The following is a 70487-nucleotide window of genomic DNA, read 5'->3' on the forward strand; positions in this document are numbered from 1 at the left end:
GCCATGTTGCGTGGCTTCAGTTATGAAGCAATTAGGTTCAGACGCGGGCAGAGAGAAAATAATGGAGGTGCAAAACATGAGATTTGGCTGGCTGCAATATGTGCCTGAATGGGCTGTCAACCAAGATATGATGGTGGCATTAGCATCTTCGTATAGTCGGGATGAGAATTCTTTGATCGTCAGAACAAGAAAAATCCCCATATCGGTTCAATCCATTGCGTGGTGTTTTGGACTACTGAACCATGGTAAGCAATCCCCAAAATAAAATAGGGAAAAAAGGAAAAAAATTATCCACAATAATCTTGTTGAGTATATGTTTTCGGTAAAATTAGCCATTAAAGATTTGGACTGCATCTACTCATTTTGTGTTTGGTAGGGAATAGTTTCAAAATTCCAGAAACACCAGCAGAGCACCGACTTGTTAACAGCTTCACAGGAAAGATACAAGCAGATCTGAAAAGGAATGTTATCACATACTCGATGCAGTCCGATGCCGATAGAATCAACTTCTGGAGACAGTTCATCATGTTGATAGCGAAGTGTTTGTTCTTTCCCTCGCCGAAGGCCACTGTTTCAGACATACATATACAGGCTGCCATTGATGTATCGAACCCAAGGAAGATATATTGGGCGAGGTACATTTATGATTTTCTAATTGAGGGAGTTCTGAGGTTTCAGGATGTGGGGAAGAAGACAGTGGATGGATGTATGTTCGCATTATTGGTGAGCTGTATATCCCTAACCTTTGATTTGTTGTTTGTTATTCTATAGTATACCTTGTTTATAGCAATTACTATAACTTTCAGATTATATATCTCCATGCTAACAAAAATGGAGATTTAAGAAGATATAATGGGAGAGAATCGTGGATTAGAGACTGGTCGCTTGTTGATCTGAAGAAGATGGATGAAGCAGAAAGTACATCTCACTCGGTGAGGCATATGATAGATTTATAATCTTTTAATAGTGATAAGTGTGAAAGGTATGTTAATCGGATCACTTCTCTTAAGCTCTGATTAAAATAAAACTTATACTTTGTCCACTGTAGGGGCTTCTAAATTTAATTGGGAAGATGTCTGGGTTACCGAAAAAGCACAACCGTTTATCAAAGAGAGGTTGCATTAGGAAAAAAAGAAAGTCTAATAGAAAGACTCGTAAAGAAGCTCCCACGGTAACATTAAGGGTTGTAACTTGTAGTTTTATCTTGAATAGGAATTTGAATAGCTAATATTTATCATTTAAATTCGGATGTTATGCATGCCTCATACCCGATGTTATCTATGTGGCATTATGGTTGCTAACTAGTTGGCACTGCAGATGTTACTATCCATTTTTTTACTGTATTCTGCACAAAGAAGCTTTGGGTAAACTTTCAAATTAACATCATTTACACATTTAAGCGTACTATATTTACTTGATCAAATCAAATTTTTATCAGGTGTCTTTTGTTATTATCACATATAGCTACTCAACTTCTAATTTATTTAAATAGAAACTATAGTCAAGAGTCCCAAAACAGGTCCATTAGGGGAAATACTATGAGTATGAAGAAGACATGTGCTGAAACACCCACAGGGGATGAGACAATGCCTGACACACCTGTTGGAAATGGAACAGATGATAATGTTGATGAAGGACCTTCAAAGAAAAGGCAAGTTAGATGAATTTAACAATAATACGAAGTATTGATAATTATAGTAGGTGCATGATTTTTTATCTCTGACTTTTTACTGCTTTTGAGGTGGAATGTTTAATCAATAATAGATGTTATCCATCTAATCTTATACTGATTACACAACTTACTTTATTTTAGTTTGCACTCAGTTAAGAGCACTTAAATGTTAATGAATGTGCAGAAAATCCAGAGAACTTGCAATGGTAGTGTATGTTGCGCCAGAGGACCCAGCTCAAGTTGACTTTCCAATCCCTTCATTTTTGCTTGGCATCACTCAGATGCACATACCGGTCTCAACGCCGGGATCTCCGGTAACAAATGAAAGAAATGCGACTCCGAAACTTGAAGCACCAGAAAAGATAAGAAAAACAAAAGTTGTGGTGGATACACTAATGCCATCTGGGGGTGCTGCAAGGCATACAGGTGATGACATGAACAGGATATACAAGTGGGCAACAGATCATAGGGGTGCAAAGAATGCCACGCTCGCGTGGATTCGTAATGGTGATGATGTTCAGCTGCAGCGAGCGGACCTTCAATCACTGGGATGGCGTAGAAGAGTAAGCGATACGGTAAGACCAAACAAAAAAACTATAATCAATTGCTGAGTATGTGTTCTGCATTAAAGTGCTATGAAAGGCAATGTGTTTATTCTATTCAGGTGGTTGATTACTGTTTTGCCATGTTCAACGCTTCGAGCAATGCAAGATTCTGCACGGATTTTTACTGTATTCCGCCGAGATTAATGGTTATTGCAATCTATCCTTACCCACTTAATATTAATTAATACCCATAATTACCTCGGTGAAGGATACTCTAAATTATTTCATTAGGTGTTTAACTAATGCAAAATGGATTTGCAGGCCCTAATATTGACTGATGACAATATTGAAGGATGTGCCGGCACGAACACTGGTTTTGTCCCTGTTCTTAGCAGCTTCATGGGCCGCGGGCAGCAATGGTTCGATGCAGGGAAGGCGAAACAAGTTAAATATGTAAGTATTCACATACTTACCTATCCACGCACAAAATCTATTTTTCATTACAAGAATGCGAAGAAAAATAACTGTATGCTAATATGCTTTATTCAACGATAAAGTGGTTTGTTCCAGTGTGTCGAGAAGATCATTGGTGGCTATATGTACTCCACCGGCAGACTAATAACCTATGGGTGTTAGACTCCATGCACAATGGCTCACACTCCGAGCGTCGAGAGAAAATAGATAAATATGTAGTAAGTGAGAATAGATTTGATGATGCATATTTTTCGGGTGTTAGGTGTTGCCTTCCATGTATTTTTTTATATTTTCCACCCTACTTTTTTCTATCTGACTTGTCGAAGGGCTTTCTTCTCCAACAGTTGGCAGCAACTGTAGACCCGAATGTAGTATTCACAGCTGAAGGCTATGAGTGTTGCTATGAAACAAGGCTCCAAAAACAGCCAAATGGGTAAGTCTAGAGATGAAAATGAAGAAGGGTTAAAAAATCAACCCACACAAAAATTTTTAATATGTTGGCATGACTTTTTGTTGTTTGTGATGCATAGGTGGGACTGTGGCGTATATGTCATTAAATGGATGGAAATGTGGGATCCAAAGAGCTTGGCAGAAGATGATTTGAACATGCCTATTTGGACGACGGCTAGTGAAATCCAAAACATATGTCGATGCTTATTTGCGTATTTAATAATTGATAAATAAATCTTTTTGGATGAATTCTACTTATGATGGCTGGATTTATATTTGCTTCTTCAAAGTATTTTATACCAAACACAAATACATCTGTTTGTCACCACAGGCCCAGCTACAACAAATTCGGAAAGAAATTGTAACTGACATACTAATTTGCAAAGACAACATCTCTAGGAGTAAGGTAGAGGGTGTACTCAATGTGTCATGTCGCCATGTGGAGGATAGGGAAAAGAAGAAAAATATTGAAGACCCTTGGACAAATCCAAGGACAAGATCACTGGTTCAAAGGGCGGAACGAGCTAAGAAAGCTAAACGGAACTATAAGCCATAAATCCCTTTTAGAGTTGGTCTGTGTGTGTTTTCTATTAATTTGATTTTAAAAATTAATGGATGTTATCATGGAATACAGATGGATGTTATTGGATTTAAACCAAAACCGGGTGCATCTTTTTTAAAAGGTTACCTATAATGGACAGCAGGATAAATATATCTACAAACAATTAATTAGGACTAGAGTTGCTGTGTGTATTTATGGTTAATATGGTTGCAAGATTTATTGGATTTTATCATGAAATACTTGCGAATATTTTTGGATTTGGACTGGAAAAAAAACACAAGAACTCAATATCACAGTAAATAATTATGTATGAAAAAAATTGTTTTTAAATTTTTAGTTTATTTTTTATATGTGTTTGGCTTGTTTTTGCACAGATCGAGAACATGTTGATTGAAGTTTGAACTTTCTTTCGTATATCCACTGAAAATTTTTTAATTGAACAATAAAATTATCCATACTTAACGACCAGCTAAAAATATCTATGTCCAAGCAATAAATACTTGATCATGGTTGTTATTCTAATTAGAAGTGTCAATTTAGCCCAAACCTTAGGGCTGGCCCTCAACCCTCCAAAAAAATTTTAGCCCACAGCCCTAAAAATTATAAAATGATATTTTGTAAGCCCAACCTTAATTAAGCCCTCCCAACAAAAAAGCAAAACAGGGATGGCCCTATAAGCCCTCCAAGCCCTAAATCTAATTTTCTCCTCCCTGATACCCTGACCAGAGAACGCGTTGAAAGGGTGAAACTGTGAAAGGATTTGCGTTGAAACGGTGAACTGTGAAAGGATCTGCGTTCTACACTTCTACCTACGAAATCCGTGGCTACTTCTCCTCCCTCACGCGGAATCAGAGGTGGGTTTCTTTGTTTTCTATCCCTCTCTGAGTTTCTTATTTGTTTGTTTGCAATTGCATCACCCATTTTAATTCTGTTGACTGTTGTTAATAAACTGAGGTGGGTGATTTCAAAATGGTTGAACTATGAATTATAGACTAAAGTGATACCATTGATGTGGTTTATCTATCATACACAGGCAACACTTGATGAATCTCTGTATGAGCTTGCTGGAGAACTAGTATTGTTTTGAAACACTCATATTGTTCCCTTTAGTTGGTCAAGTAATATTACACAGGAAATCGTGATGTTTTTCTTAAAATTCTGTGTTGGGTGCTCAGGTGAGGTCCTTACTCAGATCTGGCAGGGAGTACAATCAGGCATCAAGTGATTTAGATAAATTATCCCCCAGAACTTTAGGATATTTTCTTTTTCGTTCTAGTAAGAGGAAGTAGTCATTGGATAAAAGGTTTGTGTGCATTTTAATAAGAAGTTAGTGAATTATTTTAACTGTTGGCCATCGAAATTACCAACCATTTTTAACAAATATTTTTTTTTTTGAATCAGTGGCTCATTCAAGGAGCAAAGTGCTCATATTACCTCTGTTAAGAATATTTTAGAAATCCATGCTAGTTACCTGATGTCCGGGAAAGAGCTCTCAAAGCTTGTTGCATTTGTAAAAGGCACTCACTCAGTGGTAACATGATCTTGCTAGGTTGGAGAATTTTGCTTCAGGGCTTGAACTAATAAGCCAAAAGGTCTGAGGTTTTAATATTTGGAAAACACTGGTTTCTTGTTGACTATTCAATGCACTTTCTTGGTTTTAAATTACAGTAACGTAACATTGTTTTGTCTTTTGGCCTCCCTTTCCTTTGTGTTTTATTTTGTTCACTCTTGGTCAAATACAGTGATGATAACCTCAAACTTCTTTGACTTCCTACTATGTGTCCATTAAATTTAAGCTGTTCGTTTAAAAAGAGGCATGGGTTTATTAGGTATTGTTGCTGATATTTAGTGATATTGGAAACATATTATGTATAACAGTAGCAACTGTTTTCCTTGTTTCTTATACATACTCTTGGAAAAGATACTTAGAGATAAAGGAAGAAAAATAAAAGGGCAACTAATCACAAAGTTATATTGTTAAAGGATTCCGAAGTTTTCTATTATGACATCTTTTGATTTTAAATTATAAGAACTTTGTGATTTGATGCTTATGTAGTGTAGACTGATTTTGCAGTCTATGATTTTGTTGGTGTGAAATTGAGATTATGCTTTTGATCTCCTAAGGACCTTGTGTAGAGCGAATTTAGTTGTGTTTATTTCAGAACTGTATGTGAAAGAACTTATTGATTGCGTGTCTTTTTCGCAGTGCAGTTTATTCGTGTGGAAAACTGAATGCTATAGCTTGTGCCTCTGAAACATGTGCTAGAATTCCCAGGTTAGTGTACACTTGTTATCCAGTGCCTGTGTTTCTCGCATTATCTTTGATTATGTACTAAATGTTCTGCTGCCAACATGTCTATTAGTTTGGATAACTGATAATCTTCTATAATGTCTCTTGCTTTTTCTGGTCTTTTGTTTTCATGGGAGGGTAACTATTTGGACTCAACCATCTCAAGTAAGTGAGGGTTACATAAGTGGATACTGCAATAAAAATTTATAGCATAACTTAGTAGTTTTAGTATAATAATATAGTTAGGAGATTTGACTATATGTTATAGATTAGTCCTAGGAGGCTAATTTAATTAATTGACTTGATACTTGTGTCTGCTGGTGGGATGATACTTTTTTCGGCCTATGTTTCAGCTTCTCTTGCTTTTCCATTCCTAAATCCTAATACATGCTTTGCTTGTTTGATTGATTGTTATTGTTTTCTCTTCAATTATTTCTTATTGAAACTTCAGAGATGAATAATTAATATGAATTAATGAATGTTGTTGTTGTTGCTATAGAATTTTAATATACATTATTTGGATATGATTAGGAAATTTATAAACATGAATGATGAGATTGTTTCTGAGACTCCTGTTCAAGCTTCTGGTAGTGTTGATTCTGGTAAAAAAATCTAATGTTTGGAGATTTTTTAAGAAGATTGGAAAAGACAAAGATGGTATTGAAAAGGCTGAATGCAATTTTTGTCATCATGAATACAAAATTGGAAAAAATCCAAAAACTAAGAATGGTTACGGGACTTCTCATCTAAGTCGTCACATAGTTTCTTGTAAATCTATACCTCTCAATATTAGATTTGATGATGATATAGAGAGTCTGCCAACCAAAATTGATCAGCATGTTCATAGAAAAAAACTCGCTCAAGCTATAGCAAAACATGATCTTGCGTTCAGCTTTGTTGAGTATGAGAGTATTAGAGATTGGATTAATTACATTAGTCCAACGATTATAATGCCTTCTAGAAACACTTTAGTTTCAGATCTTCAAATGATTTATTCAACAGAGAAAGAGAAATTGAGGTAGAAGATGTCTAGGATACCTAATAGAATTTGTTTGACATCTGATGTGTGGACAGCATCTACCACTGAAGGATATATTTGTCTGACAGCTCATTTTGTTGATGAGAATTGGCGACTAGTGAGTAAGATTTTGAATTTTTGTCGAATGATTCCTCCCCATACTGGAACCGATATGGAAGCAGTCTTATTTAACTCTTTGAAGCAATGGGGTATTGATAAGAAAGTATTCTCTATTACTTTAGATAATGCTTCTGCAAATGACAACATGCAAAACATCTTAAAAACTCATCTACGTAAGCAGAATAGTTTGCTTTGCGATGGAGAATATTTTCATGTGCATTGCTCCGCTCACATTTTAAATTTGATTGTGCAAGAAGGGTTAAAGGTGGCTACTGGAGCTTTATTTAAAATTAGAGAGAGTGTGAAGTATGTGAAAGCTTCTGATGGGAGAATGATGAAATTTAAAGATTGTGTGCAGCAAGCAGAAATTGAAGAAGGTGTTGGTCTAAAATCAGACGTTCCAACTCGATGGAATTCTACATATATGATGTTGGAAAGTGCAATTAAATTTGAAAAAGCGTTTGACATCCTTAGTGTTGTAGATGGAGCTTATAAAGATTGTCCGACAAATGAAGAATGGAGCTTAGCAAAAAAAATGTGTGAATTTTTAGAGCCATTTTATGAAACTACAAACCTCATTTCGGGTTCATCATATCCAACATCAAATTTGTATTTTATGCAAGTTTGGAAAATTGAATGTCTTTTGGAAAATAATCAAAATTGTGATGATGTTGTTATTATGAACATGGCTTTCAGAATGAAGATGAAGTTTGATAAATATTGGAAGGATTATAGCACTGTCTTAGCTTTTGGGGCAATTCTTGATCCTCGATTAAAGTTAAAGTTTTCTTGAGGTTTTGTTACAAAAAACTAGATCATTCAACCTTTGAATTGAAGGCAAATGAAGTATTGGAGAAATTTAAAAGGTTGTATGGAGAGTACATAAATACTTTTGGTGGTTCAACAATTTCTCAAAGTAGTAATCAATCTCCTATGTCACCTGAAGAAGGAAGGCTTACAAAGAAGAGCAAAATGGTGATGAAGGTATTTAATTTTAATATAGTATTATTTTTCTTCTATTATGTTTATTCGTTACTTAAATAATCTTTATACTACATCTTTTAGGAGTTCAGAGAATTTGACTGTGAAACCCAAACTTCCAAGGATAAAGATGAATTAGAGATTTATCTAAAAGAAGGTTTGATTCACACCAATGAAGATGATTTGAAGTATGATGTGCTGAATTTTTGGAAGATTAATGAGGATAGGTTTCCCACTCTGTCAGTTATGGCCAGAGATATTTTAAGTATTCCCATCACTACAGTAGCATCTGAGTCTGCATTCAGTATTGGTGGACGTGTTTTAACAAAATATAGAAGTTCCACTCTTCATGAGCATGTCCAAATGCTTATTTGCACAAGGAGTTGGTTACGTGGATTTGTTCCAAATCATGATGGTAAATATTTATGCTATTTTTTCAAATAATATTTTAAATTGAATTTCTAACTGTTTTTTAATTGGTTGATTTTAGATGATGAAATTAGTGAAATTCATGAAGAAGAAGCGTCAACAGAAACGATGCATCCCCCTCAACATTCATGATTTTAGATGATAAATTTTTGTGTCAACTTTATTTTGATTTTCTAGAGACATTATTGATGGTAAATACTAGAAAGTAAGAAAAAGGGTGATGAGATAGTGAATTCCATGTTTGATTTCTTGATATATATATAGTTAAAAGTTGGATTTAATATGATCAATGTACATTATTAACATTTATTTTTCATTTTTTTTATTTTTTACGCATAAAAATGATAAAAAGATAAAATAAACTAATGACTTTTAATAACTTTTATGTGTGTTGAAATAAAAAATGTAAAAAAAAAAGATTAGGTAACCCATGGGTTGGCCCTAGGGCTTTTGGCCCATGAGGGCTTTTGGCCCTGAGGGCTTTTTAAAAATTTGACCCTATTAGTTAAAGGGCTTTTTATTCTTCTGGCCCTATAAAATAGGGCCAAAGCCCTATAGGGCCAAATATATTGACACCACTAATTCTAATAAATTAGAGGATGTTATTGGATGTAAACAAAATACATGCTTAGATATAACTTTTTGATGTCTAATTTTTTAAATAATAAAATAAAGACTTTATTGTGCACGGATACTTTTACAATTCAAGTTTAAACTTCATGTAATGCATCAAATTATCATAATGATCAAATTATCAACTGAACATTTATTCTTTTAGATATTAGTAAGAAATAATAACGGTAAAAAAGAGTAAAGGAATAAAAAAGTGGTATATTAGTTGCCCAAGTCTGTTATTATATTTCGTTTAATAATGGTATATGAAGTTGTAGCAAGGTAAAATAAAGTTGACTATATTAAAATATATAAAACAAACCCAATAGACCGCCAAATCATGATACAGGAAAATAACGTTAAAGCATGAGCAAAGTACAAAGTAGTTGCTAAACTCTAATGCTTCTGATATGCAGTGTTGTTAAACTCTGAATTCTCCAAAAATGCTTCCTGTGACAAAAAATTTAAAAACAAAACAAAGAAGAAACAATAAATAAATGGACATGACATTAATGCTATACAAAATACACTAGGTACACATACACAATTGTTTGGCGTTATAGAATGCATTCAATAGTGATGTAAAGGAACCAAAGTGCATAGCCAAATTGTCTGTCATTTCTGAACAAGCCCACTGTGTATCTTTGTAGGAAGATATCACATTGGTAAGAGATGGTTGTGCATTACCATTAGGTCTTTGAACACACAAATCATATTGAAAAATAACATCCTAACTTATCATGCATTCAACACACTAAAACCAAACAAATGACGTGAAAAATGGTAGATCTCATGTTTACCTTGTTGTGATTGTGAGTGTTCTTGTGTTTGCGTACCCTCTTTTTAATAGATTTTTCTAGATCTACCCCAAGTCTGGTGGATGTTAGATGACCTCGCGTAAGAACACGACGTGGGCCCTGTAGCTCATCCATGCTAACGGAACATTCATCACGCGCATGTGAGTTAATTGCACTTGGTACATGCGCAGCTTGATGCTCGGATTCCTTGTGTTCTTTGAGCTTGTGCCGAGCACTGTCCATGGCATCACGTAATATAGCAGCAACCTCTGGAGTAGCCACGAAATCCTGAGCAATATTGTAAAAATCAGAACACAATTCCCTAAAAATGGTCATGCTTTCATCAGAACGGTCCATGTCAATGCTACTCCTGATGTATGTGTGTCTCCGACTAACATTCTTACTCCATAGGGATAGAATGTATTGTGAGGACACTGCTATTACACCAAAATATAGAAGAACAGCAAGACTATGGCATCACAGAATACCATTCGATTGGAACATAAAGCAATCACATTGAACTTCTGATGACTGCGAGCAATACACGACTTGGTATCTGCTATACATTAACATATCAAACACCATCTTTTGTTGGTCAACTTCACAAACTATACTTGTGCCATGACGGTTGATTGAGGAGATGTCACAATCAGTCTTTTTTATAAATTCATCCTGAATGTATCGAAACATGGAGTTTGTATATTCTCTCTGGAACTACTTCTTTATTGGTGAGCTGGAAACACAAGGGATAATCCCCCTTAAATCAGCAGCGTCACACTCAAACTCCTTTTGCTCCTTGTCTATAACACAGTTTTGGTATTGGCGAACAAATTGCAACAAAGAGCTCTTACTGTTTAAGTACTTATCGAAGACTGAATGCATGCTCTCACTATGTTGTGTGCTCCTCATGCCAGCCCAGAATTCGTCCTTGAAAAATACTAGCACCAACATGTGTCGGTCAGCAAATATATCTGCCAATGAATAGAGAAAATACAAAATGCAAAAAAATAGCGTATGTTAACCCTTAAGTGCAACACCCATATTGACTATAAAATAACATCTATAAAGAAGCCACACAGAGGCAGCAATAAACCGGAAGATTATACTACCATTTAGCCACCTAGAGTTGTGGAGGTCATACTCTTCAATAAAATCGTGCCAATCTCTCTCAAATGAGTCCTTAGATTTGGATTCAAACACAATCCTCTTCATGCACGTGTTGAGCTGATCGAAACAACGGTAACCTACCAGCTTGTTTGATATCTTCTTTAGGATATGCCATATGCACCATCTATGACGTGTGTATGGTAATGTGGTCTCTAACGCAGAACGCATCTGCAGGGATTGATCTGTTATAACACATATGGGTGCCTTACCCATGCACTTCAACCAAGTACGAAAAAGCCATTGGAATGTACAAGTGTCTTCATTCCGCAATAATGCGCACCCAAGAAGCGTAGACGTCCCATGGTGGTTGACACCTACGAAAGACCCAAACGGCATGTTGTACCTAAACAATGGAAATAAAAAAAATGTTACGTAGGTGTAAACTCCAAATGCCTTAGCTGAAAAAAATCTAATTAAGTCGAACAAAAAAAAATAATAATTTGGTACCTGTTAGTCTTGTAAGTAGTGTCAAACGTCACAACATCACCAAAATATTCTCATGCAGCTCTACACCGAGCATTGGCCCAAAACACATTTCTAATGCTATGATTTTCGTCCACATCTATTTTAAAGAAAAAGTTCAGATTGAGCTCTTTCATCCGTGAGAAGTGCTTAAGTAACTCTTTTGGATCCGTCTCATCCCCGAAAATGCGTAAGTGACGACTAATGTAATTTCTAACATCCTTCTCTATAAAGGTGAGGTTGGCAGGGCCACCGGCGACATTGGCTAGTGCCTGGTATGTCTTACTCGGTCTAATGCCAGCTTGGTCATTTTGCTGTATCAGGTCCTTCAAATGCATACTTAGCTGACGGTTTGCTGAGAACATTCCAGATAGCTTCGGATTAAGCGGGTGTGAGTGGGATACCTCTACTCGAGAAATCCTTCACTGCTCTGTCATCTTATCTAATGCCAAATAGCAACGGGCTTTGCAGTTTGTTGAGGCCACCGTTTTCCTTCTCTTGGGTGCCTTTACACGGGATGTGTGGTATCCATCTCTGTTACAATACAAAGCCTGATTAACAACCACTCTCTGACCGTTTCTAGTTTCCCAGCTAGTGGTTCTTATTTTGACGACAAAACCAATCCTAGCCGCATATCGGTAATAATATGCACGCGCATCTTCTAATGTGTCGAAGCACATTCCCTCCTCGGGCTCTAGCTCCTCGTCACCAATGGCTTGGTTTATGACCTGAAAAAAAAAAAAAAAAAACAAATGAAACTCTACCTAATAGTTAACTATACAAAAGTGGCTAATTTCACTATCGAGTATAACAAATAATACACACTACTGTAATTTTAGGTGCTAATTTCGTTTTATTATGTATGTTAACGTGGATGTTAACTTCATATAATTATGGATGTTATTCATATGAACTTATTGATTGCATAATGCATGAACTTTACAGGAATGTTATGCATATAACTAAAGTGCCAAAATTGGCAGTTCACTAAATAGTTCAATATAATTATAACTGAGGATACAATTAGTACCATACTCGATACAGCAAATATTATATGACTGTCCTGGTGCTTGAAATAATAATAATAATAATAGCAATAATACTTCATACATAGACATAAAAACATGATATGTCTATTTTGATTTTTTTTGTCTAATAAAAATTTGTCAATAAATAAAATAAAATGTTCCAATCTTTTAAAAAGAAAATATAAAAATTTTATAGTTTTTTTTATGGATTAATGGGCTCGTTAATATAAAATAACTTTTATATATTTATTTATTTTGAATTTTCTAAAAAAATTATTGTTATTAAGGAAATTAAAATAAAAAAAATCCATAACTTGATAACTAATTAATCATAAGAAAAAAGAAGGGTTAAGTTCGATTTTGGTCCCCAACGTAGAGGTCAAAAATCGGAATCGTCCCTAACTTTTTTTTTTGCTACAAAATGGTCCCCAAAGTTTCAGTTTGTTTTAAAACCGTCTTTCAGACCAAAAATGCCCCTATCCCTTCTTCCCCAAAATCATGCAAAGCACCGGCAGAAACACAAGCATAAGCACCACCACCACACCCACCACCACCCACCACCTACCACCATCACCATCATCATCATCATCATCATCATCATGGAATCATAAGAACTCAGAACCAGAACCACCACCACCACCCCCCACCCACTGCCACTCCATCACCATCTGCATCACACCAACCAAAACTCAGAACATCAACATCATCATCGTCATCCTCATCAGAACCCAGAACTCAAACTCAGACAAACAAGAACTCAACTCAGAAAATCATCATCATCATCAAGAACCCAGAATCAACAACAATACTCTAAATTCAAATTTCAGCAACAACAATGTTCCACAACAAATTTCACAAAAAATTCAAAAATTTCACAAAAAATCCAGTCCACAGAATTCACAGAAGAAGAAGAAGAAGCGGCGGGTGGCGGTGGGGTCGGCGATAATAATAATAATAATAATAATAATAAGCGGCGGGTATGGCGGTGGTGAAGCAGGGGAGGGGAAGCAGGGATGCTCGCTGGCAGTGGTGAAGGAGGGGAGGCTGCGGCGGGCGGTGGTGCGGCGGGTATGGCGGCGACAGGCGGACAATGGCGGTGCGGCGGTGAGCTCGTCCCCCTTCTCTCCCCCTCCTCCTCCCCCCTTGTCGCGCCCCACCCCCCTTTCTTTCTCTCCCCACCCTCGCTTCTCTATACCCTTTCTTTCCTCTTTTTTTATTTATTTTATATTTATTTTATTTTATTTTATAATTTTTTTAATGAGGGGTAATTTGGTAATAAAAAAATAAAATTGGTAAAAAGGACGATTTAAAAAAAACTGAAACTTTGGGGACCATTTTGTAGCAAAAAAAAGTTAGGGACGATTTCGATTTTCGACATCTACGTTGGGACCAAAATCGAACTTAAACCAAAAGGAATTAAAAGCATGATTAATTATATCAAAAATAACATAAGTATTTATTTAAATAAATATTATTTCCTTCATCCACATTTGCACAAAAAAATAATAATAATACAGCATAGACCAAAAGGCCATAATCGACAGGATTTTAGAATAATAAATTATAGTGCCTAATCTTTCTTTTCTGTTGTCTTATTTGTTTCTTTTTTCTATTTAACCAAAAAAAATTAATAAGAAAAATCAAAAGATTTAAATACTAATTACCAAAAAAAATTAAATACTAAAAAAAAACTTCTTATTTTAGAGATCAATATGATAAAAATATTTTTAAAAATTAGAAAATATAACAAAAATAAAAAAAATATTTTTCTTTACATAAATAGCCAATAAATAATGATCAAGAATATTATGCATATAACTAAAGTGATAAAAAATACACAAAAAATAATCCGGATTATTACCATACCTTATCAGAGCTAGTGTAGTTTTTCATATTCTCATAAATTGATTGACTGACAACAATTTCATCGGGTGAATTCGTCTGTTGTTCAAATTCTTCAGCACCTTCTGCCATAGGTACTGTATTAAGGTCGAAATCAATTGCCATACAAATTACAATGATAAAGACGATTTCTTGTAAAATTTCTTAGCTTATACACTATTATGCTTGCAATGGTATTATTCTTGTGATTTTTGAATGAAGATGATTGAATTAACATAAGGTATATATTAGGGTAAATTACATGTTTTATATCTCTAATAATTGATGATAAATACCATAACGGACAAAGAATCAATTGCAATTATTTAATGTAATTGATATCATAATTTACCGTTCTTAATTATAATTATTATTAATTTTTATGGTATTTTTATATATAAAAATCAAATTATAAAAAGGAATATTAGGTATTAATTATAAAAATGCCTAATAAAAAGGGATATGATTTCATAATTAATATCATTAATAAGTAGATTTGATAAGAATATGATAAGTGGAATGATAATAGAGTGGGATAAAAAATAACACTGTTATTAAGGGATGTAAATGAAGTAAATTATGGAAAGTTTTGGCTAATTATGACTGAAAAGTTTTGGTTACCAAACTTTTTCCTTTCGAATCCGGCGAATTTTCGATTCGTCCAAACTAACTCATCTCCCGTGAGGTCATTTTTCAGTGAAGGACTTGACAACTGGTGGTATGAATAGCTGAAGGATGCTTCCAAATCCAAGGGGCCCAAACGAAATGGTCCACCCGACAACTATAGATAAAAGGAGGAGGACCTATCCCTCTCCCAGATACGTCATCATTTACTCTAATTAGCCGCCTTATTTTATAGACGTTTACTTCAACATCGAAATATCCTTGCAAGTGACTTCACCCGCCGACCCACTGACAATCGAAATTGAACTTTTTCTCGCAAAACTCGCGCCCAGGTCCAGATACCTTATTCCTCCTATTGTTCCCAACCAGCCGTTCCACAGACATCTCACCCTAGTGAGCAACCGAACATTTAAACAATCGATTAGAGTTCCTTTACGCGCTCTTTTTCTTTTAATATATGAAAGTTGAAGACCCACACTTAACTCTATTAGATATTTAGACGAGATGAAATAATCGTATAGAAGTTTCTTGATGCACATTTTTTTTCTCTTAAACACAAAGCTCTACAATAAGGTAGAGTAAAGAAATAAGACAAATAACAAAGACCAGTACCAACCTCAACTTTTTTGTCATTTTTTATCGATAACAAAAAGAATCTCTATAACTTTTAAACGAATTTGTAACAATATTTGCAATTTTTAAAACTTTCTTCTAAAAGTTTTTTTTATTTCTTTTCATCTAAATATTTTAAACAATATTAAAATAATACATCAAGCACTTTTTGTTGGAAATAATATACAATTTTCCCTTGAGAAAATACCTTTTACAGAGAAATAAAATAGACACAATCACAACACAAGAAGTTAACATGGAAAACCCCAATTACTGGAGAAAAAAAAAACCACGGCCGTTGTCAAATGACAACCAGAGAATATCACTATGTGAAAATTGTTACAACACATAGACTTCTTTTTCTCTAACACCGGCACCCCAGTATACCCACACTCTCAAAGCAAATATTTAACTACACCTCACAACACTCTCTAATCAAAGAGTATAAAGGAAAAGAAAAGTCAGATACAAGCTTTAAGTGTTTCCGACTGGTGCAAAAAATATGGAGAACTTAGCCTCCTATTTATAGCCTAGGCCACCCACTCCATTTTCTATCCTAAGCAATGTGGGACTAATTCAACCAAATCCTAACAATCTCCACCTTGATTGAAATAGTCACACATCTTCAACTTCCATAGTCAACACCGACAATTCTTTGCTGCCATTGTCTATACCGACAATCATAGTTCAGAGAACTATCATACTCCACCATGAAAGTATACTCACTTGGAATTAGACCACTCCAAGCATTTCGCCTTGGTACAGATCGAAACCTTGCTGAAAATTCATGGTGCAACTTCTAAATTGGCTTTTCCTGAAAGTTCTTCAGCCATCGACATAACTTCGCCACACACCTTGCATCTCAACGCCAACCAATGCCCATGTGCAATTGTGGACCCGATTGCCACAACTTATCCTTATCCATGGCAGTGCGGCAATACCATGAGGATACTTCTTATCTTCAACGCCTTGTGCAAACCTGATTGTATCAACACATCCTTGACTTGTATTTGCCACAAGCCAAAATTGATTCTTCCATCAAATTTCTCTATTTCAAGTTTCACAGCACTTGAATATCCTGACATTGTTGTATCCGTATACTGGAATAGTATAACTCAACTGTAGACCGCGCACTAGGAAGGGTCCCCAGGAAAGAGAGGTGGGTCACAATGGACACACTTAAATACCAAGTCTTTCCTTAGCCAGAACCTTTCCAAACTGCACTCTCACAGTGTCACACTGCCTTCCAGCAACAACAACAGCAACTAAAGATCAACCTCAAGTCACAGGACAAAATTCTTTTCTGATGTGGAAGGTCAGACTAGGCTGCAACCACAGAGCATACTAAGAATAAATCCCACCGAACCGAAGCTCTGATACCACATGTTGGGAATAATACACCATTTCCCCTTGAGAAAATACCTTTCACAGAGAAATAAAATAGACACAATTACAACACAAGAATTTAACGTGGAAAACCCCAATTACTGGAGAAAAAAAAAACCACGGCCGTTGTCAAATGACAACCAAAGAATATCACTATGTGAAAATTGTTACAACACATAGACTTCTTTCTCTCTAACACCGGCACCCCAGTACACCCACACTCTCAAAGCAAATATTTAACTACACCTCACAACACTCTTTAATCAAAGAGTATAAAGGAAAAGAAAAGTCAGATTCAAGCTTTAAGTGTTTCCGACTGGTGCAAAAAATATGGAGAACTTAGCCTCATATTTATAGCATAGGCCACCTACTCCATTTGCTATCCTAAGCAATGAGGGACTAATTCAACCAAATCCTAACACTTTTTGTGAAGTTCTTTTTTTATTGTCACGCCTATCTAATTTTTAAAATATTCTTTTATAGTATTAGGACAGATTTAGAACGCCTATCATAAACCCAAATATACCATACTTATTAAAAATATTTATTTAGTAAGTAATAAAAATTCTCAACATTCTTACCACACAACACACATAAATTGCCATTAGAATCAATTACATCAAACCTACTACTCAACCTATATTTAGTATTAATTCTACTGACTAATACAAATCAATAAAAATTTTAACTCGAGGTGGAATCAAACATATTTTTTCCAATGTTCTTAGGTCTTTTATCATGCAAAATTCGCACATAAGAATTAGTAGTAAACAGTCCATTTTTATTAAGCTTCCACACAACTGTGTTGCGTCTCTTCCTCTTGTCAACTCAGCAACTTGAAGAACACTATGAAGTTGATTCAGCAATTCTAATTTCTATTGGTATAAATTTTTTTACCATTAAAAATTTTAAACCCACTCTAATCTATCTCAAAATCTACATTTTTTTATGGTAGATCTTTTTGTTTAAAATAAAAAAAAGTCTTTAAAATGACACACAATGCAATTAATTATCTTTTGAAAATATAATCATCCTCCCATTTTCTATCTCTATAAACAAACCATTAATTATTTTCACTTTCGTCTAATACTTTTTTATTTAAAGTTGACAGATATCTTTTTAAGAGTCACTTTTAGTAAAAAATGTATGAACATATATTATCTGATTTGGATCAAAGTTATTACATGAATAAATAATCATTTTTCAAAGCAAACAATCTTTTTTTAAAAACCTCTACCGTTTTCTTAAAAAAATTTACGCACCTTTCACATTATGCGAGAAATTGAAAAAAGATATTCACTATTCTCTCCCATCATTTTATACGGGTTAAAATTCATTTAAATAAAAATAAGTAATATTAATATTATTCTAATCATTTTCTAAAAAAAAATTATCTTCTAAATTTTCAAATAAAAAAATATATACATATAATAATATTATTATGATTAAGTCATTTTGACAACAAACTAAGTTTAATAATTAAAAAATTGATAATTTAGTGTTTTAATTAAAGAATAAAAAAGGGAAGAAAAATAACTATAAGAAAAAAAATAATTAGACTTAGTTATAAAAGTAATTAGTTTATCTAACATTTAGTGACCGTGCTTAGAAGTTAGAACAATACGTTTTTCCTTTTATGTTATGTTTTGAATTTTTAATTTCAAATATTGATAAGATTATCAGGATTTTGTGATGTTGTTGAAATTATTGTTACTGCTGTTTTTGAATTTTTGGGTCAGTTGTTTTTTGAATTTTTGCTGATGATTTATTAATTTCAGGGTTTAGGTTGATTATTTGTTGCTGTTTTTAAATTTTTGTTGCTAATTTATTTGATTTTTGGCTTTGTTATGTTATTGGTGTTTTTGATTGTGTTGATGAGAGCTGTAATTTTTTTTTTCTGTGGTGTTGATTTATTAATCTCAATTATGAATGATTATTTGATTTTTGGCTCTATTATGCTGCTATTTTTGACATTGTTGATGATTTATTGATTTTAGTTATGGATAATAGTATTAAATTATTCATAAAAAATTAATTGCTGATAATAATATATTTGTGAATAATAATTTGTTTGTCAATCCTCTTATTTCAAATGATGCTGCTAATCATAATCTTTCAAATTCTAACTATAGTCAGTCACAAGCTTCTTTAAATTTACGGAAAAAAATAGATCTAGCTTGAAAATATGTTACTTTATAAATAGTGAATGGAAAGTCACAATATCAATGTTTATTTTGTCTATAAGTTTTAAATGGAGGTAGAATTCACATAATGAAAAAATATTTGGCAAAGAAATATCTTGCGTATTTTGATAATTGATGACAAATTTTTATGTTGGTATTTAATATTTAGATATTTTATTTATTATTTAATTTTTGAGTTTGTATTTTGATAATATTATATAGTTGTGCTTGATGACATTTTACGTAGTGTTTTAAATTTAAAAGATATTTTAAAATTTATATTAGATTATAATTATATTTTAGGATATTTATTTATTTATTATTTTAAAATAATTTTTTTGATTAAATCACAATTAGACAAATTAGACCAATAAATTAATAAATCAATAATTTCCGATAACATAAACTTGTTTTTTTTATTATTACGGTGATATATAATTGAATTAATGCATAAAGTTTTTTATTAGTATTAAGCCATTAAAATTAAAATTTTAAATAATTATATAAAAAGTTTTTAAAATATTATATAAATACTAAAATTTAACTATTATATATATAGAGAGTAATATTATATAGTTAATAAATTTTAATATTTTTATTAATATTTAATTAATTACAAAAATTAAAAATTATATTTTAATTTTAAATTTTAATAATATATAAATTTGGTATGAGTCTAAAGTATTAAATAGAATTAATAAAAAAATTAATTTTTTAATATTTCTCTTCATATGTAATATATTTTAAATATATATTTTATACACATAATTAATTTTTCTTTAAATCATTTATAGAGATTAAACTCTCTGTGATTTATAGAAATTAAAAGTCTTTAATTTATTTATGAAAAAGTGGTGCGTCAGCAGAGTGATTGGGATGAGGTGGGGCCCAGTGGAACAAGTTAGAAGAGTTCGTTGAAATGAAACTGGAGAATGGAGATCGCAGAAGAACAGATTCCTTTCTTTCTTTCTGCAGTTTCCAACAACCCAAACTGGCTTCCATCATCAATTATCTTCCTCACGATGTTGCCATCAAAATCGCTTCTCTCCTTCAGGTTCCGATTTCTCAATTTCCTTTTAATTTCTTCACTTTCAATGTTTCCTTTTTCTGCTTCGATTTTGCTTGACCCCTTTCTCCTCTGCAAAAGGTTCGAGATTTGTGTGCCTTGAGTTGTTGTTCCACTTTCTGGAGGGAACTCTGCGTCTCCGATTCCATTTGGGAGTCTCTTGTCAGAAAAAGATGGCCTTTACTCACTTCCTTCGATTTCCCTTCTTCATCATCATCGTCATCTTCATCTTCATCTTCCACTTCCTCTTCCTCTTCCGCTAATTCCCCGAATTTTAAGGTATTCCACTTATTCCCTTGTTTTACAGCTTGACCTAATTTCTTTCGTGTATCGGTAATCTGAATTGGGAATGTGATCAATCAAGTACTTGACTTTTGGTCTGTACTCGTTTAATTGGTTGCTGTTAGAAATTGATATGAATTTGTGTTATAACTTAGGTTTTCAATTGGGTTTAACAGAAGTGGAGGAAATTGTACTTAAAGAGGCATGTGGAGTTGGGAGTTAGGGCAAGGTCTGTTGAGAAGTTTGTGGAAGCTTGTTCCCGTTCTGAATCACTTGAAGTTAGGGACTATCTCAATGCTGTTGAAACCTTGATTGCCACAAGGTTTGGTTTTGAAGATGTCCAGAGGTTCCTCTTCAACCCTAAAGTCAACGTCTTGCTTAACTTGATTGGTGTCCACTATTGCCTCACATGTCTTGGGATTCAGGTATTCTTATCTTTTTTTTTTCCCAACCATGTTGTGATTTGTTTTGTTTTCGGTTTCATAGCTTTTTAATTTTCCCATTTTGAAACACTTGAACCGTAGTTGCAAAATCTAGAACAGTATGGAAATGTTCATGGACGAGTTTAATTTAATGTGTAAAATTACCCAAGGAGAACACCATAGTTTTGCGGGTTTTCGGGAAAAAAAAAAAGCCAAATTAGCTCCAACTAAAGGGAACCACTGTTTAAGATCCCAGATAGTTTTGGTTCCTTTCAATTGTTAATTGCTTCATCATGGCTTAATTTGGTGTCACTTGATGACCCTTGAAGTGATCACTGTGCATAAGATGTATCAAAAATGTATTTAGCATATTGTCGATGTGCAATTCTACATGCTACCGTCAACTTGATGTTCTTTCGTTTTTTGCGCAAGGCTGCAGTTAACATGATTGCTATTAAAATGTTTGATACTTAACACTTTGGATCAAAACACCTTTTTTTGGCTGAATTTCATGTTTTTGTTGTATTTTGAATTTTGAATACATGTAATAAGAAAGTCAATTGTGTTTTTTTTTTCCATGCTAAAACTTCTCTGTGAAATAAAAATATCTTCTGCTCAGTCTTGGACTCTTGGGTAGGGTAATACTATTGTTTTAAGCTTAATATCAATTATTTGGAACAACTTGCAAACACATGTTCAAGATTTCTTGTTCCTGTTTTTGTTTTTAAAAAAGATAACGTGTACCATTTTTGTCATTTGTTGCTCTCTTTGCAAGTTTTCATATTCAGAGATATAGATGGGCTTTATCTTATTCTTTGACTTTTGCAGTTTTTCTTTCAGAAGTTAAGTCATGATCTGTAAAGATAGATGTATAGCTAGGCATATAACTATTATTATAACATCTAAATTGATTTTTTTTTTAATCTACATGATTTTTTTCCTCTCATTTTATAACATCTCACATTTCAGCCTTGAACTGATAACATGCACATGAAAATTATAATGTTGGGTTAAAGTTTTGAAGGGCTATACCAGAATTTAAAATTACAAACTTGTATAAAAATCATTTCAGTGTTTGTAATTGATATCTAAGCGTGTTGATTGGCAGGGCGACGAACTCGTAGAATCGCTTCGGGCTAGTGAGATATCTGATCGGCATGTATGCATCAAGTGGTGGAAAGTTGGGAGATGGATCTATGGCTTCCGCAGGAGGGACGAGTCACATTCTCGTTGGGTTTCTTTGGCATATTTAGCAACAGAAGATGATGAACATGTTCTGGGGGTACTTCGCCGAGGTACCATTCATGAGGTTGTACGTGTTCAGATCTCTGCTGTTGGTCACACATCAACACCTTGGTCCTATAAGACTGATCAACTATAAGTATATATATAATTTATATAGCTATCAGTTTTAGTATGTGTATAATGTGGTAATAATACGTGTGTATCACTATCACTACTATTATGTCATTAAATACAAGAAAATAAGACAAGTTCAGATTACTTTTAAAATCAATCAGATTAAAAATATGCATAAATTCCATTCTTGTAAATGTAATAGATGAATTCGTGGAGGACAATTATACCATGCATTGAACTCCAATGTTGTTATTTAAGTTGTCACAATCAAGCACATAGAATGCTTTTCTTCTCCATGTTTTAATTCTTAGACCCCAGAGGAAGCTCTTTGTGATGTTGAGTCTTAGGCAGATTTCGTAGCTTTCTTTTCCTATGTACTCATAACTCCATTGGACGTTTCATTTCAATGATTTTCAAGTCATAAAGAGACCGCAACATGCTTTGTGTAATTTTTTTTTTTTTGGTTTACCCAAATGGTATCTCCCAACCCGACAGATTAAGGACTAATCCGTTGCGGATCTAAGATCTATTTAAGGGTCTGCCGCTGGTCAATGAGTTGCTGAGTTGTTGCATGCACAAGGTGGGGTTCGAACTCCCGACACTTGCTTAAGCGAACGAGTGAGCTGATCACTCGACCAACCCAAGTTGGTTTGCTTTGTGTAATTTTACACCTTAAAATTTTCATTCCGTTTTTAAGTCCAATTTTCATACTCTACTCTACATTGCCCCTGGTGTTATCAGAGTGCCATGCTATGAAATGAATCATGATACTTGTAAGAATGGATGCAAAATTAAAGTACACATCAAAATCATCAATTATTCATATAAAACTTTTCCATGTTGATTATAACTGGTTTATTTTGTGGGTGCAGAATAATTAATTACAAACCACTTAATGCATGAATAAACCACCAAGACAACCACTACTACTACCCATATACATATAATCAAACACCATTGCCCTGAAACCAACAAACATTCACAAACACAAAAAGTCATTCACAAACTGTACTAATTACAGTACTTAACAACACACTCAGACTAACTTTGTCAACATTAATGAAACTATGATCCATTTGTCTACTTGGGAACCCTGCTGTGAAGGGTGAAAGCTGAAAGGAAGATGAGTAACACAACAACAATGCTGCCAAACAAGCCCACAGCAAGGGATCCAGCAACATGCTTACAGAAAGTGTCATATGCACTGCAAATTTTATTCCAATGGACATGGCTGTTTCCCTTTAAACCTATGTATGCAACACCTGCACCTGCTCCTGTTGCTGATGCTATTATCCCCAGTATCAGCTGCACCACACCATGACAAATAACACTCATGGGTTATTACTTATTTATCTCTTGAAATGCTAGCTAGCTTATAAGGTGAAAATATGATTATTTTATTAATTGTTACCGCATCCCAGAAGAGAAAATGAAGGAGAAACTTGGTTTTCTGATGTGGTCTCTGGATCACAGAGAGTGATGCTAGCGTGGTGATGATGCTGTAAAGCCCAGAAACCGAAAATGCAACCACAAAATATCTGCATAATTTTATATCATAATATGTCAAATTTCTAATTGTAAAGCGTCAACAACAATTAATATTTGTTAAATACATAAAAAGAATTGAAATAATAAGTAACACAATAAGGCAGGAGAGCCTCCTTACAAATAACGTACAGTAAAATATGACATGCAAATCCAAAAGCCATCATAATTACGTACATACCAGAAATCAGAGTAAAAATTAAGGGAAAACCCTCATGTATTAATTAACAGTTCAACTAAGACTAAATTTTCATTCTCCTTTCTTCTTGAAGAAAAAAAAAATATTTAATTAGTGTAGTTTCTTTATTTTTTCTGTTTTAACTTTCTTTATACTAATTTCATGTTGACTACAAAAACATAGACCAACATATATAGCAAACACTTCGTATATAGCCGCCACATATATAAGCAAAATTGTTATATGTATAAAAAAATAGCCACCAAATCAATCACGACATATTTGTGTACGAATAGATGTATTGTTTAAGTGATTTTTAATATATATTTTATATTTTAACGTATATTAAACACGGATAATTAATTTGGTGACTGATTTTTTACGTTCATATAGTATTTTTGATATATAAAGCTTTATATATGAACTTACACAAAGGCCGGTGAGTATCTCCACTTGGCTGGTTGTGGCACAGGCCTACCTTGGAAAAGCACCAATTCGGTTTGATTACCAGTGACAAGCACCACTACTGCCACAAGTGAGGCTGCAAACAACAGAAACCTTAATATCACATCCAAATTAGACAAATCGACGCCGGCCGGAGCCGGAGTTGGAGCTGTCCTGTTCTCAGGTTCCCCTGGCTTCTCTGTAGTAGACATGTTGTCACCTTACTTAGTTTTCAATAATGGAAACTAAGGAAGGTACTTGTAGTATAGTAGCAGTGTTATTAAAAGGATAAGAATAGTTGAACAATATAGTTATGTCTAAATATGTATATATAGATATATAGATATATATAGATGGATGGATGAACTTGAATGATGTGTGAAATAAAAACAAATGGAGGAGTTAGAGTTTTCCTCACGCTATGGTTGGTTTGAACAGTTGCTTGTTAGTTGGTATGTGTATGTATGAGGTGATTCACACATAGCTAATAGTCAATAATCTTTACAATATATGTATTTTTTATTAGTGCACTTAATCCTATAAACTTTACACGAAATATATATACATTTGAATATATTCTATAGGTGCTTAATTTCAAGATTCACATGAAATATCTCTTGGGGTTGTTTTTATTTGGATTATGAATTGATGTGTGTTTGTATTATAGGGCTAGAGGGTAGAAACTTGTGTTAAGTGTTACATCCATAGCTATCATATGAATTATGAAATGATTTCTTGTAACTCTTCCAACTCTAATTTCTGGTTAGATTGATTTGTCTTATGTGGCATATATACATATATGGAACAATCATTTTTTTATTTCTCACTTATCAATTATCATGATTGAATAAATTGAGAGTCAAGGTTGTGGTTGGTATAATAGATTAAATTTTTTGGATAATGTTAGAAAGATAAAAAATAATTCGTTTAATTATGTTAAATTTATTTTATTTAATATTTATTTATTATAAAAAGTATTAAATAAAATAAAAAAGTATATTTTAATAATTTTTTATTAATATATTTTTATTAGTAAACATTTCTGAAAATTTCTTATATCATAATATTCTATTTTGGTACTCATTAGCTATAATAAATTATTTATCTCTTAGAAACATAGATTTCGTAACTTTCCTTTCTTTCAAATAAATTATTTGCCCGGATTTAATTTTTATTATGTTCAAACTTATGAAATAAGTATCGTTTAATCTGATCATCACATGGGCTTGGACAGAGTCTGAAAAGGATTTTAAGAAAAGGATTTTTGACATACATAGGAAGATAATGGAATTTTTCAGTTTTTCATTAATTGCTTTTGGATTGTAAGGTTCTATATAATATAAGAAAGAAGACTTTCCAGTTCAAAGTCATGGGAAACAATCCAGAAGTATATAATCATAATTATGACGGCTTGATAAATGAATAAATGGATAACTACGTTTGAATAGTATTTTTACGTTAAAATAATAATTAAATATTATTCCGTATTATATTTAATAATTTAATTAAATATATCAAATTATATACTAATTTTTAATTATTATTTTTATATTAAAATATTTTTATTTGAATAATCATTAAATTAGTAGAAAAATGTTAGAAGTTAATTAATAATATTTAAAAATATAAATTAAAAAAATATTGTTAAATTATTAAATTAAAAAAATTAAATAATAATTAAAAATACTGATAAAGTAATAAATTTTTATGGTTATTGAATTTTTCTTATACTAGTATCTAGGAGTGTTGCGTATGCATTCTAAGTTCAATTGACTAATTTAATTTGAATTCAATTTCTATATAGTATGCATTATTAAGATAAATTGCGTGTGAATGATTAATATTGATCTAGAATGTTTATCCAGCTTGATGGTGGGTCATAGTCGTCATTGAAGAAGGGCAATCCTGGCGGAGAGAAACATGGGAATGCTATATTGTTCATATTCTCATTAGTGTCTTTCACTAACTATTAAATATTATATTTTACTATTTAATGTAATTTAATCCCACTTATTTGAAATGATGTGACCCCCTACCCCTACGGAAAGAAAGGTTCTAATATATTTGTTCAATCAATCCTCTCTTTTTTCCATGAAAGGTTGAACCCAACCAAAGCTAATTATTAAGGTGAATGCGGATTGAATTGGGTTGAATATGACTAAAATTTTGATTCGATCTATATTGAAATTATCGAATCGAATTTAATATTCGTAGTTTTTAAATTTGGATTCGACCCAATTCGATTCGCACATTTACAGATCAAATCGAATATCAGATATATTTATAAAATATAAAAATATTTTTAAAAATTTATTTTTATTAAAAAATATCAATAAAATTCATGTTTTATTTTTTTAAATATATTTATTTTTAAAATAATATAACATATATCAATATACTAGTTAACTAAGTATATAATCAATGAATATACTAATTAATCATGTAATAACTTTATGTGATTAATTAACTAGGTATATAGTCAATGAATATACTAGTTAACTAGAGTTACTAAAGAGAAGTATATAAAACGACAATAATTTGAACAAATAGATATAATATTTTTTATTGATACATATCATTAAATATTCTCTTATTTTCATGGCTAATTCTTTTTATTTTTATTTATTGTGAATAATTTCTTGTATGTAAATATAGCGCAAATTAATTTTAATATGGAACTAAGGTTGGTGTTGGACGGCGTTATGGAGAGGAGGAGAGCTTTACATTCGTATGGTGTCAGTTCACATACAAATCGGACCGAGGAAATTGTCCTAGCCAAATCGGACCGTGCGAGTTGCTCAGCCTATATCCAAAACTTCGTTAACAAAGAAAATGGACCATGCGATTACCTTAAAGTTATATAAAAAAATTTTGTTCACGTACAAGTCGCAGGGTCCGATTTGCTTAATGTTATTTTCGTTCCTCCTCTACATGCAAAACGGACCCTCCGATTTGCTCAAAAAAATTTCAAAAAGTAAATCGTTGGGTCCGATTTCTTCTCACCATCTCTGAACAAAAAACCTGTCCCACATATTGGTATAGCTCATCCTCATCCCATAACCCGGCAAAGCACACCCAACTCTTCCATAACAAAAAAAATCAGCCTAAATATAGCTTACTAATTAATGTACCTCAAAATTAGTTTTCCCAATGAAATGAGCGTATGAGGAGTTTAGTTTGTGCATCATTTTCTGTGTGTAGAATTTTCCAATGAAATTCGATCAACCGTCAAGAATGAACCAGAACGTTGTAGAAAGTTAGAAACAAACATAGTTTAGCGAGTTAAATAATTATGTGAACCAGAAAATCAAGCAACGTTGACGGAGAATAATTATAGCCCAAGAGGCCATCCATTTCATGAGGATCAAGAAAGGTGTTTGTGGTTATATGATTATTAAGATAGATTTAAAAAAAGCTTATAATCTTTTGAAATGGAAATTTATCAGGGATACTTTAGTTGAAGCTAGACTACTAGAGTATCTAGTTAACCTAATCTCTTATTGCTATTCATTTGTGGAGATGAAAGTTCTGTGGAACGGTATCCCATCTAATTCTTTCATTCCTTTTAGAGGTATTCGACAGGGTAATCTTATGTCACCGTATCTCTTTGTTTTATATATAGAAAGACTGTTTCAGATTATCTCCTTTGTTGTTAATCAGAATTTTTGAGAGCCGATAGTATTAAATAGAGGTGGGCCGAAACTCTCCCATCTAGGTTTTGCTGACGATATTGTTCTATTCAAAAAAGCTTCCATGGAGTAGGTTGAGGTTGTACGGGACAATCTGAATTTGTTTTGTAAATGTTCGGGTCAAAAGGTAAATTATGCTAAATCCTGTGTTTACTTCTCTGAGATTATGTGCTTCTCTAGGAAAAAAGAACTGAGTGATGCTTTGGGAATGAAGCTAACAAACAATATGGGTAAGTACCTTGGAGTCCCTCTCTTTCATGGTCGTTCCAAGAAGGATGACTTTCAGTTCATATTAGACAGAATGGCTAATAGACTTAGTTCGTGGAAGGCTAAAAATTCTTCTCTTGCGGGCAGAGTTACTCTCACCCAATCAGCACTGGCGTCTATTCCTTCCTATGTCATGTAGACCATAAAACTTCCTCTAAGTATTTGTGATAGCATATTGATAAAATTTGCAAGATTTTTTATGGGGAAGTGTTAGCTCGGGGAGGAAACCTCACCTCATGAGCTGGGAGAAAATTTGCCTTTCTAAAAGCCAAGGCGGTTTGGGCCTCAGACCGGCTAGAGTGTTGAATAATGCGAATCTTATGAAGTTGGCCTGGAAGCTAATCCATAATAAGAATGTGCTATGGGTAAAGATAGTCCGCAGCAAGTATGGATGTGGAGATGACTCCCTGCCACTTATCACAAAACATCTATCTTCATCTAATGCTTGGAAAGGTATCTTTCATGTTTGGAAGAAGTTTGCCGATAATCTTGTTTGGAGACTTGGGTCTGGTGAAAATGTTAACTTCTAGACTGATCATTGGATGCCAGGGGTACACCACCTGATTGATTTTGCTCAGCTCGAGGTGTTTTATGATATGTTGGAGGAACGTGTGTGTGACTATGTATCAGACCGGAGGTGGGATCTCAATCGAATTGCATTAGTCCTAGGCGACGATTGGATTCCTGTTTTTAGGTCGATGAAAACACCTGAACCAGAGATGAGAGAAGATATTCTAGCCTGGCTGTTGACATCAAACGGTGCATTTTCTATCAAGTCAGCTTGCTCTCTCTACCTAAGCCCCTCAGATAACTCTAAAGCTAAGTTGTTTTCGAAAATCTGAAAGCATGAAGCTCCTCAAAAGTTGCGTATTTTTTGCTAGCTTGTTGCTAATGTGGTGCTATTAACAAATGAGATTAGAGTCAAAAGAAATATGGCCCATGATGGATCTTGTGTTATTTGTGGTGAGGCTACCGAATCGATGCTCCATGTAATCCGAGACTGCAGAGTCACGAGACAAACATGGATGAGCATTGATGCCAGATTCAGATTTGGTAATTTTTTCAACACCCCCTCATCCCTTGATTGTTGAAGAATTTATCATCCCAATCCCTCTTCAAAGGGGTTCATTGGCCCCTCCTTTTTGTGTGCACAATGAATGCATTTTAGCTTCGTCGAAATAAGGTTATCTTTGATAGCGATGAGGCCGTAGCAGAGAATAGCATTCAATTTTTAGCCTTCCACTTAGTGAAGGACTACTCGTTGGCACAGCTCGAGCTTGTTCAGAGCAGGAAGAAGGTTTGCAATTTCATTGAAAGACAGATCAAATGGAAGCCACCAGATCACCCGTTTATTAAGCTCAACTCGGATGCCTCTGTGTTAGATAGAGGAAGAGCAGCTTGTGGTGAGATCCTAAGGGACTCAGATGGAAGACTTATAGCTTGCTTTAGTGCTAATTCGGACGGCGGAACAGTGACGAAAGCGGAGCTTTGGGAAATTTTGCTAGGCTTGGATCTAGCCTTGAATATTGGTTGCTCTCATCTGATTATTGAAGCGGATTCTGTTGTTGCAGTGAAGCTTTGCCTCCAGGAGGGAATTGACTTACATGCTATTAGATCTTTAGTCTTGGCTATCAGAAACAGATGCAGCAGGCTTACTAGCTGGAATATTCATTACCAATTTCGGGAAGCAAATACTTGTGCCGATAGGTTGGCTCACTTTGGTCATAGTCTTTCATCTGGCTGTCATATTTTTCTTAATTTGCCTTCCTGTATTTCCTTAGCTTTTCATGCTGATTCTATAGGTATTACTCTCCCTAAAGTAGTCTTTGTTTAGTTTTCTTGCTTTCTTTGGCGTTTCTGCCCCGATGTTTATAAAAAAAAATCTCAGATATATATAAAGTAAAGTGATAATTCCATTCTCAAGAATTTTAATTTTGGATTAATTAATTTAAAAAATATCAATTAAATCTTTAACATAATAAATAGTGAAGATATATATTCTTTCGTCAATAAATAGTGTGAAATGAAATAGAATTGTTTATGTATTTCATTATCTATAATAATAATATATGATTTGTTGTTGTCACATAAACATAAAAATGATATAATTTTGAATAATAAAATATTCATTATCTTTTTGAGTTATATAACATTTATCACGAATTCTATAAAGTAAAATTTCACTCTAAAATTTGTTATTTACATAATGATCTTCTTAGAAATTCTTAAAAATTTTTAACCACAAGACTATACATGTTAAATTATTAACAAATAAATACTTAAATGCGAAAATATACTTAAATTTATATTATTGAAAGAGTTTGGTTCTTTTGATCTTTTTCAACCAAAGCTTTCTATCTCTCTATTATAACTGAATCACAAAACTCCTTTGATGGAAAAAAAAGTTACGAAAATGATTTTGGTGTGTTGGGAGACCAAAACCTTAAAATAACTATTTATATTTGAGTATGACACTCATTAAACCATAAAACTCAAATAAAATAATATCTTTGATTTTATTCTCATTTAATTCTAAATCAAAAGTAATAATAATTTATTTAATTCAACATTTATGATAATAAATGAGATCACTGTTTATTTAATTTAATTTGTGATTATAATTAATATATATTATCCATAAATAAATTATAAAATAATAATTTTTTAACAGATTTTTCATAAATAGATATATCATAAGAGGTAATGACCAATTCGGTACCCGAAAGATTCAAACGCTGACATTTTGGTACCTGACTGTTATTGACAAAAAGGTACCTGAATGTATAAAATTTTTGCCAAGCGTGTCCACGTGCTTGCCGGACAATAGCTCCGGTAAGTACGATGCTTACGTGGACGCCGATTTTTGCTGACAAGATGAGTTTTATATTAGATGGAATTTGTAATTAAAACTATGGTTAGCCTACCTGAAAATTAAGTTAACCTAATTCATTCTAGTTTTTGCCCCAATTTAATTTTTTTTCTAAAATCCAATTTTGCTCTCTTCGTTCACTCGTAGAGCAGGATCCCAATCTGGAAGATGCAAGCAACTAGGGCTCGTGAAAAAGGTGGAACCGTGAGAAAGCACTCATCCATTCAAGCCTTCGACGTGGATGGTGGTTCAGGAATTGTGAGTAAAATCTACGATGGGTGTTACTTTTGTCCCCTTCCAGTGGTTCCATTGAAGTCGAAGACAAGTAGCAACCCTTATAGATGGTTTCTACGTTGCCCTATATGGAAGGTAAGCTTAGAATGTTGATGGATACGTGACGAAATGATGCAATCTTCTTGGGTTTGTTTTCTCCACTTATTCAGATTTAGTTTTCGATTGCACTTTGATTCATAAAATTTTTGTGTCGTGCTAGAACACACAAAGACGTTGTGGGTATTTTCAATGGTTGGATGAAATAGAAGATCAATGTGTGGAAGGAGAAGTTTCTTCGAAGAATAGCAACATGGTGGGCATAGCAAAACCAAAGAAGAAAAGCAGAGTCAATCTGGAGTGTAGTGATGCCCGGAAAAGGGATAGGATGATGATGGTGCTTTCTGTGGTGAATGACATGAAGGAGCAACTGAAAAGGGTTGAGTTGTTGTTGATTGTTATCTGTATATTGTTTGGGTTAAATCTGGTTTTGAGTATGCTTTGTTTGGCTAAGTAGGAAGACAATGGTTAAATGTAAGAGTTTAAGAATGAAATTTTATTTCTTTGTAATGTTCTCCTCATTGTAATTGAGATGAATTAATGGATGCTATGTTATTATTATTCTGTGACTAAGTTATTGTTGTTGAATTGTGAGCAAGCTATATATAAGATAGGTAAGCATTTAAGAAAAGATGTCATAAACAGAAGCTGAATAAAACACCTGTCTCATAGCATGAAATCATAATCCATAACTATTTAGAGTAACATACTTCAGACCCAAAATAATACAAGATGGCCCCAAAAAAACCTAATATGGCATAATAACACTTATGTTCATAGCAAGTACTACTAATCCAAGATGACAGTAACAAAATCACAAAAAACTTGGTTAGCACTTAACATGCCATAATGACACTTAGGTGCATAGTAACTACATCAGGTCCAACATGGAACTAAAAACAAAATGAAAACCCAATAAAGTAAGGTCACTTCTTGTTGCTTACTGAAGGCTTTAATGATTGTGGTCCAGATTACTTTTTCTTCTTTAAGGATGGGGTGGGCATGAAGCCTGTGAACCTGCTCTGTGTGGATGGGCTCGCTGCTGCCATGGTTTCTCTAGTCACACTTGGTGGCCTAGATGTGGCTGAAGGTTGGGCTTGAACAGTAGGCCTAACCAATGAACCTTGTGGCATTAACCCAGGTCCACTACTTGGTCCTGCAACATTGGTTGGTGAGGGTGGAATCTGAGATTTAGACCCAGCAGCATGCCTGACAACCCTAGGTTAAGCAGGGGGTGGTGGTGCAGCTGCAACATTTTGTGTGGGAGTGGGAGGTGTTGTTGAGCTTGCTGTTGTTCCTCTTCGAGTGGTCTTGCTCCTTCCTCTTGTTGGTGGTATTGGTGGTGTTGGTGCTAGTGGCCTTGCTGCCACTGGAGGTGGTGGTTCTGAGCTAGTTGCTGGTGTAGTGGCTGCATTAGGAGTGCAACAGTTGTTGTAGTAGACACATCAGGCTCAGTGTTCTATATCAGTAGGGTCATTAGTTTAAAAAAAGGCTTTCTCAGTTCCAGGTCCAACATTTTGGAAAGAATAAGGTTTGCTAAAATACAATTGTTTACCTCATCAGGCTAATTTTCTGGATGGTTTTGAGTGAGGTCTTCCTCATCTGCAACATGTGCAGCCTCCATGGTCTCCTCCCAGTTAGCTTCTTGGTCTCTAGCTTCATCCTCATAAATTCCTTCTTCTTCAGCTGCTGCTCCAGTTGATCTCTCAGGGCAAGTTCTACTATTATGTCCAACCTTGCAGACAGACAATGAATAAAGTAAATCAGCATTCATCAAATTTAGAAATGATTCAATGATATTATGTAAGTAGATAGTAGAGAATAAATTTGTTTGACTTACTCTCTTGCAGGTTTGACATGTTATCTGGCCATATCTTCTCTTGGCATTGTATTGGCTCCCAGAATTTTGCTCGCTGCTGTCCTTCTTCCTTTTCTTTGAAGGTCTGCTAATAGGCCTCTTGTATGGAGGAGGCAGACAAGGCAACCCTTCATGATGCTCCCAATACTCTTGACTTGGTATGCTGTTAATGTGAAACTGGTAAGTCCTGTTGTATGCCTCAATGGTGAGCTTGTGATGGACATAGTCTTCAGGCTTCTCATTCTTCCTCTGGATTGCTGCAATACCATGACAGCATGGTAGTACAGTCAGCTGCCATTTTCTGCAGGAACATGTTCTCTCTCGTGTGTTCACCCTCACTCTATGTTGTCACTTTCTGACTTCAAATTCGTTGTGCTCATCATCACCACATCATTGTGCCTCCCAGTAGTTAGCTTGTTTTTTCTCCTTCTCTAATCTATTCACTTGTATAGGGGCTATTTGTCCAGTGTAAGCCATCAGTGCATTCTTGTGAGTTGCCATCGTCTTCATGATATAGAACCTGAGCTCCTCAAGCATTGTCAATATGCTTTTCCCCCGCAGACCCACAATGATTGAATTAAACGATTCACAGTTATTGCTAGTCAAACTATCTACCTTTGGCCACTCAGAAAACCTGCTTCTCGACCACTGTTCTTGCTCAAATTTATCCAAATACTCTCACGCCTATTTATTGATCTATTTCACATTAGCCATTTCATCCTTGAACTCTTGATCAGTAATTGCTTTTGCACATTGCCAGAATGCTCCCTTAAGTTCCTTATCCTTTCATCGTTTGTTAGGTTTCTCCACATATGCATACAACAAAATCTGTGTTTCACACCTGGCATCACATCCTGTAATGCTGGTATCAATCCCTGCATTCATAGGTAAACTCAGTAGTTAGCATTAATAGATTTAAGTTACTCAAATAAGAATATAAGAGCACCACTAATTGGATATAGTGCATATCACCTTCTGCTGGTCGGACATAAAAACCCAGGCATTCTCATTATAGTCCCCTATGTCAGTATGTAACTTCTCAAGAAAGAATCTCCAATTTTCCCGAGTTTCTGGATCCACAACACCGTATGCAATTGAGAAAAGCTGGTTGTTCGTGTCTTGACCTACTGCTGTTAGTAATTGCCCTCCAAAGTAACCTTTCAGAAATGTCCCATCCAACACTATGAAGGGTCTGCACCCTGCTTTAAATCCCTGCTTGCAAGCAGCCAAACAAACATACAAGTTCCTAAACCTAGGCAACCCTTCTTGCTGTGGACTAGTCCCCATATTGGCTCTTGACCCAGGATTAGCCTTGATAATTTCATTCAGATAGTCTCTAAGCCTTAAGTATTGATCCTTCTCCGTTCCTTCAATAACATCTTTGGCCTTGTCCATAGCCCTATACATCATCCTCTCATTAACTGAGATATCATACTTCACCTTAAACCACTCCTGTGCCTCCCTTTGTAACATGTTGGGATGGATTCTTAGTTTCGGCACCAGCTCCTCAGTAACCCAGGCACAACTCACTGACTTACTCTCGTTGCTTCTCGGACAAGTATGCTCATCCACAAATGTCTTAATCTGAAACGAGGCTGGATAGTTGGTCCTCGAACAGTAACACAACCAAGGGCAGTCGGGGTCGTAGCAAATCACCATGCACCTCTTCTTCTCATTCCTAAGATAGAATACCTGTCTCCCAATTTGTATATTGTACTTTTGCACTGCTGCTTTAAAGTGTTCGAAGGTCTCGAACTCCATGTTCAACTCCAGAGTAATTTTTCCAAATGGTGTGTTCGGGTTATGTTGAGGAAATACAGGTTCATCTTCATCATCAGATCCAGGAGGGCTATACAGTTCATCAGATTCGTATTGGTACATCTCAGGTCCCATGTCTCCATCTGCTCTGTTCGGGTTAGGCACCTCTACCCTAGGTACTTCATCATCCTTTCCAGGTACAATCTTCTGCCCAGATGGTTGAGGCCATGGATGATTTCTCCTTGTATTTGTCCTCTCATTTTTTTGTGTTTCTGTATCTGTTAATACATCAGTTGATATATGTCAGTCATGATGTAATACTTATCCAAAAATAATGTAACAAAACAGAAACAATAATTTTACCTGCTGTATTTTCTGTAGTTGGTTCCTCTGCCCTCAACTCATCCACCACTGGTTCTTCAATGTTAGCACCTTCATTGGCAACATGTGCATCATCATCATTGGTCTCATGTGTTTGTTCATTTACTGTTTCAGCTTCTCGAGGATCACCATCAGGCTGTTCAGATTCAGCAGCTCTTCTTTCTTGGGATAAACCACTTGGTGGTGGTCTTGGATGCCTCTTTCTCACCTGCTTAACAACTTTCTCTGGAGCTTCAGGTTGTTCAGTGTCTTTATCCCCCTTCCTGTGATTCACATCATCATTCATAACACCACCCTCACATTTATCCGACTCGTTAACATCAACAGCCTCCTCAATCACAACTTCATTCAAAGTCTCCTTCACAACAACTGTCAAAGCCTTATTCAACTGATTAACCTCATCAGTGGCCTTATTCACAACTTCAATTTCCCTCTCATCACCAGGTGGATTGACCTCAACCACACTCTCACTGCTACCATCAGACACCACATCGTCATCAATGATTTCAGGGTTGGCATCAATGGGGTGATCAAAATAGAGATGGATAGTATTGTCATTTTTAATTGCACTCTCACACATCCTCATCACTTCAGCATCTGTCCTAAGCACTCTAAGACCCTTACCTAATTCGAAACCAGGTTCTAGCCAATACGCTTCATTATATCCAGGGTAACCTAGGTCTAAAAATAACCCCTCGACAAAAAATAAATTACATGTCTCCACATTCACCCTGTGTATCTCAGTTACTAAACCCCCTTCGTATATCACATTACCATCTCAAACCCTTTTCAAGCAACCCATGTGATGATACACAAACGTAACTACACGATCCATCTAAGAAATAGTAGAGGGAAGATACAATGAATAAACAAGATGTCACCAGCAAACAAAATAAACCAGTGCTTAAACAAAGAACATGAAGCAGAACGTACCTCTTCGTAGGGTTGCTCCTAGTGAAGAATGGTGATCCAACGATGCCACTTGAAAATCGTTACCCTTGATTCGACAATGTCTCTCGCCTAGTATCGTTCTTCTTCGCGCCAAGCTTCCAGAGCAACGTCTCTCCCTCTCTACGTGACCTTTGAGTTTTACTAGTAGTGACACACTAAGTCACAGTAACTTAGTAACTAGTAACAGCATTTGCTAATTGGGTTTTAGGGCAAAATTAAATTAGGGCAAAAACTAGATTGAATTAGGTTAACTTAATTTTCAGGTAGGCTAACCATAGTTTTAATTATAAATTTCATCTAATATAAAACTCCTCTTGTCAGCAAAAACCGGCGTCCACGTAAGCATCGTACTCACCGGAGCTATGGTCCGGCAAGTACGTGGACACGCTTGGCAAAAATTTTAAACATTCATGTACCTTTTTGTCAATAACAATAGTCAGGTATCAAAATGTCAGCGTTTGAATTTTTCGGATACCGAATTGGTCATTACCTCTATATCATAATAATTAACAGTATATATAAATATTATTATTAAATTTTACATAATAAACTAATAAAAAAATATAATGTATTTATTATTTATTATCTTAAAAAATTAAATTAATATTTTTAAATATTAATTAGTCTGATACTAAATATATATATAAACCAAAGTAAGAGTGGAATAATAATAATAATAATAATAATAATAATAATAATAATAATAATAATAATAGTCCTCATCAGCTGAAGGGTAAGACCAAACGATTGAATTGAACAAGTAACTATTCATATTCAGCCACACACAACCATGTCTCGTAGCAAATCGACTTAAAAATCATTTGATATTTCCATCATATTCATATACGAACAAATAACAATAAATAAATAAATAAATATTTTAATTTATTTTATGTTGACCGTGTGTGAACTCATTAAGCAACGTAAGTTGACCAGAAAATTACTTAAAAATAATCGCTTTCATTTGTCAAATATATATCTTGTTAGATATTAGTCCTTCCAAATTGGGCTTCCATTTTAGCAAGATATTAATTTGGAGGCTCGCAGTAAAGAAAAAAAAATTAAAGTAACCATCATAGTTACTACAGTGAATCAATCAGATTATTAATTTATTGATTAATAATAGATTATTAGTTGAACCGATTAATTCGACCATACGTAAATAAAAAATAATAAATAATAAAAATTTAAAATTAAAATATATATTTTTATTAATATTTTAAAAATAATCAAATTTTAATAAATTATAATAAATATATTATAATTCAGTTATTATTAAATAATTATATAAAATTTTAATATTTTTTATAATAATTTTTAATTTTATTTTTATATTAAATAATTATTTTTAATTTTAATAACATACTAATTAGTTTTTATTTGTTATATTATTATATATTATATGTATTTATTAAAAATTAATATTAATAAATATTATATAATTATAAAAAAATAATTATATTTTACTTAATAAAAATATTTAATATTTTTATTTATATATTTAATAATATTTATATTAATAATTATACATAATAAAAAATATAATTACTTTAATATAATTGAATATAAAATTAAAATAATATATAATAGAATTATTGAACATTTTTATTATATAATTAATAATTATAATATATAATAACAAGGAATAACATATTCCAATGACAAAAAAAAGTATGTAATAATAATGAGGACTTAAGTTCGAATTTTATCTTTGTTAATTTTAGAATTTTTACTTGAGTGATTCGATTAGACCAGTTTTTACTAAATTTGATTGGTTTTTGTTGTTTTTTAATCTTAAACAGTCCTGAATTAAACTGGATCAGTTGAAGATCTGGTTTATTAATTTTTCGGTTAAACCGGCCAGTGATGTTATCGATAAAATTTGTTTCAACTTATCTATTCATGGGTTGAATAATTTGAAAATATAATAAATATTATATTTTTTATAAGTGACAAAAAATTTTTGTATTTAACAAACGATTTATTAATTTGCTCTAAATTTTTGTATCAACATTTGAATAAATATTTAGAAGGTACCCAAAAAATTTTAGAATAAAATTTAATCTTTAAATTTATTTATTTATTTAAAAAAATAAAAAAATTTACTTGACATAAAATAATCAAATTTTAAAAATAAAAATATTTTATGTTTTTAATAATACTTATAAAAAAATTATATCAAAATTTGATATTTAAAATTATTTTTTAAAATATATATTGTTACGGTAGGTAACCGGAGATTAATGGGCTGGATGGCACTGGTTGGCCCAACGTCTGAGGGAGGAAGCCTTTGTCAGGGTCTCCTCGTTCCCGACTTTTTTAGAGCAAGTCGTGACTAGTTCCGACTTCGTAGTGGCTAATCTGGTGAAAGGTGAGACCAACCCAAAGGGTTGAGCCTATTTATTAGGATCCTGGGCCTTTATTCGTTGGGTCAGGGTATAAACATATATAATATCTAATTTTTTTATCATATTTTTAAATCTTTCGATGATTTATTTATCTTAATAAACTTTCGAATATCATTTTGACTGTTTACTCAAAGTTAGAAAAAAAAAAAAAAAAAGGAACGTTGGCTGTAGTAGTTCACATTTAATTATAGTAATATTCAACCCTACTATAAAGCAAGTAATTAATTAAAAATTCTTAGAGTAAAATGGGAGATATATTGGTACTTGGTAGCTAGGTACTCCATCTCAACAAGCTAAGCAAGCTCTAGAAGAAGCTGGCACCAGTTGATATTTCAAGAATAAAATTTCGATTTATTTTTAAAAATATTTTGATATTATCATTTTAAATAAGTTAATTGATTTTATAAAATTTTATAATTTAAAATTTGTTACAATTTTATATTTTAAGTGTTTAATTATCTTTTTAATTTTACATAGAATCTCAATTTTTTTTAGAACTCTTAAACATTGAGAATTAAACAGTGGCCCTACGTTAACTCTTAATTTTTTTCACAATAGTCCCTGGAAAAGCACAGAATATCACAAGAAGCCCCACGTTGATAATGAAAGGCCCAGAGAGACACTACGTATGACACAACAGCATGTAGCTAATTGAATGAAAGTAGTTGTCGATTATTAATTGACCCAAAAACAAAAATGAAAAATTGAAAACAAAAAAAAAGTAGTTGAGCAGTAGAAACAGTACTACTTGCAATTAATTACATGTTGCAATAATATTAATGTCCTGATTTGAATCTTTTAATTAGGTATACTAGACACTCACTCATCATCAAAATCCAAGTTCATAACCATTAATAATAATTTGAAAAGTAGTTCTTATTTTTGCCATTTTCCTTCATTATTCTGATCTGTCACTTAGCTTGTTTGTGTGTATATATATACTACTCTCTGTACACTCTAAACCTCATATATCAGAGAATTATAATTAATAAAAGCTAAGAAGTAATGGAGGGACATCATCATGGAAAAACAGAGGTGGCAGCAAGATCAGGTAGTAATAAGAGTGGATTGGTTTTGAGGGTATTGGCATTGATACTGACTCTAGCAGCTTCAATTGTTGTTGTGACCAATAAACAAAGCAAAGTTGTTCCTCTGAAGGTTTTTGATTCTCTACCACCGGTTAATCTTCCTGTTTCTGCAAAGTGGCATTACCTCTCTGCTGTTCTGTAAGACCCTCTCTTCCTCTCTTCTCATATATTCATATGCATTAGAAACATGTTTCTTTAGTCTTTTACTTTTTACTTTATGCCTTTCATCAACTTTGGTTTTGTTGCCTAGCTAAATTGCCAATGTCTAACAAGTAATTTAAAAGAATCTAAATTATTATTACCATATCAAAATTTATGCTTTTAGTCTATGTGGTCGACTTTATTTAGTGGAATAAGACTTTGTTGCTGTTGATTGATGTATATCAAACTTTACGCTTTGATGCACATTACCTTCGTACAATGAGTTTTCCATGGTATTCTCATGTAGACTTATTGTAATACATCTTTTATATTTTGAAAAGGTATATGTAATTTTTATATATTAAATTAGTGTATTTTAAATAATACAAAGTATATACACCTTTAGTATAAATGAAAAAAACAAAGAGAATGTTTTGCAATATTCTTTTTGTATATTTAGATTGTATTTAGAAGGAAGATTGGAGATTGAGACGGAAAGACTAAAATTGAAAGATAGAAACAGAGATAATTAAATTTTTATATCGTGTTTGATGTAAAATATATTAAATTGAGTTATGTCTCAATATTATATTAAGTTTTAGATAAATATAGAGATTGATAAGTAAATTTAAAATTTTAAAAATTAAATAAAAATATTTTTGATAAGAAATATTATGAAAGTTTTAGTTTTCGTTTTAAAAAACATCTAATTCTTTGTGTGTCAATTTTTTAAAAATATTGAAAGGACTAAAATTTTGTGTCTCAAGACTAAAATTTAATTTTATTCTCTAATCACTAAATATAATATTAAATTTCAATCTCTTAATCTTAATTTTAATTTCTAAAGACAGATACTACCTTAATTTTGAATATTTTTTTTCCTTTAGATATTTGATACTTTTATTATAAACGTAGGATTCCTCTCATAATTTTACTCTTTAATTTGTCCTAATATACATCCTCTTCAACGTTCACACCTGAAATTCAAATAATATCGATGTGTGGAAAAAAGAGAAAAAATGTAACTTTTGTTTCTATCACTGATTAATATATCTCATAAACAATATTATATCAATATCTCTATAAACTATAGATCTATATAGATGTCTAATTTCAACGTTGAAATAACTTGTGTATAGTTTCAAACTAGTCCTACTTATCTGTAGACATGCATTAATGGCTCTTCCAAGTTCATGGCACTCTTCCAAGTTCATGGCACCGTCCCCGACATGTTTAATTTAGATACAAACACATATGACACGTCTATGCATCCTTATTTTAAATTAATAAAAAATATTATGTACGTAATAAAACTAGTACCAAAATTAATTCTTATATATTTTTTATATAAATATATAATATTTAATTTATTTTTAATATATATTTTATATTAATAATTAATTTTGATATATACATAATATAATTGAATTATTATTAGGTTTATTATTTTTATTATTATTTAAAAACTAAAAATAACATTCATTCGCCAATCAATCATAACTCAAATAGCATAGTCTTTCCATACTCATCTAAGAGGTCACAGTTCGAGTCTCTCTATGATAAAAAAAAATAACATTCATTCAAATACAATATCAAAGTTACTAAAACTGATTTAGTGATGATAATTGAGATTAGATAGTAATTAGACCTACATTTTAATAGTTGAATTTATTTTTATAATCGAGATCAATTATACTATGTGTTTATTAAATATCAGTCATTAATTTAATCATTCCTGTAAAATACATATTACAATATAAAATATATATTAAAAAAATAAATAATATATTTATATATCCGATCCACAAATACAAAATGATTGATCGAGTTATTTACACGATATTTTTAAGCAAAAATTTCATTAACATCAAAGTTTACTCACTTTTATTTTTAATATGAAATTAACTAAGTTTTTAATTGTTATGATTAATTAAGTGTCAAGTTTGATGGAATATTATTACAAATAGGTACTTTCTTGTGACAAACGCAACATCATGTGGATACGCAGCCGTGTCACTACTCCTAACCGCCGCAAACAGAGATGGCAAGAGCAAGCACTTGCGGATACTAATCTTTGTCCTTGACGCGTTCATGGTGGCTTTGCTGTTCTCCGGCATCGGCGCGGCTTCGGCCGTGGGCATACTTGGGTACCATGGAAACTCTCACGTTCAATGGAAGAAAGTGTGCAATGTGTTCGGCAAATTTTGTCACCAAATGGTTGCTTCCATTGGTTTATCATTGCTTGGATCAGTAGCATTCCTCTTCTTGGTTATGCTTCCTTTAATTTCTTCAGCTTAGTTGGTTGATAAATGTCACTCTAGCGTGCCAACTTGGGAACCTTCATTGTAGTTCAAAAGTTGTTGCATACTATTTATTGTGTTAATCAATGTCACATGCTTCTGAGTTGTGACAATTTGACTGCTGCTTGCGCTATAAATCAATATCTACATGGGATATTAATTTAAAAACATATCTGTAAACGTTACTGATAAATATATTTCTTTGGTTTTGAGAATATAATAAAATAAAATACTAAAAACATAACATAAAAGATAAAGATATTAGTGTGGCTTAAGTGTTTTTTATTGTTTTAATTTTTTTCGTTGTACATAATATTTTATAACCCCCAATAGGTAAAGGGGTAATTTGTCCGGAATATGAATTCCATTTAATAGTTTGCTTCATTTAAGGTTTTTAAATTTTTTTTTTTTTTTTTTGGTCGTGAGGTTTTTAAGGTCCAGGAGACAATTGTTCTGATATATGAGCATAAATATATGAGGTTGGAGAGTTTTTGCCTTTTGTATGAGCATAAATATTAGCCATTACAGAATAAACCCCGCCATCCTCAGGCTTTATCTCCATGATTTGTTGTGCTGCTTTCTTTGCAACCTCAACGTTTCCATGGATCCTACACCCACCCCAAGCAAACACATCTCCACCACTTGGCATCCCTTTTATCATCTCAACAGCCTCTTCAAGCAACCATGCTCTCCCCAACATATCAGCCATGCACCCATAATGCTTGTGCTCTCTACCAACCCCATACACACTTTCCATGTCATTGAAAAGCTTTCTTGCTTCAGCAACCAGACCTGCATGGCTGCACCCCACCAAAACACCCAGGAAGGTGATGCCATCAGGCTTAACTCCTGCAGCAATCATCCTAGAGAAATAATCCAGCAAAGTTGAAGCTTTACCATGAACTGCAAGCCCAATAAGCATGGCATTCCACGTGAACACATTTATCATTGCATGACTCGAACTCATCCCTTGCGTTCTCAAGACAGCCAAACTTTGCATACAGGTCCACCAACCCAGTGGCCAGATACGAATCAATCTGAATCCCATTCCTTATAATGTAATCATGCACTATCCTACCCTATCCAACTCTCCCGTTTGAGCACAAGCTGAGAGAACGTTTACCAGAGCTATATTATCTGGCCTAATCCCCAATCCAATCATCTCATTAAACAAATGAATGGCTTCATAACACAGCTTTGCGTTGCCATAACCGGCAATCATGGTGCCCCAAGACACGGAATCTCTTTCTAGCATTTCGTCGAACAGTTCCCGCTCGCGCGTAATCTCACCACTTTTAACGAACCCATGAACCATGGCATTATAAGAGACAACATCCCTATGAGAACTCTCGTTGAACAGCTTGTGGGCACCGTGGACGCGGCGATGGAGGGAGCAAACGCATCTGAGGGCGTTGAGGGAGAAAGGATCGGCAAGAAAGCCCAATTTCAAGGCCTGGGAGTGTAGCGAGAGGGCGATGGAGATGGAAGTAAAAGAAGAAGAATGGAGGAGGGAACATGCCTTGAACGCAAGGGAAGGTGTGGAAGTCAGGGAGAGGCGGCGGAGGGCGACGAAGTTGTGGAGGGTGTGGATTCTGATAAGGTTGTCGTAAGAGAATGTGTAAGAGAATGTGTTGGGGTTTGTGATGGAGTGGAAACGGCAGAGTGCGTAGGCGTTGGGGATTAAGTTCGTGAGGGTGACGAAAATTACGTGAACGGCAGGATTCGTACCTGCGCGGGCAGAGCCCACATGATTTCTAGTCATGCCCGATAACCACTCCGGCACGTCCACCCTCTTGATGTCACTGTCAAGCTACACCTCAGTTTATCTTTTTGGTTCTTACCATACTTGACAGCAGCATCACAAATAGAGGAAACGCCAAAATCAGGGAAGAATGGTTAATACTTCATACATCAAAAGTGAATCCGAATAATATTACACATTCAAATTTTGTTATGAACTAAATTAAACAATAAAATTTGGAGTAACTAATTTTTATTGATATTAAATTAATTTAATTAAATTTAATTAACAAAAATACTTAAATATATAGCATTATTCACCGACTAATAAACATTAACCGCTTCATTAATATCTCAATATTTTCTAATAATTGGTATCATAAAAAAAATCTTCTTAGTTCTTACTTTCTTTAAATTAAAACATAAAAGTTAACACTAAATTTGTGCAATTTCTAAAAAAGTCAAAAAGATAATTATATTCTACCTTCCTAAATTATCAAAGGAATATTAGTAATAACAAATAGAGTTAAACTATAATATGGATAGCGAAAATGAACAGAAAAGTCTCATCCTCTTTGAATTAAGTATCGAAGAATTTTAATTTCTGTTTTTAGTACGAAAAAGCTCTAAAATTATGAGATGAAAAATGAAATAGTTAAGGTTTTGCAACTTTTTAATTTTTTAGTAAACATTCATAGATGATGAAAATTTACACTTCATCATGTAAACTACTTTTTTTTAATTTAATAAAAAATACACTCTATGTCTCTATCACAAAGATCCAAAAAGAAACTTCATCAGATGTAATAAGTTGTCAAACAAAGAAGGGAAACAAAGAGTATCAAATTATTAAACTGAACTTATATCTAATAAACGAGATTGAATGGGAATTCATTTCAACAAAATCGATCACGACCGAAACAAGTACTGTTTCATGTTACCCAAAAAATAAATAAATAAAAATAGTGGTATTTATGACCCAAAAAAAAAACAGTATGTCAAACATTGCAATATTAGTCTAATGATTAGGTAGTACAAACTTCAACACTATTATGGATTTAATTTATAAGAGTTAAGAGACTATTTCAGGTTTAGACATATTCTAAGATGAAAAAATCATCGACTTGCCCATACGCAACTTCAAAAACATATATAACGCTGTGATTAGACGAGGTAATACATTACTAATTCATCATTTGAACAAGCGTGCATATAGTTGTTAAAGAAGAATGAATGGTTCATACATTAATTAGAGAACTAATCCCTGAAAAGTTTAATTAATTAATTAATTAATTAACTAAAGGGCAAAACCATGTCAATGGATCCTCCCTATAAATACAATACATCCCATGTAATCAATCGCAAACACTCACATACAACAATTAAAAGAGAAGACTTGATAGTTTTAATTACGAGAGACAAAATGACAAGAATTGCATACTTCATTGTTGCGTTTTTGGCTTTGGCATCATCTTTTGCTTCTGCCTACGATCCCAGCCCTCTACAAGACTTTTGTGTGGCAGTTAATGATTCCAAATCTGCTGGTATGTAATTAATGCATAATCTAGCTCATCATCATTTACTTGAAAAACGAAAAACTTCTTTACAATTTGAAAATTCATAATCAAATTCCAACTATCCAAATAATTGGTCTAAACAATTTCTACAGGACCAATTGACTCTAACACATCAGCAGTTAGCGTTTATAAAGATTGCGTAGACTGATTACTTAGTGTTAATTTAGATTGATTTTTTTAAGTAAAAAAAATATTTTTATTAAAAAAATTAAAGCAAAAGACGTTTTTAATACTTAAAAATTCTTTTTAAAAAGCCTATTCAAAAATAAAATAATTTTTGTTTCTTAAAAAAAATCTTTATTAAAAAGATAAAAAAAAGTAAGTATTTTTTTTAAAAGCTAATCCAAACTGAAGTCTAGACTGTTGGGACTGGAAGGATTTTCGAACTGTAAGGAGTAGTTCGTCTTACTCCACATATTTTCTTACTTGAATTTTCTTTCTAAAATGTCTTGTGATTTGAATTGCAGTTTTTGTGAATGGAAAATTTTGCAAAGATCCTAATCTTGTGGTAGCTGAAGATTTCTTCAAACATGTTGATGCCGGAAACACCAGCAACAAACTTGGTTCAAAAGTTACTCCAGTTAGCGTTAACGAACTATTCGGACTGAACACATTAGGCATATCGTTAGCTCGTATAGACTTTGCAGCAAAAGGTTTAAACCCTCCTCACATTCACCCAAGAGGCACAGAGATCCTTATTGTTCTTGAAGGCACTCTCTACGTTGGATTTGTGACTTCAAATCAAAACAATGGACAGAACCGTCTTTTCACGAAAGTGCTAAACAAGGGTGATGTGTTTGTGTTTCCAAAGGGACTTATTCACTTCCAATTGAATGTTGGTTATGAAAATGCTGTTGCTATTGCTGCTCTAAGCAGTCAAAATGCAGGGGTTATCACTATTGCTAACGCTGTTTTTGGGTCAACTCCACCTATTTCTGATCAAGTTTTAGCCAAAGCTTTTCAAATTGACAAAAATACAGTCGATTATCTTCAAAAGCAATTCTGGTATGACAACAATTAGTTGGGAGAAGACAGATGCAGATCTTCTATTTCTTACTTGTACCTCATGCAATTAGCCATCCATAATATTAAATAAAATGCATGAGGGTTAATTTATACGTACCACGTTATTTATTGTATTTTTTTTTTTTGGTGACTCGTTATTTATTGTATTAATAATATTGGCTTGATATAATATTGCGTGTTTTGAAAAAATAAAACCAAACTTGCATTTTTTTATTTTTTATTTTTCGAGATATTGTGTCCCTCTTTTTGGATTCTAATCTATTGTGCCACTATATGTATTAAAAATTTACACTAAAATCAGCCATTATAATAAATAATTAGTATAAAAGATAAGTGCTAGAGGGTCAGCAAGTTTTATGATTTGTAGTTATTATTAGAATTTTTAATAATGTGAAATTTTATCCAATAATATGAAATTGCTCACTTTTCTTTTGATAGTTAAGTGATGGCCAAATTTTAATAAAAATGCTGGCTTCTTAGACTTTTTCAGTATAAAATACATGTTAAAATATAAATACACATTAAAAATAAATTAAACCACATATTTATACACAAATATATTGGTGATTGATTTTAGTGACTAATTTTAGCATACATATAATATTTTTGATATACTAAATATGAACAATTCTTAGACGAAGTTTGTACGAGAAGAAAATAAAAAAGAGTGTATTAATTAATTTTAAAAATTAATAAAAGTAAAATGAACTATTTTTACTAGGGGTTTAATTATCTATTAAAGAGAATTTTGGTCCAAAATAAAAAATCTTCATGCCGTTATTATTTTTTTATTCCTTATAAGATGTAGCGATAAATATATCTAGGACACCTAAATTAATGAAAAATTAATTTGAATTTCATATAACCTTGCCATTTGCCAATGGGGGGTAGCGTGCAATGATTGTGCAAGAATGTGTGGAATGACAAGAACCCTAAAGTACAAAAGCCCGAAATGAAAGGTGATAGCGAGTGTGGTGGTTCTTCAATGCCGGCGGAGCGTAACAGAAGGCTGAAGATGAATCGCCTGTTCAGTCAGCTTCAGGCCACCATCCCACGCCCCCTTTCCAAGGTTCATCGCCCATTATTGCTATATATACTCTATTCATCACATTCATCCACTTTTGGTTCTGATTGGTCTCTATCTGAAATTAATAATAGGCTACAAAGGAAGTGATTATAACGGAAACGATTAGGTACATAAAGGAGCTTGAGAGGAAGAAGAACAACTTGGAGCAGATCAAGGAACTACAAATTCAAAGTCATGCCAGTGGTACCACCTTCATGCTTCCATGCATGGCCAATGATGATAATTGCTCTGTCACTGTCACTGTCTCCGCCAACGTCGCATTTTTCGGCATTCAGACCGTGGCTCGCCGAGGTTTGATTACCATGATTTTGGAGGTGTTCAGCAACCACAAGGCTGAGATTTTGGCTGCAAATGTGGCGGTTAATGAAGGGATTTTGACATTTGCAGTCACTGCTCTATTGCAAATTGTTGCTGATGGGGAAGGAGAAGGAGAAGGGGCTGTTGAGATGATTAAGAGAGAGATCATGACTTTGTAGATTCAAAGCTCCCTGCTTTTTCAGTTTTTCTTTTTTACACTCTACACTTACATTTACATGTACATGGTGCTTTCATTTAGTACCATGCGGCTCTTTACACACAGTAAACGATATCTAACAATTTTGGCCATGTATTCATGAATATGATAGTAATACACACATGCAAATTAATGACATATTGATGGGGCTTGTTTTATTTAAAGATTCTAATACACTTGTTTTATTTATACACAAACACATGTTGGACTATTTTTTTATGAACACAACATTTCTTATTCAACAGTATGAGTGGAGGTCATAATGAGGTTGCAAATGGAATTTCATGATGGAGTGCTTGTTATGGTTATGTCCGGTGCCTTTTCTTTTCTCTTAAATCCAAACTATAATTTGGTGGTTTATAAACTAAACTAAATATTCTATGATACTCCTTCCGGGTCGTTTAGCTTGAATCGCAAGAAAGTGTTTGAGTGCACCTTATAGGCACACCACTATCTTTTTGTTGCAACATAATCCACTAAAACAACATTTCATATTTTGGAAAACTAAATGCCACTAATAGACACCATTAAGCAGAAATATTAGAAAGAAAAAGGTATGATTGGAAGAAAAAAGAATGATTTCCAATGTAAGTAATCAACGTTTCCTACTTTGAACTCAGGACCTAACAGAAGACCCAGAAAAATCATCACGGTATGAAGCTCATCCTTGAACAATCATTTATCCCTTAAGGTCTTCCAAATTTAGACTTGCCTCAAGTCCCATGTTCAGTTGACTAATCATGGCAAGGATATCGGAGTTTAAAGACGATGCTAGTGTCTGCGAGTAGATCAGATAAAAAAGAGAGAATATAGCACATTAGTCTTAGAGGGCAAAAACTCAGAAATACGAAAAGCAAATTTCTTAGCACTGAGATGGTTTACCTTTTGATCCTCTCCTTTCCTGTACTTAATAACTTCCTTGGGCCACTCGGAGATAAGCTTCTGAAGTTCATCCTTAAGGCGTCTTTTTTTTGCATCATCCAAATTCTAGCAACACAGGTGTCAAAAAAAGGAGGAGTATATAAGACTATCCAAGGCAAATACGGCTTTCACTCAGTTTGGTAATGGCTGTTATAACAAATTTAACATTACCAAAGCAGACACAACATATAAGCAAGAATATCATTTAAAAAATGATCAATCCAAAAATGCAAGCTTCCTTTAAAAGAATATGCTACCTTTGCTAAAACTTAACATTTGCTCTTGTCTAAGCTGTTTCTTATTTTAAATGTTTAGGCTGATGAACTGTTTCATTTCATATTGCTGCCTTTCTTTGTTTTGCTTTCCCTAGTTAACAAATAAATGGGTATGAAACAACACAGTTTGTACCTCATTTAGTTCTTGAATGATGGAAGCTGCATCGCTGGGATTACGCTCTAACAAATGACCCTGAAAATCCATGAGACAAGGTTAGCTTAATTTCTGAAGGGAACTCAGCTATGGTCCAATCCAGCTACTTGAAACAAGCATCAGCATTTATGTTTAGTTAAATGCAACTCATATGAGACAGATGTCTAACTAGATAAGCCTTGTCATGAAGAAGTGATGCATGCAACTATTCTCATTTTATAGAACACAGACTACACATGCCAGGAAAGCAAGGAAATTGTTTGCAATAAAATATCTTCTCATCAAAACTTGGATATCATGCTGATACTAGCATATACACTTGTTAACTGCATTATAAAAATAAGTTATCAAATTAGACAACGGTGTCCATGGGTTTGCCACCTTAGCACAAGAAATCCCAGATGTCAAAGTAGGTATCTTCTTTGACTCAAGTCTCAACGTATTCATTTTCCACAATGGCTCCGTCTCGCCTACAAATAGAAAATGAAAATACATAAATGAACGATTTAGCAACGTTAGATATGATATAAGCAAGTTCAAATAAAATACATAGCACGACCTTGAAATCATTAGGTATAACTATATGTGCAATTTCTTTTGGTGAGAACTATACATGCAGTTAAGTCAACTATGCGGAAACAGGCTCAAATTATAACAAATATAGTTGAGACCAGGAATTTCTTTCTTATTTATAATTCAAAAAGTCACAATAAATGATTATTTCCTTTTTATGTTAAACATTAGACCAAAATTATTTCTTTCTTTAGTAATGGTTCCTTGGGTCAATTAAAGTACTATTTATTTGCACCTCTTTTGGCAGCAAACTTCATCCATGTGTCAAATGAGGTTTGTCGTAGTTTTACGCCACCAGCCTTGACAAACCATTTTCCGTACTTATTAATCAAATCCCACTTATCAGTATTGTAACAAATGCTGCAAGTGATCAACCAAGGTACAGGTCAGAGACATACATAGAAAAGAATGGAAGCAGCATAAGAAGCCGCCTTAACCTGAAAACAATATCTGCTGTGCCTGGTTGCAATGGTAAATCATTCTTCTTCAGAAGTTTCATTACTTCCACCAGCAATTTAGTATCATTGTGATTCTTAGCATGCGTCTGTAGTAAATAAATGACACTAAATTACCAAAGTAGAAATTAGAAACAGAATAAAAAATTTTAGAACATTGATAGGCTAACGTTACCAGTAAATGATTAGCAGCAGCAACAGTTGGGCTCAGTCCATAGACATTATGCTTCCATAAAGTCATCTTTGCTGCATATACATTTCGAATAACCTCAATATTTTCATGTCATAAGCTCCAATTGAAAAGAAGATGGAGTATAACATACAAAATTTAGGCACATATCACGCATCCATACCAAAATCAAGGGCTCCTGCTTTAATACATGCTTTAGTAACTTCTTGACAGAGATTGCTATTGAAGTCATCATGAATTCGAAGATTTGATAGCCTCTGCTTGCAAAACAGATTGAAAACCAATACTATAACAATATTGAATAATCGAATTTGCAACAGAAAGGGGTTAAAGTGGACAAGAGTAAACACTAACAAATATGTGGAGGTTCTCCAAAATGTCGAATAGGAGGCTTATATCTTGTTGGTGTTTACAATTTTCAATCATTGACCATAACCAAGCATTAGGTGGCATTGATCGTTTAACTTTTACAGACTCAAGCATCTTATCATAGAGCTCCTTCACAGCCACTGCATTCAAAAACCCAAACCAAAGACAAAAAAAGAGTTGTAACTTGAAATGAAATCCAAAAAGAAACCATATACTAAAATTCTAAGACTGGGATAAAACAATGAAGAACCTGTGGGAGTCTCTTCAATAGTTTCCACTCCAGAACTATAAAAAGCCTTTGGCATCATGAAATACATTGGTTCCATTGACACATGCCAATAATCACGTTGTGTGATCCCTGTCTAATTCAACAAGCTCATATCACTAAATCATTGGCAAAACCCCGTTACGAAAAAAAAAAAAAAGCATTGAAGTTCTAAACTTTGTGTTTTAATACAGGGAGGGGGGAAAAAAGAAAAGTTTTTTATACACTTGAATTAAGCCCCTTATGCAAATCAATTTTTTTTCTGAAATTATGGATTAAAGAAGCGGTTTTTCATATAAACTTTTACCTGAGAGAAAGGGGGTGTGTTGTAATGGGTTGGTGGAGTGATGAGAGGGAAGGAAATGGTTGTTGGAGTTGAGGAACATCGGAGATTGGCGGAGAAGCCGAAAGGCACGGCGAGCACTGGAGGCAACTTGCATGGTTGAATCTGAAGGGGGGAGCCAACTCGGTGAGTTCAGGAAAGAACAAAGCTTTGAACCACATTTCAGCTTCAGGGTTTACGGGACACACACGGAGGAACACTATGGTGAACCATAGTACACGTTTCTTATCGTGGACTTACATCTCCCTCAAAGTGATAATGCTATTTTTATTTTATTTTTTTCAATTTTTTCTTTATCTTCGAACTTATTTGGGTAAGTTTCTAAACAAAAAAAATTTGAGTTATTTTTTTAAAAAATTTTGCAAAAAAGTAAAAATAATTTTATGTTTGAATATTTTATGTAAAAATATATTTTTATCTATCAATTATGTTTGGGTGTAATAATATAAAAGTATTTATTTATTTATTTATTATGTGAAAAATATCTTTTTTTTCTAAGAAAAAAAATTTCAAAGAAATAAATTATAGTTTCTCAAAATTTTTTTTTTATTTTTCTAGTACTTTTACTTTTTACTACTAAAAATTTATTAAATATGTTAAAAAAAATATTTTTTATTAAAAAATATCTTTTTTTATTAACTTAATAGCACCCAAACAAACACTTCATTATGTTATTTTTTTAATAAAATTTCTGTTAAATATAATTTAAAAATAACATATAATAAAGGCCTCATTTCTTTAGGAGGTTTCTCCAATCTCCATTCCATTATGCAGTCAGAATTAATTTTGCACACGAAATTATGCTTATTGAGACATTTGAACTTCTAACTTTATCTTTTGAACTTCTACCATATATGGATATAGAATTCCTAACAACATCAACCAAGTTATTTAGAATTTTAGATCAATAAAGCAAGTTAACGAAATCATCACAATTGACCCTTGTTTAGAAATTCCCATGATAACTAAAATTGAAAATGGATGATTATGAGTGGAAAGAATCACTGAGTTGTGTAGATTTAAATGAAATTCAGTGGCAATGATCCAATAATATCAATACAATAATACATCATAATCACGAGCTGTTCATGACGGGAAAGCAAGCCTAGTATTACAGTATACAAATGTTTATATCTGCCCAATGATGCAGACACCAAACCCCATCTCCTTCCATATGTTGGACTGGAGTAGGAAGAATAACCTAACATAACTATCTAGCACACAACAGTACAACAATAATAACCACCTAAAATGCCAAACTTCCCTGCTTTCTTGGACCACAAGATTCTGGTCATTGAGGAAGAACCGGAGGAGCGATTGCACGCGTATTATACGATTGGCAGTGACCACATTTTTGCCCCAGAATGTGGAAGAACACTTCTGTTGTGTCATTGCAGTCATTGCATAATATCCAAACCTGCAATGAATGCTTGCTTCTTACTTAGTTATCCAAACATGAAATTAAGGGCATCTGGGAACCTCAAAATAAAATATGTCAGAGAATGGAAGTTTACCTTCCTATGCCGATAATCTTCGGGCATGACAGTTGCTTCAATCTAATATAAGATGAGAATAAACAGATCAACAAGAAATCATACTTGAAGCAGAACATTCTGCAGGCAATAACATTCTTGCATCTTGATTGAAAAATTGTGTTTATATAAAGAAACATAAATCAAGTAAAAATAACACATCTATGTGCTTTATTTTAATCAAGCACCTCTTCATCAATTCTCTTCCATGTCCTGGTCATGTCCATCACTGACTTGGAGCATATGGGACAGCAGTACCTGAGCCATATATAAAGTACCAAATGAAGTTACTTGGAGAAGGAGAGATCATAGTTATAGGCCAAACAATTGTTAAACCATTAACATGCTCACGTGTCGCGATTTAGCATCTCTTCAAAGCATTCATGGTGCATGGTGTGACCACATTTCATGACACTGATGTCTTTCATTGAATCAAAAAGGAACTATATAAACATAACAAAGTAAACATCAGATTATTCTCAAGCTTTCAACATAAAAAGAAATACCACATTTGATTAAAAAAAGCAAGACAAGGAATAAACCATGCACCTCGTAACAAATGGGGCAGTGGTGCCTCATGGAGTTCTCCACACACAAATGATTGTCACGCAGTGTAACTGAATAGCATGACCCTGCAATATTATAAAATGTTGATCACCATATATAGCCTTACTAAAGTGTTTAGAGTAACTTATTTTTCAAAGAAAGAAAGAAAAAATAGTTGCGTTAAGTAACTAAATATCCATCATAGAAGAATGCAGGTCCATTCTAACAGAGGTGCTCTGTTTATACCCAGCCCTCATGAATGGAAGAGAACAGAAAAAGACAAGTGATTCACCATATGAAAAATGAACTCTAGCTTTGTTTTACAACAAACTAATAAAAAATAAAGAACAAAAAGCCATTGATCAAGGACTAAATTTGAAAACTATTCTATGATACTGATAAACCAAAATCTGAAAGGAGTAAACCCTTGTAATTATTCACAGAAAAACAAAGTATGGACAAGCATAGGAAAAACAAACAACGGGGAAAGGAAAAAAAAGAAAGCAATAAAAAGATTAGCGAGTGTTGGTTGAATGATGAATGCACACCACACTTCTCGCAGTGGAAAAAATTCTCTTGACCACCAACCCTGTTTCCAAATTAGATCATCAAAGATTAGCGAGTATGTCATAAATTGAGGTGACATAAGAGATAGATCTACTCAAACACAGCGAAGTGAAACCGCACCTACAGATTCCACAATCATCACAATGAAACTGTTGTTTCCCTATCTGCAAATTGATTAAAAAAACATTCAGCATCATTGAGGAAGCAAGAATATTAACGATCCCAAGCTGGAATTATGCATCAAATTCAGTCTAGTCCATCTCCAAGAAATAAGGAGCTAAGTAGAAGATCATAGTTAAGAAGCTAAAACTGATCCAAATACTCCAGAAAAAATCAGTGAACAATTACATCATCATCGAAGAATTTGCAGATGTCACAGAAATACTCTCCCATTCTAACTCCACAGTTTGTGCAAACTTGAGCGACCTTCAAAAGAAGCCAAAACAAACAGATACAAATGAAGACTAGACACAAAACCAGAAGTCTTCTATAAATTGAATTTCGATTGAAAAATACTTACCGGCTGCTCAGTGTCACAAACTGCACAAACAACCTGAAACCACAAAAAAAAAGTGCACGACTCTTATCATCTGCTATTGATCTCTTGAACAAAGCATATTACTCAAAACCCTTGAAAAAGAATGCATCCTACTTGTTTAACATCTTGGCGAACAAGTTCGTGGCGATCATAGGGGTTCCTCAACAAGCTCTAAAGAACATGAATGGGAAAATAACACAACTGGATCAGTAAAATTGCAAAAAGATAAGAGCTTTGAGCTAAAAAAGATAAGAAAAATACCGCAGCCTCGTTATGGCAATGGCGGCAGGGGTAGATCTCATTGCAGCAAGGTGCACGAATCTTGCATCTCCTCCTATAATGCTTGCACCTATATATATATCAATGATAGAAACAAGTTTAATCCGAAAGCAGTTAGATTAGTTGAAATAAGAAGAAGCACGCAAGGTGTTTGATGAAATTACCCATAGCCCATCCTCCCAAAATCAAGACGTTCATTGTTTGCAGAGCCTTCCATTTTTGGATTTGAATCTGAGAGAAGAGGAAGGAGGAGGGAAGGGAGAGTTTCCTGATTTGGGAAGATTTTGTTTGCGTTAATTTTGCCCCTTTGATCTCAAAAGGGAAAGCCACCCCATTATTAATCATATCATCATGTTTAAGGGACTTATCACAATAATATCAATTAAATATAATATAATATTTAGTTTCGATCGTGATTTATATGATTGAAATAATATAATATTGTGGAGGGATGGACATGGAAGAATGAATATAAAATAATATTATAATGTATTATGGAAATGAAGATATATGAAGAAATACACAAGTACACAAATTTATACCCACTTGAGATGAGAGAGAGAGAGAGAGAGAGAGAAAAGATAAGGTGTGGGGAGTGGAGATGCCAATAGCAGCAAAGGATGTGACTTTAGCGTGAGACAAGGGAAAATGGCATATGGGCCGCATGCAACACCCAATAGGGGTTTCTCATTTCTTGTTTTAACGCTGATCAAAGCAACCTAACCTAATATCCTCACAACTGCTTGGAACTCATTAGTGGATAAATTTATGATCATACTTTTTTAAGTATGCCTTTGCATTCAATTTCTTTTTGGCACAGAGTGATGAGTTTTATATTCAAGGTTCATTTAGCCCTAAAATTTATGTTACTGGTTCAGTTTCGTTCTTTATTACCTTCTGTACTGTTAAACTTTAATGCATTGTGCATTGTTTGCTTGATGTATCTTATCCGAAGTCTATTGTACAAGGATAAGATCCTGATTCAGCATTGACCATACATGGCTATTTCTTTGGATTTAACTGACATGATGACTATGCATGGTCAATGTAAAATCTCTTTAAACGGATAACGAATAGAATGAGAATGGATCTCAATTTTTTTTAACTGAGAGAGTAAAATGTGATTTAGTGGTCCTGTTAAAAAAATAAATCTGTTTCGGTCTTTTTTTTAATTTATCGCGAGTCATAGCAGTTTTTTCAACATCTCTCTTTACCAAATTTAACGAAAGAGATCTACGTGACACTAACGTTGTTAATATGGATGCTGAGTTTCTGTTAAGTGATATGCTGACGAATAAACATTTATCATGAATTGGTTTGTCTCTCTATGAATAATAGTCAAGAGTCTATTTGTCCTCTTATGAAAGGTTAATTTATTATTCTTTATCCGCTAAAAATAATTTTAGGGAACTCATTACAGTTTTTATTTATGATCCACCTATCATAAAAAATAACTCCACATTAGTTTTTGCGTCATAAACAGTAAATAGAAACTCAAAACATCTCTTTCTTCTCCATTAAGAGGAATTAATTTTAGTTCCTGTTATGGTCCCACTTAATTAATAATTTAAGATAATTAAAATTAATATAATTATTATTTTTTTACAATAATATTATTTAAATTTATAAATTCAAAAATAATTTATTATTAAAAAATATTAATATTAATTTATTAATAATAACAATAACATAATAACGACTAGTTTTTAACGATTAATTTTATAATGGCTAATTTTATAATATGATTAGTATTTTTAAATTTTATAAATAAAAATAAATAATTCAAATAAAAATTATTTTATAATGTGAAAATGTTTAAATTTATTTTTTTGTGTAAACAAATTTAATTAATTATAATTTAATTTAAATAATATTAATTATGATTTAATATAATTATTTAAATAATAATCAATTAATTACTAATTATAATATTATTATAATTAGTAATTAATTAATTATTATTTAATTATTTAATATAATCATTTAATTAATTATAATTTAGTATAATTATTTATTTTAAAGATAACTTGCCACATGGCAAGTTATCATTTGCAATTACAAGTTTTTCTGAGAAGGAACTCTTCTTCCTCGATCCATGAATAGAAACGCTACTATCTTTCTCTCCTATAGTTGGGATTACATTGTGTCAGAAAAAGAGAAAATAGAACACTAAAAAATCGATAGATTAGAAATGTTCTTAGGAGACTTTTAAATCAAACAGTTGAGATCTTATGACTTATCAAACTCATCGAATAGGTTAATAATTGCTATAACAAATTCAATTATTAGAGATTATGTAATATCAGCAAAGACAATGGTCGATGCAAGTTCAAGAATTATATATAGACTACTCAAATTTGTGTCCACTTCAAAACCTCCAAAACTTAGGCCATCTAAAAAAATTAATATTGGACAATATATACTTTGTTGATGTGATATTAGCTATAAGACTTAAGGACATATATTTTGTTGTTTCAGCTGTTTATTTTGTTTGTTTAAAATTTTTCAATGATAAAGTGCTTTTGGTTTAAGGAGAAATGTTCTAATTTTTTTGTCTCAGGACCAAGAGAGGAGCGAAATTTTTCATGGGCAATGGGGGCTATGGCCCAGAAAAAAAAAAAGTATTTCTTATTTAAACATAATAATTAACTCATTTGGTTGCAGATTTTGACGGTAAAGGCATCTATATCTTAAATTTAGTATAAGGGGCTAATATATTGAAGTCTTACAAGTTAGAGAAAAAAAAACTAATATATTTAACTATAATAAGCTTTGATAATTAGCTTATTTTTTGTAATAATTTAATTTAATGTTATTTTAAATTTTATTAATTTTTTAAATTAAATTTTTACACATAAAATTAAGATATTTAATAAATATTGATGTTATAATATTCAAAATTTTGATTTTTCAATTTCTAAACTAAATTTTAAAAATTATAGTTTTATGCATTATTTTTGAAAAATTAGATAATTTTTTATTAATTTAATTTAATATTATTTTATATTTTATTATTTTTTTAATTGAATTTTTTTAGCAGTAAAAAAATTCAAATTTTCAATAAGCATATATTATGATTTTTAACATTTATCGTTGTAATGATAATTTTTTTATATATTTAATATTTTATATATTTTAATTTTTTTTGCAAATATAATGATAAAAATCAAATAATTATATCTTTTTTAAGAGGAAGACTAATATTAATATATATATATATATATATATATATATATATATATGTTCATACCCTGGCCCAATAAATAGGGCCCAAGATCTAAGCAAAGAAGCCCAACCCAAAGGGTTGGCCCTCCTCCAGTACCAGCCTTCGTCCCAGAAGTCGGTACTAAGCACGACCCACTCCAAAGAAGTGGGATACGAGGGTTAGCTGGCAGATAGCACTCATTCGAATGAGTAACTGCCCCTAGAAACTCTCTAACCACTTCATAGAGCCATATCTTAACCTCCCTAAGATATGGGAACGGTTATCCGCCTAAAAAGGTGGCACTACTTCAGCGGTGGTTGTTGGTTCACCACTATAAATACCCTGACACCCCTCAGGTATCACTAAGTTCCAATACATTCCCAACTTGCTCACACTCTTGCTGACTTAAGCATTGGAGTGTCTTTGCAGGTACCACCCCCCATTCTTCCACACGCACAAGTAGGACGAAGGAACACCGAATTTCAGGTTCGCTCGATAGTCACCTCCCTCGCGCGTTTGGGCCAACCAACGTCATCCGGCCCACGAATCTCTGGTTACCCACCGTAACATTGGCGCCGTTGCCGGGGACCCGAGAGATTAACCAGTAATGGCGGAAAGATCCCCTGAAGAAGGTCATGTGGAGACAGATTCTGATCAAGAGAATTTGAACACTGGAAACAACGAAGCAGATCAGAACCTCCACCAGGAAGCTAATGATCAAAATAAGGAAGGCACTTCCGGAATCAAAAATCCGAAGGTAAACTCCTCGGAGGGGCGCGAGTCAGAAAAAGAAGGACCCCCTCTCGCTAGTGAGCTTATGGGATTAATCCATAGCCGCCTCGAGCAGCTAGAACAGGAGCGGGAACGACAAAGGGAAGCTGAAAAGAACCTAAAAGAGGAGATGGAGCGACGAAAAGAGTTAGAAAGAAAACTCTTAAAGTTAGAATCCTCCCTCAAGGGTCGGAATTCCCAAGGCGATAGAGAAGATTCTCCCTTAGGAGAGAAAGATCCGTTTAGCGAGGACATAATGAGGGCAAAAGTTCCGAGAAACTTTAGAAGCCCCGATATGGACCTCTACGATGGAACCACCGATCCAAAGCATCATCTGAGCAACTTTAAAAGTCGGATGTATCTGACCGACGCTTCTGACGCTACGCGATGCAAAGCTTTCCCGACAACCTTGTCAAAAGCAGCGATGAAGTGGTTCGACAGTCTCCCTCCGAGGTCAATTACCAGTTTTGAAGACCTCTCAAGAAAATTCTTGATGAGGTTCTCCATCCAGAAGGACAAAGTAAAACATGCACCAAGCCTCCTGGGAATAAAACAAGAGGTCGGGGAGTCCTTACGGGCCTATATGGAAAGATTCAACAAAGCATGTTTGGAGATTCAAGACCTGCCTACCGAAGCGGTCATCATGGGGCTAGTCAATGGTCTTAGAGAAGGTCCCTTCTCACAGTCCATATCAAAAAGACACCCCGCCTCTTTAAATGATGTACAGGAAAGAGCTGAAAAGTACATCAATATGGAAGAAAACGCTAGGCTAAGAGACCCGAGTTTGCGAATCGGGCACCCTCCCTCAACGAAAGAAAGGGAGAGGGAAGCGAAGAAGAAGGAAGAGCTCGGCCTTGATAGGCCAAGAAAATATCACTCTTATACTCCATTGAAAGTTCCTGTAGTGGATGTATACAGAGAAATTTGCAATACTGAAAGGCTGCCTCCCCCCAGACCCATCAAGAATAAAAAAGGGGGGAGCCGCAGTGATTACTGCGAGTACCATAAGATATATGGACACTCCACAAACGACTGTTACGACCTTAAAAATGTGATAGAAAAGCTAGCCAGAGAAGGTCGGCTTGACAGATATCTCATAGAAAGGTCGGACGGTCATGGAAAAAGAAAGCGAGAAGATACGGATAGAAGAGACCCACCACCACAAACTCCGGAGAGACATATCCATATGATCTCAGGAGGATTTGCGGGAGGGGGACTCACAAAATCCTCTCGAAAAAGACATCTCAAGAGAGTCTACCAGGTCGAAGAGGGGTCCTCCGATCTTCCGACCATTTCATTCACAAAGGAAGACGGGCGAGGAGTAATCCCTGGGCACGATGACCCAGTGGTAATTACCATGATCCTGGCAAATGCCCATCTACACAGAACCCTAGTAGACCAAGGAAGCTCAGCAGACATCCTCTTTAAGCCCGCTTTCGACAAACTAGGTTTAGATGAGAAAGAGTTAAGAGCCTATCCCGACACCTTGTACGGATTAGGTGACACGCCGATAAAGCCACTAGGATTTTTACCCCTCCACACCACCTTTGGAAAGGGGGAAAAATCAAAGACTCTGAGTATAGACTTCATAGTCATCGACGTGGGGTCGGCTTGTAATGCTTTAATCGGCAGGGCTACCCTTAATCGACTCGGAGCGGTGGTATCGACGCCCCACCTCTGCATGAAGTTCCCGACCTCGTCGGGAATAGCAACGGTGAGGGGAGATCAGAAGCTGGCAAGGAAGTGCTACAATGAAAGCCTAAACCTGAGAGGAAAAGGCAGAGAAGTCCACACAATAGAACTCGGGGGAGCAAGGGTTAAAGAAGAGCTGCGACCACAGCCCGGGGGAAAAACTGAGGAAATTCAGGTCGGCGAAGAGGAAGGAAAAAACACTCACATAGGGGCCAACCTAGGGGAAACCCTAAGACAAGGGTTGACTAAGCTCCTAAGAGATAACTCCGATCTCTTCGCCTGGAAGGCCTCCGACATGCCTGGGATAGATCCCGAGCTCATGTCTCACAAGCTCTCGGTCTACTCAGGGTCCCGACCTGTACAACAAAGAAGACGCAAGCTCGGCCCAGAGCGAGCCCTAGTAGTAGAAGAGCAAGTGCAGGCGCTCCTAGAAGCCGGCTTCATCAGAGAAGTCAAATACCCAACATGGCTAGCCAATGTAGTACTAGTCAAAAAACAAAATGGTAAATGGAGAATGTGCGTCGACTACACCGACTTAAATAAGGCATGTCCCAAGGACCCTTATCCACTACCAAGCATTGACGCCCTAGTGGACTCTAGCTCGGGGTATCAATACCTGTCATTCATGGACGCCTACTCAGGGTATAACCAAATCCCGATGTATGAACCAGACCAGGAAAAAACATCATTCATCACGCCCAGAGCCAACTATTGCTACGTGGTCATGCCATTTGGATTGAAAAATGCAGGGGCCACATATCAGAGGCTGATGAATAAGGTGTTTGCCCCCCACTTAGGGAGCTTAATGGAAGCATATGTCGACGATATGCTGGTAAAAACCAAGGAAGAAGTCGACCTCCTATCCGACCTCTCACAAGTCTTTGATACCATAAGGTTGCACGGGATGAGACTAAACCCTGCAAAGTGCGCCTTCGCAGTGGAGGCAGGAAAATTTCTAGGATTCATGCTAACACAAAGAGGGATCGAAGCCAATCCCGACAAGTGTAGAGCTATCCTAGAGATGAAAAGCCCGACTTGTTTGAGAGAAGTCCAACAGCTGAATGGCCGACTAGCAGCTCTCTCCAGATTTTTGGCAGGATCAGCATTAAGATCCCTTCCACTGTTCTCCCTACTGAAAAAGGGGCACCAGTTTGAGTGGACTCCCGAATGCGAGGAGGCATTCCAGGAGTTCAAAAAGTTTTTGAGCCAACCTCCTATCTTGACCCGACCTATAGCCGGAAAAGACCTCGTCCTATACCTATCCGTGGCAGACAGGGCTGTCTCAGCAGCCTTGATAAGAGAAGATGAGGTCAGACAACACCCAATCTACTTCATCAGTAAAGTTCTACAGGGCCCTGAGCTAAGGTATCACAAATTAGAAAAGTTTGCCTACTCCTTAGTAATAGCCTCTCGAAGGCTACGACCTTACTTTCAGGCTCACACAATAAGGGTCCGCACGAACCAACCCATGAAGCAAATCCTCCAAAAAACGGATATTGCAGGAAGAATGGTACAATGGGCAATAGAGCTCTCCGAGTTCGACTTGAAGTATGAAATTCGGACGGCGATTAAAGCCCAGTGCCTCGCCGACTTCATTGCTGAATATGCAGGGGATCAAGAGGACAAACCGACTACCTGGGAACTCTACGTGGATGGATCCTCCAATAAAACAGGAAGCGGCACAGGCATAATATTGGTAGATGAAAGGGGAACCCAGATAGAAGTTTCCCTCAAGTTCGAATTCCCAGCTTCAAATAATCAGGCAGAATACGAAGCCTTGATCGCAGGATTGAAGCTGGCTGAAGAAGTCGGTGCTACGAAGGTGATGGTATACAGCGACTCCCAGGTGGTGACCTCCCAAATAAGTGGGGAATACCAGGCAAAAGACCCAACTATGAAAAGGTACTTGGAGAAAGCCTCGGAGCTCCTGGGGCGCTTTGCAGAAACCGAGGTGAAACACATAACTTGGGATCTAAACAGCAGAGCAGACGCCCTATCCAAGCTAGCAAGTACCAAGCCAGGAGGAAATAACAGAAGCTTGATTCAAGAGACTCTCCAGGAACCTTCAGTGGTAAAAACGGAAGACACACTAGAAGTCTTTGAAGTGGTCGGATTAAACCTCGGATGGATGAACCCCTTAGTCGAATACCTAAAATTCGACATCCTCCCTAAGGAGGAAAAAAAAGCCCAGAAAATCCGAAGGGAAGCACAACACTATACTTTGGTGAAAAATGTTCTCTACAGAAGGGGGATATCAACACCATTGTTAAAGTGTGTACCGACCTTAAAAAACCACCGAGGTGTTGGAGGAGGTACATAGCGGAATCTGCGGGAACCATCTCGGAGTCAGGTCATTGGCCAGGAAAGTGATCCGAGCTGGATTTTACTGGCCAACCTTACAGAAAGATGCCACAGAATTTGTGAAAAAGTGCCAGCCATGCCAAATGCATGCAAATTTCCACGTGGCTCCCCCAGAAGAGCTCATTAGTATCACTTCTCCATGGCCCTTTGCAAAATGGGGAATGGATTTGTTAGGACCTTTTCCCCAGGCGCCAGGACAAGTTAAATACCTAATAGTGGGAATAGATTACTTCACAAAGTAGATAGAAGCAGAACCACTGGCCACCATCACTGCACAGAGAAGTCGGAGGTTCCTCTACAAAAATATAATCACAAGGTATGGGATACCTTATTCCATTACCACAGATAACGGGACCCAGTTCACCGACTCCACCTTTAGAAGCCTGGTAGCCAGTATGAAAATTAAACACCAGTTCACCTCGGTGGAACACCCACAAGCCAATGGGCAAGCCGAAGCAGCCAACAAAGTCAATCTGGCAGGGCTGAAGAAAAGGTTACAAGACGCGAAAGGGGCTTGGGCTGAAGAGCTCCAACAAGTACTATGGGCTTACAGAACAACCCCCCAATCCGCCACTGGAGAAACACCCTTCCGACTAGTCTATGGCGTAGAAGCCATGATCCCAATAGAGGTCAATGAGCAAAGCCCAAGAGTGATTTTCCACGACGAGATCAGGAATATACAGGGACATAAAGAAGAGCTCGACTTGTTCCCTTAAGTCCGAGAAGAAGCTCAGATAAGAGAAGCAGCATTGAAACAAAGGATGACTACAAGGTACAACAAAAAAGTCATTCGAAGGAGTTTCACCCCAGATGACTTAGTCTTAATCAGAAACGACATTGGGGTCAACAAATCTGGGGAGGGAAAGCTCGCTGCCAATTGGAAAGGACCATACAAAATCAAGGAGGTCTTAGGAAAAGGCTATTATAAGGTGACCGACTTAGGCGGCACCGAGTTACCAAGGTCATGGCATGCTTGTAATATGAAAAGGTACTACAGTTAAAAGCAAACTCTACTCCCTGATGTACTCTTTTCCCAGCTTCATGATTTTTTTCCCAGAATCAAAGGGTTTTTTCTGAAGAAGGGTTTTTAACGAGGCATCACAGTAGGGGCTAAGGGAAATAAATTAGCAAAAGCCCTTAGTAGCAATAAGGTACCTCCTCAATTAATAAAGAACTCTTTCATTTTAAATATCTCTTTCAAAATTCCCTTTTTATTTTCTTTCTACGAAACGCGCCGATTTAAGCTCGACAAAACGTAAAAATCCCATGAACCGACCTAGATGGTCGTCAGGATAAAACGACGAGGTACAAGTCGGTGTAAAGAGGCTATAGAAGTCGATCATGATAAACTCGGGAGCAGTCCGACTCACAGGGCGGAATGCGAAACCGAGTAAAATTAAAATGAATCGCAAAAGTAGCCTAAGTCACGAAAAACTCAATAAAACAAAATTGAGTACTAGGAATAACAAAAAGAGATAAGGAAAAACTAAGAAAAAGGCTGCCTTGAGAATCAAGGAAATTCAGAAAAGCAGGCAAGTCCCAAAGAAAAGGTTTTCTCCAGAAAAGATCAAAGAGTCAAAGGAACCACGAAAAGCATGCGCGCATAAGGTAACTCAAAACCCTTATCCAAAAAGGGCATTTATTTAACGCTAAATTAAACCCCTATTAAAAAGGGGCATTACTGTTTTGTTTACGGCCTTAAAAGGCCAAAAAATTGTTCAAAACACCAACAAATAAATATAAAGAGTTTAAAAAGAGGGGCCCACAGGCCGGGCCCCGATAGCCAAAAATCACTTTTTTAGAAGATCACCACCAGCAGAGTCAGGGGGAACGCCAGGAGCAGGAGTTGAAGATGAAGTCGGAGGAACGGTAGAAGAACTCGGAGCGTCCTTAGAGTGAGGAGGGGACTCTATGATCCTCTGCCCCCGAGTCTTTAAATCAGACTCAGACTCCACTATGGGGACAGGAGGATCCACGATGGCACCATCAATAACAATCTTATCAGGGTCCAAAGGAGAAAGGTCCAAGTCAGGAGCAATAACTCCGACCTGTTCCTTAAAAATCCTCCAGGCCTCATCAGCACCATCCGCAATAGAGTCCTCCAACTCGGTGTAGGCCTTCCGAGCATTTAGCAAGTCGTTCTTTACAGACACAAGATCAGCAAATAAACTATTGTAACTGGCTTGCGCTGCTTTCCTCAAACCTACCTCCATATTGCATTGAGCCTGCAACTTCTGCCCCTTCTCTCTGAGGCTATCCCTCTCCTCCGTCAGTTTGGCGACTTTCCCCTCCAACTCCTTCTCGTGCTCCTGATATACACGAAGCCTACCCTCCAGCTCCTCGACCCTCGAGGTCATCCCTAAAGAGCTGATGGGAGTCTTCTCAAATATATCCAAGAGTTTGCCACAAACCCCCGCCGTCTTGAGACTCTCCTCAACCACAGTAGTGAGGTAGTGCCGAACAGAAACGTCATCCATACTCATACGAGCATGAGGATAGATGTTCTTTCGGACGAACGCAAGAGCGTCCGCCTCACCAGAAGCGCCAGACTCTAAGGTCTTGCGCTTCTTTGGCTCTGGTTCGGGAGTGGGTCGGACGGGAGGGGGTGGCAGAGAGGGAGCAGAGGAGGAAATCACAATAGGTTGAGAGGAAGTCCCAACGATCCGAGGAGAAGGAGGAGGAGGAGAGACAACCGTCCTAACACCTCCAGACTTGGCCCGAGACTTTGCCTTGGCTTCCTGAACCCTCTGGTAAGACTCTTGAGCGTTTTTCTTTGCCATCTCTACAAAAAACAAATTGGTAGCTAAAATCAGACAAAGTCGGTAAAAGAAATTGCAAGTCAGAAATAAGCAAGAAACGCAAAAAGCTACCTAATTGTGACTGGACAAAGGTCGGCGACCCCTGGAGAAATTTTTTAGTATCCAAGTATGGGGCCCTCCCCCACACTTCTCGGAGGAACCCCACAATGGCTGCTTCTACCTCATTTAAGTCATCCAGACCATATTTCTCGCAAGGGGAGGCCTCCAGCCAATATAAAGGAAATCGGGGAGAAGAATGATCATCCAGGAAAAAGGGGTGGTGACCCTCTACAGCTTGCACTTTGAAAAAGTAGTTCTTGAAGTCGTGAAAGGACTCGTCAAAAAGGGTAAAAAGTCTCCGACCTTGTATGGCTCGGAACGACACCCACTGTTGTTTATTGTTTAGCCCACTGAAGGGTTTGGTCATATGAAAAAGATGAAAAAAAATCTTTAAAGAAGTCGGGAACTCTAAAGCCTGGCTGATAAATTGATAAATTTTCAAAAAACCCCAAGAGTTGGGGTGAAGCTGGGTGGGAGCGACTCGACAGTGACGCAAAACAGATATCTCAAAATTTGAAAAAGGAAGAAAAACACCCAAACGGGTGATCATGCATTCATACATAAAGAAAAAATGAGGGGCCGCCTCATCGACTCTTCCAAAACAAACCCGGTCTTCAGGACCCGGGACTACCAATTCATATTTTGATTCGTCATCCTCAGAAGTACAAATTCTGTGATGAGTGCGAAGGTTGGTAATGAACTCAGAATCGACTGAGGGCTCCTCCCCTAAGACCGTGACATCAACCCAGTGAGAGAGAGCATCTACAGAAGCCATTTCTTTTTATAAAAAAGGGGGTAACAAAACCTACAAGGGGAAAAGAAAAATCACCAACACGGTCTCTAAAGGGAGGAGGATGCGAAACTAAAGTCTACAAATCAAATTTATCTACAAAAGCATATTAAAGAACTAACCTTTATCCGGAAATAAGGGTTGGAAACAAAAGCCTTCGAAAACGCAAGAATGCAGCACGAACGAATGCAAGGAAATTTGAAAGATCGCAGAAACGAAACAACGAAAGAGAGGGAAAGTATTTATAAGAACGTTAGGGGCATAATGGTAAAATGGGGGCAGTCATTAATGAAGATGCACCGTTACCAAGGCCATTAAATCTCCACACACACCCCTAACGGACACGACGCTTGATTAGACGTAACTGTCAGAACCGAAAGGTCAAGAAAAATCACGTCGGTTCCCAAACCATCACGTCGGTCCTCCTGCAAATCGGCCAAAACCCCGAGTTGAATACTCGAACCCAACTCTTAAAAAGAAATTGGGCTCGAGTAGGGGCACTGTTCATACCCTGGCCCAATAAATAGGGCCCAAGATCTAAGCAAAGAAGCCCAACCCAAAGGGTTGGCCCTCCTCCAGTACCAGCCTTCGTCCCAGAAGTTGGTACTAAGCACGACCCACTCCAAAGAAGTCGGATACGAGGGTTAGCTGGCAGATAGCACTCATTCGAATGAGTAACTGCCCCTAGAAACTCTCTAACCACTTCATAGAGCCATATCTTAACCTCCCTAAGATATGGGAACGGTTATCCGCCTAAAAAGGTGGCACTACTTCAGCGGTGGTTGTTGGTTCACCACTATAAATACCCTGACACCCCTCAGGTATCACTAAGTTCCAATACATTCCCAACTTGCTCACACTCTTGCTGACTTAAGTATTGGAGTGTCTTTGCAGGTACCACCCCCCATTCTTCCACACGCACAAGTCGGACGAAGGAACACCGAGTTTCAGGTTCGCTCGATAGTCACCTCCCTCGCGCGTTTGGGCCAACCAACGTCATCCGGCCCACGAATCTCTGGTTACCCACCGTAACAATATATATAATTTATAATATTAATCTCTATTGATAGTTTTACTACCCTAATAAATCATAAAAGAAATTATTCCATACAAATTAATCATAACTAATAAATTTGATCTTATTTTTTTAAAAGTGAGACTCTATAAATAGTTAGTTTTAATTTTGGCAATATCACCCAATGAAAAAAGGTGAAAATAAAAGATGTTATGATACATAAGTTCTGATGATTATCAGTGGCTAAGAAAATAAGGGTTGAATATTGGCCTTCTTTAAATTTTACCTTCAAACTTGATTTCTGTTGAGATATCTTAAGTAGAAAGCAGGAGAGGTTATGGTTTTATCTTTTGCCACGGTAGGAGCCAAAATAGAGAAGTGTATAAGGTATGTTATAGAGAAGTGTTGCAGAATAGTAGAAATAGGAGATACTTCAGATTTGTCTCCTATAATGCAGAACCATAAACAGATAAGAGAAAGAACAATAGCGCACAGATGTATCCTGATTCAGCTATTCAGTGCAATGTAGCCTACATTCAGTCTCCATCACAACAGTGACAGAATTTCACTATTTTTCAACAAAGATTACAATCACTAATTCTCCCTAGGATTCTAATCAATCCTATCTGTGACAAATCCAATTTCTAACCCAAACTAGACTTGACTAGAAATTCACCCTAACTTTTCAACTGCAAAGTGCTAATCCAACTTGTAAGAGAATCCCTTCAAGATCATGACAACAAAACAGAAAAACTAACAAAGAATTTCTGAGATAACTATTACTTTTTCTCCAAGTCTAACTCTCTGCCTTTTTTCACTCAATGGCTTTTTTTTTACAAACCTCACCAATTTGCCTTTTACCATTGAAACACAGAAAGACTAAATTGAGAAAAAGAAATACTCAATAAAAATCATGAAGGAGAAGAATAAACAGCTCAGTGAGCTATAGAAACCTAAATGTAGTGCTCTCACTCCTTGCTCCAATCCTTGGTCATTCATCCCTATAATAGAGGAATGAAACTTCCTAGGTTTGAAACTTATTTTTGCACCTTGTTTGACTTCTTCCCCCAAAATCAGATGTAGCAGCGGCATTCATAGAGGAGAGAGAGAGTAGAAGCAGTGACCGAATCAAACATGCAACTATACCTTTAATATTCTCTTTCAACCTTTTTCATCTTGATTCATAAATCTGAGTCATTCAATCTTACTTTGGCCCCAAATTTGTTTCTTAATCATTGATTTACAGCAAATCTCCATAATCTTCATCTTCTTGAAATTTTCAATTCGGTGCAAGCACAGAGAATATTTCTTCAACACTCCTTGATGAAGTACAAATGTAAAAATATCTTTTTTGTGATTTGTCCTTGATTTGATTTTGCCCTTTACTCTAGCCTCTTTGACCTTCTCTTATTTTGCTTAAAATTAAAAATATTATTTTTGTTCTTCACTTTGCCCTAACTCAGAATTTTTCATTTTCTTTCTTTTCTTCTGAAATATCACGTGTGTGTAGAAAGAGAAAGAAGAGAGAGAAGAGGGAAGAGAGAATATAATTTCGGTGGTGTGGTTTGGTTCAATTGAAATGAAATTGAAATTTCCAGTTAACAACTAAGTTGAGAAGTTAGATTTGGATATATGCCAACGTTTAGGCTTTGTTCTTGGCCTAAATTTTTCTTTTCTTTCTTTTGACTAGACTTTTGCTTTTGTTTATGACGGAAAGGTTTGTAATGTAAGCAAGTGAGTCTTTTGGCCATAATTATGTGTGTGTGGCCAGAAGCTTGTTTGGAATTGTTTTATTTCTTAATTAAGTTAATTTTTTGCATATTAAACACAACCAATCATATAAACAATTAGATAATAATTCAATAATATTTAGTCATTATTTTGATCATAATTTAGTTCTTTAAACTCAACAACGTCAATATAAAAAATATTTAAATAATTATTCTTTATCTGATATAAATTATTCAAAATGATTTTAATATGTTTAATTTAATATTTTTCTTTGTAATTAAAATAAAAATAGACATATTATTTTTTATTTTTCAAATTGCATATTGGTCCCCTCAAAATTTCTTTTTAAGCTTCGTCACTGCTTAGGACCATGTTGCTGTTATCACTAAGTGTTAACTTGTCAAAGATGAAAATATATTACATAAAAAAAATGCAATTACAATTCATTTTCAATCTACACTTATTCAATAAAGGTATCTATTTT

The 70487-nt window shown here is 34.8% G+C and overlaps 9 protein-coding genes, 1 non-coding gene and 1 pseudogene across 10 annotated transcripts; 6 read left to right on the forward strand and 5 right to left on the reverse strand.

The window, feature by feature from the left end:
- The first annotated feature begins 22 nt into the window (after nucleotides 1–22).
- LOC148578731 (uncharacterized) lies at nucleotides 23–1224 on the forward strand. Its single transcript, XM_088503170.1, has 5 exons — nucleotides 23–245; nucleotides 377–723; nucleotides 807–932; nucleotides 1049–1171; nucleotides 1213–1224. Exons 1-5 carry the CDS (start codon nucleotides 23–25, stop codon nucleotides 1222–1224), a joined length of 831 nt encoding a protein of 276 aa, XP_088359296.1.
- An 18900-nt stretch (nucleotides 1225–20124) lies between these two features.
- On the forward strand, nucleotides 20125–22871 carry LOC107638228 (F-box-like protein). Its single transcript, XM_016341396.3, has 4 exons — nucleotides 20125–20347; nucleotides 20441–20638; nucleotides 20818–21066; nucleotides 22172–22871. Exons 1-4 carry the CDS (start codon nucleotides 20213–20215, stop codon nucleotides 22442–22444), a joined length of 855 nt encoding a protein of 284 aa, XP_016196882.1. The 5' UTR covers nucleotides 20125–20212; the 3' UTR covers nucleotides 22445–22871.
- A 348-nt stretch (nucleotides 22872–23219) lies between these two features.
- On the reverse strand, nucleotides 23220–25192 carry LOC107638238 (CASP-like protein 1D2). Its single transcript, XM_016341410.3, has 3 exons — nucleotides 24575–25192; nucleotides 23834–23960; nucleotides 23220–23727 (listed from the first exon to the last, which is right to left on the reverse strand). Exons 1-3 carry the CDS (start codon nucleotides 24799–24801, stop codon nucleotides 23503–23505), a joined length of 579 nt encoding a protein of 192 aa, XP_016196896.1. The 5' UTR covers nucleotides 24802–25192; the 3' UTR covers nucleotides 23220–23502.
- A 6390-nt stretch (nucleotides 25193–31582) lies between these two features.
- LOC148578732 (uncharacterized) lies at nucleotides 31583–32201 on the forward strand. The gene is made up of 2 exons (XM_088500700.1): nucleotides 31583–31783; nucleotides 31908–32201. Exons 1-2 carry the CDS (start codon nucleotides 31583–31585, stop codon nucleotides 32199–32201), a joined length of 495 nt encoding a protein of 164 aa, XP_088356826.1.
- A 7731-nt stretch (nucleotides 32202–39932) lies between these two features.
- Nucleotides 39933–42799, forward strand: LOC107638243 (CASP-like protein 1E2). Its single transcript, XM_016341423.3, has 2 exons — nucleotides 39933–40326; nucleotides 42297–42799. Exons 1-2 carry the CDS (start codon nucleotides 40106–40108, stop codon nucleotides 42625–42627), a joined length of 552 nt encoding a protein of 183 aa, XP_016196909.1. The 5' UTR covers nucleotides 39933–40105; the 3' UTR covers nucleotides 42628–42799.
- A 43-nt stretch (nucleotides 42800–42842) lies between these two features.
- On the reverse strand, nucleotides 42843–44556 carry LOC107614019 (pentatricopeptide repeat-containing protein At5g61800 pseudogene; annotated as a pseudogene).
- On the reverse strand, nucleotides 44337–44418 carry TRNAS-AGA (transfer RNA serine (anticodon AGA)). Its single transcript has one exon. It is a non-coding gene; the product is annotated as a tRNA-Ser (tRNA).
- A 1180-nt stretch (nucleotides 44557–45736) lies between the features above and the next one.
- LOC107619986 (putative germin-like protein 2-1) lies at nucleotides 45737–47166 on the forward strand. Its single transcript, XM_016322214.2, has 2 exons — nucleotides 45737–45913; nucleotides 46414–47166. Exons 1-2 carry the CDS (start codon nucleotides 45793–45795, stop codon nucleotides 46965–46967), a joined length of 675 nt encoding a protein of 224 aa, XP_016177700.1. The 5' UTR covers nucleotides 45737–45792; the 3' UTR covers nucleotides 46968–47166.
- Nucleotides 47167–47924: 758 nt separating this feature from the next.
- LOC107619995 (basic helix-loop-helix protein A-like) lies at nucleotides 47925–48654 on the forward strand. The gene is made up of 2 exons (XM_016322224.3): nucleotides 47925–48041; nucleotides 48131–48654. Exons 1-2 carry the CDS (start codon nucleotides 47925–47927, stop codon nucleotides 48533–48535), a joined length of 522 nt encoding a protein of 173 aa, XP_016177710.1. The 3' UTR covers nucleotides 48536–48654.
- A 297-nt stretch (nucleotides 48655–48951) lies between these two features.
- Nucleotides 48952–52367, reverse strand: LOC107638252 (adenylyl cyclase). The gene is made up of 11 exons (XM_016341436.3): nucleotides 52083–52367; nucleotides 51761–51868; nucleotides 51496–51650; nucleotides 51305–51398; nucleotides 51127–51197; nucleotides 50934–51040; nucleotides 50732–50856; nucleotides 50305–50393; nucleotides 49903–49962; nucleotides 49456–49560; nucleotides 48952–49351 (listed from the first exon to the last, which is right to left on the reverse strand). Exons 1-11 carry the CDS (start codon nucleotides 52213–52215, stop codon nucleotides 49253–49255), a joined length of 1146 nt encoding a protein of 381 aa, XP_016196922.1. The 5' UTR covers nucleotides 52216–52367; the 3' UTR covers nucleotides 48952–49252.
- A 769-nt stretch (nucleotides 52368–53136) lies between these two features.
- On the reverse strand, nucleotides 53137–56382 carry LOC107638260 (CHY-type/CTCHY-type/RING-type Zinc finger protein). Its single transcript, XM_016341448.3, has 12 exons — nucleotides 55745–56382; nucleotides 55563–55650; nucleotides 55416–55472; nucleotides 55284–55316; nucleotides 55112–55189; nucleotides 54884–54927; nucleotides 54745–54785; nucleotides 54200–54282; nucleotides 54002–54093; nucleotides 53839–53908; nucleotides 53633–53674; nucleotides 53137–53535 (listed from the first exon to the last, which is right to left on the reverse strand). Exons 1-12 carry the CDS (start codon nucleotides 55795–55797, stop codon nucleotides 53410–53412), a joined length of 807 nt encoding a protein of 268 aa, XP_016196934.1. The 5' UTR covers nucleotides 55798–56382; the 3' UTR covers nucleotides 53137–53409.
- Between the last annotated feature and the right edge of the window lie 14105 nt (nucleotides 56383–70487).

Source organism: Arachis ipaensis, chromosome B1 (assembly GCF_059453495.1).
Source record: "Arachis ipaensis isolate K30076 ecotype BB chromosome B1, ASM5945349v1, whole genome shotgun sequence".
In the NCBI taxonomy this organism is placed as follows: domain Eukaryota; kingdom Viridiplantae; phylum Streptophyta; class Magnoliopsida; order Fabales; family Fabaceae; genus Arachis; species Arachis ipaensis.

Bases quoted from the DNA above. Each gene is read 5' to 3' on its own strand.
- LOC148578731 (XM_088503170.1), top strand. From the start codon at position 23: ATGAAGCAATTAGGTTCAGACGCGGGCAGAGAGAAAATAATGGAGGTG. The intron at 246-376 runs GTAAGCAATCCC...TGTGTTTGGTAG, and splicing joins TTTTGGACTACTGAACCATG to GGAATAGTTTCAAAATTCCA. The intron at 933-1,048 runs GTGAGGCATATG...TGTCCACTGTAG, and splicing joins CAGAAAGTACATCTCACTCG to GGGCTTCTAAATTTAATTGG.
- LOC107638228 (XM_016341396.3), top strand. From the start codon at position 20,213: ATGAAACTGGAGAATGGAGATCGCAGAAGAACAGATTCCTTTCTTTCT. The intron at 20,348-20,440 runs GTTCCGATTTCT...CCTCTGCAAAAG, and splicing joins AAATCGCTTCTCTCCTTCAG to GTTCGAGATTTGTGTGCCTT. The intron at 21,067-22,171 runs GTATTCTTATCT...GTTGATTGGCAG, and splicing joins TCACATGTCTTGGGATTCAG to GGCGACGAACTCGTAGAATC.
- LOC107638238 (XM_016341410.3), bottom strand. From the start codon at position 24,801: ATGTCTACTACAGAGAAGCCAGGGGAACCTGAGAACAGGACAGCTCCA. The intron at 23,961-24,574 runs GTAAGTTCATAT...AAAATTATGCAG, and splicing joins AGATACTCACCGGCCTTTGT to ATATTTTGTGGTTGCATTTT. The intron at 23,728-23,833 runs GTAACAATTAAT...GGTGTGGTGCAG, and splicing joins ATTTTCTCTTCTGGGATGCG to CTGATACTGGGGATAATAGC.
- LOC148578732 (XM_088500700.1), top strand. From the start codon at position 31,583: ATGCAAGCAACTAGGGCTCGTGAAAAAGGTGGAACCGTGAGAAAGCAC. The intron at 31,784-31,907 runs GTAAGCTTAGAA...GTGTCGTGCTAG, and splicing joins TACGTTGCCCTATATGGAAG to AACACACAAAGACGTTGTGG.
- LOC107638243 (XM_016341423.3), top strand. From the start codon at position 40,106: ATGGAGGGACATCATCATGGAAAAACAGAGGTGGCAGCAAGATCAGGT. The intron at 40,327-42,296 runs GTAAGACCCTCT...TATTACAAATAG, and splicing joins CATTACCTCTCTGCTGTTCT to GTACTTTCTTGTGACAAACG.
- LOC107619986 (XM_016322214.2), top strand. From the start codon at position 45,793: ATGACAAGAATTGCATACTTCATTGTTGCGTTTTTGGCTTTGGCATCA. The intron at 45,914-46,413 runs GTATGTAATTAA...TTTGAATTGCAG, and splicing joins TAATGATTCCAAATCTGCTG to TTTTTGTGAATGGAAAATTT.
- LOC107619995 (XM_016322224.3), top strand. From the start codon at position 47,925: ATGAAAGGTGATAGCGAGTGTGGTGGTTCTTCAATGCCGGCGGAGCGT. The intron at 48,042-48,130 runs GTTCATCGCCCA...AATTAATAATAG, and splicing joins TCCCACGCCCCCTTTCCAAG to GCTACAAAGGAAGTGATTAT.
- LOC107638252 (XM_016341436.3), bottom strand. From the start codon at position 52,215: ATGCAAGTTGCCTCCAGTGCTCGCCGTGCCTTTCGGCTTCTCCGCCAA. The intron at 51,651-51,760 runs GTTCTTCATTGT...TTTTGAATGCAG, and splicing joins TATTGAAGAGACTCCCACAG to TGGCTGTGAAGGAGCTCTAT. The intron at 50,857-50,933 runs GTTAAGGCGGCT...GATCACTTGCAG, and splicing joins ACAGCAGATATTGTTTTCAG to CATTTGTTACAATACTGATA.
- LOC107638260 (XM_016341448.3), bottom strand. From the start codon at position 55,797: ATGGAAGGCTCTGCAAACAATGAACGTCTTGATTTTGGGAGGATGGGC. The intron at 55,473-55,562 runs GTATTTTTCTTA...CATGTTCTTTAG, and splicing joins ATTGCCATAACGAGGCTGCG to AGCTTGTTGAGGAACCCCTA. The intron at 54,094-54,199 runs GTGCATGGTTTA...ATGTTTATATAG, and splicing joins ACTGCCCCATTTGTTACGAG to TTCCTTTTTGATTCAATGAA.